This window comes from Piliocolobus tephrosceles, chromosome 2 (assembly GCF_002776525.5).
Source record: "Piliocolobus tephrosceles isolate RC106 chromosome 2, ASM277652v3, whole genome shotgun sequence".
Taxonomy (NCBI): Eukaryota; Metazoa; Chordata; class Mammalia; order Primates; family Cercopithecidae; genus Piliocolobus; species Piliocolobus tephrosceles.
Window position 1 is genome coordinate 177,688,479 of NC_045435.1, and position 72,089 is coordinate 177,760,567.

The 72,089-nt window shown below is 38.4% G+C and overlaps 2 protein-coding genes and 1 pseudogene across 3 annotated transcripts; 2 read left to right on the forward strand and 1 right to left on the reverse strand.

Annotated features, from left to right (window-relative positions):
• Positions 1-7,455: 7,455 nt before the first annotated feature.
• On the reverse strand, positions 7,456-39,665 carry TIPARP (TCDD inducible poly(ADP-ribose) polymerase). The gene is made up of 6 exons (XM_023223355.2): positions 39,216-39,665; positions 35,487-36,444; positions 19,948-20,116; positions 17,843-18,003; positions 10,206-10,484; positions 7,456-9,522 (listed from the first exon to the last, which is right to left on the reverse strand). The coding sequence occupies exons 2-6, from the start codon at positions 36,401-36,403 to the stop codon at positions 9,075-9,077; spliced, it is 1,974 nt and encodes a 657-aa protein (XP_023079123.1). The 5' UTR covers positions 36,404-36,444; positions 39,216-39,665; the 3' UTR covers positions 7,456-9,074.
• Positions 38,991-42,167, forward strand: LOC111550136. Its single transcript, XM_023223400.1, has 4 exons — positions 38,991-39,029; positions 39,177-39,737; positions 39,841-40,020; positions 41,895-42,167. Exons 1-4 carry the CDS (start codon positions 38,991-38,993, stop codon positions 41,979-41,981), a joined length of 867 nt encoding a protein of 288 aa, XP_023079168.1. The 3' UTR covers positions 41,982-42,167.
• An 11,681-nt stretch (positions 42,168-53,848) lies between these two features.
• Positions 53,849-54,386, forward strand: LOC111550108 (annotated as a pseudogene). The gene has a single exon (XR_002733923.1). The product of XR_002733923.1 is annotated as a ubiquitin-like protein FUBI pseudogene (transcript).
• Positions 54,387-72,089: the final 17,703 nt, after the last annotated feature.

Consider the following 72,089-nt stretch of genomic DNA (forward strand, 5'->3'; position numbering starts at 1 on the left):
AGAAGCCCATTAGCTAAGAGTATCTTAAATAAAAATGCCATTCACTATAGATCACTATCTCTCCCTAAACAAACAATAGAAGCTTTTGACTCCAAAGTTATTAGATTGAATTATTAGGCAGAGATCAAGGTCAACATTTTTGTACTTCCCTTCTACAAGTCTCTATGCTGGAACTGGGTCAATAAAACATTTATTAAACCCCTTTCTCAATCAAGTCCTATGTGTCTAGATTTCCTCCCCTTTTCACCACCACCGCTGCCAAAAGCAACAATACTATGATTACCTTCACCATCATCATGACCTGCTTGATCGCCCTGACCATGAACATCACCACCCCCACTACCACCATAACCATCTCAATCACCACTATACAGCTGACTCTTGAAAGACACAAGTTTGAGTTGTGCAGGTTCACTTACATATGAATTTCTTATGCTTCTGCCACCCCCGAAACAGCAAGACCAACCCCCTCTTCCTCCTCCTCCTCAGCCTCCTCAACGTGAAAATGATGAGGATGAAGACCTTATGATGATCCAGTTCCACTTAATGAACAGGGAATATATTTTCTCCTCTTATAATTTTCTTCATGACATTTTTTCTATGGCTTACTTTATTGTAAGAATACAGTATATAATACATATACAAAATATATGTTAATCAACTTTGCACTATCAGTAAGACTTTGGCGAACAGTAGTTAAGTTTTGGGGGAGTCAAAAGTTATATGTGGATTTTCAACTGTGTAGGGGTCAGTGTCCATAACTCCCATGTTTTTCAAGGTCAGCTATATCACCATCACTACTATCATGAACATCACAATCACCATCAACATGAAGGACCACTATCATCACACCAACAATAATGGTCACTATCACTACAGCCATTGCTACCTACTTGTTGGCTTTTCTGAGGCCCTGTGGCAATTGTCTGAAAAGCTGCTAAAGCTCTCTAAATTCTTTATCTTGGGAATTCTATAGGCGTGTCTGCCAGCTGTCTGCTTCTGACTTTTTTTGTGTGTATTAGCCAGATACCCTTTCCCCCCATTTCTAGAGAAAAGGATAGAACAAAACTCATTTCCAAGTCCTGATCTCTCGCTTCCACCCAGCCCAACTATAGGCTCTGACATTGGCATCTTCAGGTTTGGGATTGATCCTGAGCTTTGTTAAGCATGTAACCAAGCTTCCGTAATATTGTTTCTACCCTTTTCACCCTATTGTTTCCTTTTGTCTCTGGAGAAAACGCCCTGTTCTATTTCCTGAACCAAGTGCCATCCAGACAACTCTTTAACTCGTGAAAAGGGGTATTGGTAATTGTAAGTGACCCTTTGCCTTTATTGGCTCCTTTAGGTGCTTGGCTATCCTGTGACAGAAAACTTTTCAATCCACTTGGCACCCCAGTAAGAGACTGAACATCTGCCACTCTTGGAGCCAGTTGGTTTCTCACCCTCCAGAAATGGGAGGTTTCTGTTGAACAAGAACAGCAGGGTTGGGACTGCCTTCACTTGGAGGGTGTGTCAGTGCAATGGTGGAAGTCTTCTTGCAGTAGCTTCATGATCCATCACTGATCCCTGAGTGGAAAATATAAGCACTGTGGCATGCCTTCACAAATAACATTGGCCATGAAGGCACAGCCTTCCTAAAGCCTTTCCATTTTCTTTTTAAACTGAATATGGTCTAATACAGAACAGAGAGGGAATGGAAATCAGATTTTAAAAAGTAGGCCGGGCATGGGGGCTCATGCAAGAGGCCAAGGTAGGAGGATCGCTTGAGCCCAGGAGTTGGAGACCAGCCTGGGCAACATAGTAAGACCTCATCTTTACAAAATAAAGTTTTAAAATTAGCCTGGTGTGGTGGCACACATCTGTAGTCCTAGCTACTCAAGAGGGTGAAGTAGGAGGAGTGCTTGACTCGGGAGGTCAAGGCTGCAGTGAGCCATGATCACGCCACTGCACTACAGACTGGGCAACAGAGAAAGATTCTATCTCAAAAACAAGATAAAAAAATAATAATGCTTTCCCTGTAGTTAGAAGCACTTCTATAGTAGGAGCTAGAAGCAAAAAGTTGAAACAGTACCTGAACATCTCAAGTAACAAATCAAAAACTAACTTTTGGTTCAATTATCCGAATTGAATGAAAGTGACATATAGAATAGGTGGAAGCAGGCTACAGTGACTCTAAGTACAAATTCCAGAACCAAACTGCTTGAGTTTAAACTGAGTTCCTCTATTTACTTATTATATGACCTTGGTTAAGTTACTTAACCTCTTGAGGCCTTAATTTGTTCATCAGTAAAATGGGAATAATAACAGTACCTACCTCACAAAGTTATGAGGCTTAAAATGGTTAATGAATGAACAGTGCTTAGAACAGTGTCTGGCACCTATGAGTTCTATTATCCCCAAAATTGTTTCAGTTATATGTCAGTTGGCTTTTTCAGACACAATCATAGCAGTAATGTTCTTGTGAGCCCATGTCTGGATAAGAAACAGCCGAAGCATCTACTTTAGTGTGGAGGGCTCCTCTGTCTTTTCCATCACACAATATGAGGGAGAGGGCCTCACAGGGCATAGGGTTCTTAACTTGCCTTCTCTAAGAATCATCTAATATGCTTGTCAAAATTCAGGAAGTTTGAGAAAGGGTCCAGAATCTAGTTTTCACACTCCCAGGTGGTCATAAGAAGGCTCAGGGAAGTTGTAAAATGCTGTAGTAGCATAGGAATTGGCAAATTATGGCTTGTAGGCCAAACTGTATTTTCTTTTTCCCTTACAAATAGAAGCCCAATCTTGTTCAGGTATGGGTGACCACTTGCTTAATGGATAACTCCTTTTCCCTAGGGAGTAAATATTGGTTAGTTCAAAGCATTCATAATGAATCTGTCCCCTTGCCAGGGATTGGTTTAGGCATGGTCCTGTGATGCAACCCGGGATGTCCTTGCAATCATGAGGGAAGAGCCAAGAGAATCACACAGAATCCTTGCAAATGTTGCACCTTTGAATTAATCAATCTTGAATTAATCTGTTCTAGATTTCTGTTAGGAGAGATATGGAATTCATTATATTAATTATAATTTAAGATACTTTTATGTGTCTTTACTGAGACAATCTAATCACCGTGACCCCTCCACAAGATTCTTTGGAGAAAGGTACAATAGAGAACAAAGTTAAGTGGATGTCCCATCCTTCAAAGCAAAGCTTCAAATGAGGTCCTCTGGTAAGACGTTCCTGATTATGAACAATAAAAAGCTGGTTAGAGCTGGGATTATTCTTAATAAGGTTTGAGACCTTAACAACGTCTTTACGAAAGATAATATTCTTTATGAACAAGGGGCTAAAGAAAACTCTGTACCTTGCTAAGCTTAAGAAAGCTAATTTATATCCCGGAGAAAGGAATTTCTTGGGCTCTGAGCTAGTTAATAACTTTCAAACTAGCTTGGTTCTCTTCCCCACGTAAAAACACCTAAAGGACGCTTGAATCTGCAAAGTAAATTTACTATTAGACAATCTCAATGCTAAGATTTTCCATCCTACATCTTTTTCACTAACCAATTTGCGTTCTCCCCCTTCTTCCACAAGAGATCTGTTTTACTGGGCTGTCTGACTAACTGTAGTGCTTGCCATTATTCAGTATTTAACCGCTTCTTTGAAGAAACCTTACTTTAAATGGGGTTTGTCTTCAGCATGTAGATGTACCACTTTTGGAAAGCCACCGGTAGTCTACTCTCTTGGAATTTCACACAACTTTTAACACTTTCAACAGGCTTTGTGAATTTTTCACATTTGTAGAGCTCGTTTTAATTATTAATTTATATTGGAACAGTTCTCTGATGATTCTCCAATATCATTACTATTATTTTTACTATTTATATTAGTTTTCTATTGCAGCTATTACAAATTACAACTTAGCAATTTTAAACAACACAAAGTTATACTTACAGTTACAACACAAATTTATACTTACAGTTCTGGAGGTCAGAGTCCCAAAATCAAGGTGTTGGCAGGGCTGCATTAATTCTGGAAGCTCTAGGGGAGAAGGTGTTTTCTTACGTTTTCTAGCTCCTAAAGGCCATCTGCATTCCTTGGCTCATGGTGTCAACCTCCATCTTCAAAGTCAGCAGTGCAGAGCATCTTTCCATCTCTGACTTGTCTCCTTATAAGGACCCTTGTGATTACACTAGGCTCACTAAAAGATAACCTACCTCAGGAGTCGGGATTCCTAATCAATAGTGCTTTTTTTTTGCCATATAAGGTTACATATTGACAGGTTCTTGGGATTAGGACTTGGACACTTGTGGGCCATTATTCGGCCTACCACAGTACTTACTATTCCTTCTGCTGCTGTTACTACTGCTATTCTTACTACCACTCATTAAAATTTGATTGTATATCAAGAGCCAGGCAACCTTCTGCTTTACATTCTTTATCTTAGCCCATAAGCCATATATGCAAATTGTGCAAATAACTTTCTTGGGCAGGCTTGTGAGTAAGCCATTGCTTTGTGATAAGTAAATGACACTAATTTATCACAAAATTGAGTTCCCCTAACAATGACTCACAAAATCTGCATTCCCACTCTTGTCTAGCACCGACTTGTATGTGCCTATGTTATCAACAATTATAAATAAGACTACAAACTTGTAACTCAGAAAAATATAGTCATAAATCTATAGTAATGGATAGAAACTGGCATTTAGAAATCCAGCTGCATTTATGAGTGGTTGGAACTAATGCTTATATATACTGGGTTCAATTAGCTTAGATCACTGAGACTAATGCTAATTAGACTCATGATTGCTACTCCTATAGGGAATAGTTAATTACACCCAGTTTAGAAACTATGACTTAACTCTTGACCAAAATACTATAAAATGCACGACATTCAAGTGAGGCCTTTGTCCAATGCCCCAAATCTATCACTGCTGTTCAAAAAACAATTTATAAACTGATGGTTGCACAATAATTTCTTATTCTTATTGAAGAGTACTATATTATCATGTGCTGTGTAGCACCTGTTTAGTGTACTCTTGCGACGCAGACCTGTTAAATGAGATCCTTAATATACTGTGATACACTTTGAAGAGCAGCTCTGATGTATCTAACATGAGGCCCACGAAATAGACATTTCGGCACCTAAGACTTGCTAAGCATTAAAAGGGTTAGAGGCTCTTGAACTGGGTTGAACCTATTAGCTATCTGATTTAAGGCTATTTTAAGGTTGGATATAATTAAGGACATGCACCTAGTTACAAAAGGAAATTACTGAAACATTAATAAATAGTCTAGCCCAGTGGTTCTAGCCTGTTAACTATGAACACCAGCAGCATATGGGAATTATCATAAGGAACCGTTAATCCATTTAAGCATCAAATATGCCTATAGACTAAGTATATCCTGCATATCAAACTTAGATATATACATTTGTGATGAGTAATCCAAGTTTGATTTAAAAAAAAAAAAATCATTGAATTCCTGGTAGCTTTTGGTCATTCTGCATTTTATAAATCATTAGGTAATTAATAATTACTATGATAATCGATGAGATTGACATATTTAAAATGGCTGGGCAGTGCTCCTCTAGCTTGAAGAATTTGGCAAGTGTTCATAAAACACTTCTACCACACAAATACTTCCATTCATGTAAGATTAAAGCCTCAAAAGAGCTGCCATCTGACAGTTCTATACAGGAGTTAAGTCTTCCAAAAGATATGTGAAGAAGTGAGTCCAGCAATAAAATAAGACCAACTAATTAATGCTGATGAAACCTTTCAATAGCATCTTTTTCTTTCTATAACAATAACTTACAAGCAACTAAGATTAGAAAGTTAAAGAAGGTAAAAAGCAGTTTAATTTCTTCAACTTGGCTGTAATAAGAGTACTTAAATCAATAAACTAGATGGGACTGTTTTTAAAACTATCTTTTAATGGAAAATGTATCTGGCTTTTAATTTGTAAGTACACGCTGTAAGTTGTTTGTATAACACTTTACAAAAAAAATTTGCAATGTAGGGTTTTAAAGTTAGACAGTCTCATCATTTATAGTCATTAAAAAAAGTCAAAGACGAGAAAGATGAGAAAATTAACCATGTGGAAGGTTAAGTGATTTGTTCAAGGCTGTACAGTTTAGTTACAATAGAAGAGCTTAAGTTCTTTCTTTAAAACCACATGGTAATGGCAATAACATATGTGGTATGGATTAGATTCTAGAAAAGTACTATGTAGGATTTTCTAAAATGTGTTTTGACTGTTAGATTCAAACTAAGGATTTCTAGAAACATTTGCAGTAATCTTATTTTCCTTAAATGAAGGAGGAAAAAACCTCTCATTTAAACTGACAGTATGGTATTGGGTTTCTATTTAGTCAATCTTGGCTCACTGCACCTCTGCATCCTGGGCTCAAGCCTCAGCCTCCTGAGTAGCTGGGACCACAGGCACACATCACTGCACCCGGCTAGTTTCTCTATTTTTGTAGAGACAGGGTTTCACCATGCTGCCCAGGCTGGTCTCAAGCTCCTGAGCTCAAGCAATCTGCCTGCCTCAGCCTCCAAAACATGTATACATATGTAACAAACCTGCATATTGTGTACACGTACCCTAGAACTTAAAGTATAATTAAAAAAAAAAAAAAGATGGGATTATAGGCATGAACCACCATGCCTGGCGATACAATTCCTTTTTATATTTTCTTCACACCCAGTGAAGGGAACAACCTGCTTATGTTTTTCTCTGCAGCTGTCTGCTGATACAGGTTGAGTTTCCCTTACGGGAAACACTTGGGACTAGAAGTGTTTCGGATTTCAGGTTTTTAAGTATTTGTGTATTTCCCAGTTGAACATTCCTAATCTGAAAATCCAGAATCTGATATGTTTCAATGAGCATTGTCTTTCAGTATCATGTTGATGCTCAAAAAGTTTTCGAAGCCGGGTGCAGTGGCTCACACCTGTAATCCCAGCACTTTGGGAGGCCAAGGTGGGCAGATCACCTGAGGGTCAGGAGTTGGGCCAACATGATGAAACTCTGTCTCTACTGAAAAAAAAAAAAAAAAAAAAATTAGCCAGGCATAGAGGCAGGTTGCCTTAATCCCAGCTACTCATGAGGCTGAGGCAGGAGAATCTCTTGAGCCTGGGAGGTGGAGTTGCAGTGAGCCAAAATCGCACCACTGCACTCCAGCCTGGTGACAGAGCGAGACTCTGTCTCAAAGCAAGCAAACAAACAAAAAACTTGTCCATTTTCTCCAACTATTACCTGCAAAATAAAATATTGACTCTTCTCTTGTGAATGATAGTGGATTGCTAGATAATGTACTTTCTGCATATTCCCACTGCAGAAAAGTTTAAGCAGCAAGTTCTGGTTAGGTCTGTTCATTCAGTCACTCAATCATACATTTAACCAACCAATCAATGTTTACAGATCACCAACTATGTATTAATCCAGTGATCTTAAATGGAACCAAAACACAACAAATTTTTAAAGAATTACCATAAGTTTTATTTTTGCTTAGTTTTATTAAAAAAATAAATATGTCATAAAGCTTTCTTTTTCCTTAGGGAGAAAAAAAGGAACAAGTCTCATAAAACCAAATAAGCAATGGTAAGGTGTCTTAACTTGAAAAAGATTAGGAGTCACTGGTTTACAAGTTATAATTGAATGAAAGAACTGTAACAGCCACAGTTGGCCATTTCATGCCAATGGCAGCAAACAACAGGATTAACTAGGGCAAAATAAATAACTGTGTGGAAGCCCTGATAAGTGCTTTATAAACAGACTGATTCACTGAGACATCAGTACAGATACATCTTGCTTAAACAACACAAGTTCCTGAAAAGTTTTGTGTAAATGATATAACCACAAACATACCAGGAGAGCTTGGCAACTGAAAGAATTCCATGGTGAATCCTTTTGTGAACGACTACTCTCACTTTTGTAAATCCAGGTATTTGCTTTTTATAAGGACTATACCTAGTTGCTACCTCTCTGAACTGAGGAAACAGCATATTCACCAAACGTTGTGCTGGGCCACCGGCACAATTTCCAAGTTTGTGTTTCTATTAAGTAAGTAGTGTAAGTAAGGTAGAGTCAGCCAGGGAACCCAGTTGTATCTGACACAGCAGGTGTAGGAGTGGAACTGCCATCTACCAATAATTCCAGCAAATACTTTTGCTAATATACTTTGTGCAAAACACAGTAATATAACCTTAGCAATTCGGCTGCAGATGTACTTCCTTTTTCTAAAACTTTCAGTCACAAGTGAGGTCTGGAACCCCAAAAGAAAGTAATACTTCTAATCCTGAAGACTGCCTTTAACCGAATTAGCTGTCCAACTCCTTCAAATTGGAATGGATGATAGTGAAAGAGACTTTTTCCAAAGTTGAAGTTTAACAACACAAAAATCACATTTCATATCACTAGTTAGTGAAAAATTTTGCTGGTGACAAACATTTTTCAAATGGTTTTTTGTTGTTTTAACTTCCTCTAAACAGAACTCTGAATTCTGGGGCAAACTCTGCAGAAGTTAAAGTCACTGATGTTCTCTGGTTGGCTGATACATTTTAGTACTACCGATAGAAATAAAAATTTCTTTCTACCCACCAGAATTTCATGAATTTATACCAAAGCAGTGAAGCTTTGGACAGGGAATATGCATGGTAGTACCAGTTCCTGTAAGTTTTATCAAATGTAAATAAATAAATAGAATCCTCACATGGCTCACAGCCTCCATTCCATTTGGTCAAACTTCTATCAGGCCCAAGCCACATTTAAATTAGGCTGTTCAGTTTTTCAATTTAATGCTCCTAATAACATTGCTGTCTATATGTACAAGTGTGAATGAAAAGAGTGTGTAATCTGTAGTCTTTTCCACACTGAATACACTAATAATTAGTATATAATTAAAGAGTAAGTGGTCATTTTAAAACTTGTATTTTTTTTAAAACAAAAAACCATTTTCTAGCACTTTAAAAAATGGGTCTGAAAAGTGCCCTATTAATGTCCAATGCTGTTCCCCACCCAGTCCCACCCATTCAAAACCTGCTACAAATGCTGGATTGAGTTCATATCAAATAATTTAGCAGTACCAAGATTTTTCAAATGGAAACAGTGTTACTGACTTCTTCATATTGGATAACAAAATAAGGGTAACTCTGGTCATCATTAAAAATGACAAAAATCTGAGGCTCAAAGAAATTATCCACACAAGAGTCATAAAGGTCACTGGTGACACTGCCAGGATTGACTGGAGGGGGCCTTCTCATGCCATGACTGCCCATTGTGTATCTGCCCGTCAGCACTTTGGCCAGAAACATGAAATGGACTCCTTTGGAGGACTTCTTAGAAAAGTTATGAGAGTAGCTTGCCTTCTTTGCAAAATAACTGCCTTGTCCAAACATTGTAGCATGCTTTCCACAGACTCGAGGGTCAAAGTTGTGTTTGCAGATTCCATCTACCACATCCTGGGATGTTCCATGAAATAAATGTCTCTCATTTATTATCCTGTCACGGCCAAACATTTTCCTGTTCATATATTCCTTTTTCCTAATGGAAAGAACAGACAGGGAAGTCAGAAGGATGAAATACAGGTCAATTTAACAAGCATGATGTAGTCATAAACTTCTCTTTATGGTTTTAATGAGAAGGAAATATTAAACTAGTTATCAAGGGCAAAATGCCATCAAAGATCCCATTAAAAGTGGAAACTTATCTTTCCACTGTGGAAAAGCCCTTTTCCTTCTTTCTCCACCAATCATTCACTTGCTTTCTCTTTCATCTTAAATCTATTAAGAGTTCTCATGTGTTTTCCTTCCTCCGGATGTCCTCCTTGCCTAATTCCTCCAATCTGAGGGTCTCTTAGATTCTGAGATTCCTGAAATCTAAATGTATTCCTTCCCTTTGTACTACATTAGTTTGTTGACTTGAGAGGCACCACAGTAAAGAGATTAAGAGCAAGGCCTCTGGTGCCAGACTGCCTGGGTTCAAATTCCAGCACTGTATCATAATAGCTGCATGACCTGCAGCAAGTAAGCTTTCTGTGACTCAGTTTCTTCTTCTCTGTAAAATGTAAACTGTAATAATCCTACTTATGGCTGTTATGAGGATTATATGTCAGTTAATACACAGAAAATATGAACATAAATTCTGCTCAAATGTTTACTGTTATGTTCCTTATTTGACATTAGCTACAATAAAGCTCTCTTGAACTTTTCACATATCTGACTCACCTTTTGTATTTCTCCCAAAGAAACTGGTTTTGGACTCTCAATATCTGCAAAATTCTGTATTTAAATTCAGGCACAGTCTTATGAAAAAGATTGTAAATGATCCGATAACTTTTATCCTCTGCAGAAACAGGCACTTGGATGAAGTCCTGAGATGGATGCATATAAACCCAAGTTTCAGGGTAAAAGTTTGCTGAAGTGACCCCATCTGGGCAGATGATTTGTGATGAGGAAGTTGCTTCAAGAGGTGGAGGAGCTTGTGTGGGAACCCCACCAAGTGTCCTAAAATGGAGAGGAAGAAACATCAATGTAAAACATTTAAGAATTAAGTACGCCTCACATTATAGTGTTCTATATCAGTGTCTACTTAATATTATAATCTATATAGCTTAAGTGCTTATTTAAAAAATAAAAAATACTATCTATTTAATAAAAAAAAAAAGTCTTAGAGCAAACATTGCCTGTACATGAATAACCTATTATTAGTCTACTCTGGGCCTCCTTCCTGTGGAGAAAACTCTGGAATGTATAGCTACAAGGCAAACAAGCAAGAGTCAATTCACAAATACCTTTACTTTTGAATCTTAGACTCCTCTTTATTACCTATAGCTAAAGAAACTTTGTTATATGTTTTCTTCCAAATGTGCTGATACTAAGCAGAAAAGATTTCATTACCAAAGGATGTGTGGGTGGGAGACAAAGTAAGGCATGAAGCAAGGAGGGAGCTTATAGGCAGAAAAAAAAAGCTACTTTAATTTCTGTATAAAAACAAACAAAAATTATGGAACAGGACCTGAATGCTGATAAATATTTGACATTTGCTTCATTTTCCAAGATCACATACAGAAACAAAACCACCAATACTATCCAACTTTTACAGCTTTGAGTGTGCTTAAGATGGAGCTAATCACTATAAACTCTAGACACCAGAATGCATATCCGTGAGCCTTTAAATTCATGTCTTTATTTTGAACAATGATTTTAGATAAGCAGCAGCTTTGGTAAGTTACTTATTCCTGCCTAGATTTGCTTAAATTTAAATCATATTTCTTGGCCATTTTTGAAATGGAGAAAAAGAGAAGAAGTAAAGAGCATGGAAATCCTGACCCTGAGACCTAGTTCAGGGCCAGGTGCTATAACACTCATTGGCACATACTGGTCACAAGGAAGTAATAATGTGTGCCAAAATGGATTAGGAAACTGAAATTTTCGTAAGAGCTTTGTGACACAGAGACTACAGCTTTGTGTGTCTCATCTCCAAAGAGCATAGCCGACCATCTCTCTCATCATAATCATAGCCAATTAATACTAGGTGCCAGTCATTTTTACATACAATGTCACTAATTGTCACAATAACTCTATAAGATGACTTGGTTATCCCCGCTTTTCAAATGAAGAAACTGAGGTTTAGAGAGATTAAATAATTTGCCCAAGTATAGCTGGCAAAGAGCAAAGACAGAATCTGAATCTAGGCCAGGCCCATCTAGATAGTTTCTAATTTCATACTCTTTTCAGTTCCATATGTTTCACAATTTATATTTTTTTCTTTTTTAAAAACAAGGCTAGAAAGTGATCAACAGGATACTAGGATTCCAACCTAGTTTTGCCTGACACCACCACCACCACCACCACCACATTATCATCATCAACACACAGTCTTTTAAGAGATGACTTTCAAGAAGCTAAAAGTTACGGAAGCATGACTGCCATCTCTAACCCTCACCTTCTACAAGTGACTATGCCTTCAATTTAATGTGCCTCAAAGTCTCTTGGTGAGACAAGTGTCCTGGATGGGTGGATCCAGGGCTTACTGAATCTCCAAGGTGCTTTTAAGTACAGGGACAGATTTAAAGTGCTGCTGGTTTATCCAACCTTCACAATGAAAGGCACAACAGTTCTTGTCCTCTGTAGCATTTTCTCAGAGCCCACACAGATTCCTTTGGATCCTCAGTACTGATACATTTTTCTGGTACAATAGTCCATTTTTCACTGGTACACTTTCCTGAAGAGAGGCCTCACTGCTTTAATCAGATTCTCAAATATCTGTAACACCTTAAAGAGCCATCACTATTCTGGAGAAATGGCAGGGAAGCAAAGAATATAAGCCCCTTATTTTTATTTAATAGCTCTTCCCTCTATCCAGCTTTGCAAACAAAAGGGTAAGTCCCCAGCCCACCAGGTTTTCTATTATCATCAGGGGTTGAAGTTACCAACACAGTCTTCTGGTTTGAAGGAGAAAGGTAAGATTCTCTGCAAACACTCTTCCCTAGAGGTTTCAGACTGTCAGCCTGTACAGCAAACCTAGCCGTGACAACAGAAGAGATTCTGCCCCTTTTCTTTCTGATATCACTACTATGGACCTGTTCCACAAAATGAAAGCTTCAAATACAGCTTTTCCTTTTTTTGGGGGGGGAGGGATGGAGGTCTGTTATTACTAACATATGCTTGAAGATGAGCGGAGATAAATAAATCCTATCCATTCTAACATATTAAATTGGACTATGTATATGCTTAACATCCATTCCAACCCATAAATGCTTACTTGTAACAAGCCAACATCCTAACTTGCCTAAAACATAAAAATGCATATACACATCTGTCTGATGGGCTTCAACACTCTAGTTGCCATGGGTTAAAAACTATATTTCAAGCAGTTACAAATGTGCCTTTATTTTCTGAGAATGATGAGTTTGTATTCACCTCATGGGTATTCCAAAGATATACTGCATGTTCCACAGACTGACACTAGCCTTCTCTAGAGAGGCAAAGTCAAAGGGAATTGAGCTTCTACACAAGGATCTCTGAAGAATGAACTTTCAGAATCCAAAGTCACCTTTTATTATCTCCCTCCTTCCCCTTACCATTTTGAAAGATGTTTACCAAATCAATTTCAGCGATGAAATATAAATTAATTCATTTTATCCTTTTGCGGGGGGTATTAAAGAAACTGTGCCAGGCATTCTCATGACCATGAGGTGACTGCATGGGATAAATGTTCTTTCAGCTGAAAGCACTGAACCCCCAAACCCCTAAGCTTTGTTTGCTTACGCAGTCTCAATTCAAGTATTCTAAGATTATTAAAGAATAAACTCCTGTTTATCAGCCCCATTAAAAAGCAAGAGAAACCTTTTAAAAACAGCTGAATTTGTAGAAAATTCATTAAGTCAACCTCCTACCCCACTCCTTCCACTCTTAGACACTGATTCCCTGAGAATTGTGGCCTCTTTAACACCTATGTTTTTTTGTTGGGTTTTTTTTTTTTTTTTTGACCCTTTGCATTTAAAAACACTTAAAAACAAAACATCATGCCTGTAATCCCAGCTACTTGGGAGGCTGAGGCAGAAGGACTGCTTGAGGACAGGAGTTCAAGACCAGCCTCAGCAACATAGTGAGATCTTGTCTCTACCAAAGAAAAAATTAGCTGGGGATGGCAGCATCTACCTGTAAGTCCCAGCCACTTGGGAGGCTAAAGCAGCAGGATCACTTGAACCCAGGAGTTCAAGGTTACAGTGAGCTATGATGATCATACCACTGCACTCCACCCTGGGCGACAGGGGAAATTCTGTCTCTAAAAAAGTTTTAAAGATTTAACAAAACAAAAACCACTTAAAAAAGAAACTTTCTCCCTGGCTAAGATCATAGCCTCTGGAATCTACTTCTAAAATATGCTTTTTGGAACCAATTCCCCTCATCTTTCTCCCTATTAGGTCCTTCAGCCCCACACTCTAGGGTAGATAGGATCACTGCATTTACCTATCCCACCCTGGTAGACTGGCTATTTCTCTGCTCTTTTCTCATTGAAGTTTATCTACCTAATATTTCTTTGATTTGCTGATCTCTTACTTTATATCTGATTATCAGTTTTAGACAGAAAGATTAAAATAGAAAATTTTTAAAAGAAAAAAGAAGATAAAGAGTAACTATTTTTGTTCTCCTGTAAGCCCATATTATGAATATATTACTACCTAGTAGATATTGAGGGTTCTATTCCAGACCACTGCAATAAAGCAAATATTGCAATAAAGTAACACAATTTTTTAGTATCCCAGTGCATATAAAAGTTATGTTTACACTATATCATAGTCTATTCAGTACATATAGCATTAGTTCTTTAAAAAAAAGAATATTTATACCTTACTTTTAAAATACTTCATTTTAACAAACATCTGAGTCTTTGGTGAGTCGTAGTAATTTTACTGGTGGGAGGGTCTTGCCTTGATGATGGCCTGACTAATCAGGGTGGTGGTTGCTGAAGGTTGAGGTGGCAGTGGAAATTTATTAAAACAAGACAATGAAATTTGCCACATCAATTGACCCTTCATTTCATGAAAGATTTCTCTGTTGCATGCAGTACCACCATTTGAAAGCATTTTACCCACAGAACTTCTTTCAAAATTGTAGTAAATCCTCCCACACTTTGTTGCTGCTTTATCAACTAAGTTGATGTAATATTCTAAACCCTTTATTATTTCAAAAATCTTTACAGCATCTTTACCAGTAGATTCAATATCAAGAAACCACTTTCTTTGCTCATCCAAAAGAAGCAACTCCTCACGCATCTAAGTTTTATCACGACATAGTAGCAATTCAGTCACATATTCAGGCTACACTTCTAATTCTACTTCTCTTGTTATTGCCACCACATGTGCAGTGACTTCCTCCACTGAAGTCTTGAACCTTTCAAAATCATCCAGGTGAGCTGAAATAAACTTCTTCCAAATTTCTGTTAATGTTGGTATGTTGACCCCCTCCCATGAATCACAATGTTCTTAATGGCATCTAAAATGGTAAATCCTTCCCAAAAGTTTTCCAATGTACTTTGCCCAGATCCATTAAAGGAATCACTACGTATGGCAGCTATAGCCTTACAAAATATACTGTTAAAATAGGAGGTCTTGAAAGTCAGAATGACTCCTTGATAAGTGGGCTGCAGAATGGATGTTGTATAGCAGGCATGAAAACACTAATCTCCCATACATCTCCATTAGAGCTCTTGGGTAACCAGGTACTTTGTCAATGAGCAGTAATAGTTGGAAAGAAATCTTTTTTTCTCGAGCAGGTCTCAATAGTGGGCTTAAAATATTCAGTAAACCATGCTATAAACAGATGTGCTGTCATCCAGGCTTTGTTTTTCCATTTATAGAACACAGGCAGAGTAGATTTAGCATAATTCTTAAGGGCCCTAGGCTTCAACTTAAAGTCACCAGCTGCATTAGCCCTTGACAAGAGAGTCAGGCCTGTCCTTTAAAGCCAAGCATAGAGATCTCTCTAACTATGAAGTCCTAGATGGCATCTTCTTCTAATATAAGTTTTTGTCTACATTGAAAATCTCTTGTTTAGTTTAGCCACCGTCATCAATGATATCAGCCAGATTTCTGGATAACTTCCTACAGCTTCTACATCAACACTCCCTGCTTCACCTTGTACCTTTATATTACAGAGATGGGCTCTTAAACCTCATGAACCAACCTCTGCTAGGTTTAAACTTTTCTTCTGCAGCTTCCTCACCTCTCTCGGCCTTGAAAGAACTGAAAAAAGTTAAGGCCTTACTCTGGATTAGGCTTTGGCTTAAGGGAATGTTGTGGCTGGTTTGATCTTTTGTCCAGGCCACTAAAACTTTCTCTATATTAGCAAGAAGGCTGTTTTACTTTCTTGTAATTTGTGTGCTTACTAGAGTAGCACTTTTCATTTCCTTCAAGAACTTTTCTTTTGTATTCACAACTTGGCTAATGTTAAGGCATAAGAGGCCTAGCTTTTGGTTTATCTCAGCTTTCGACATGCCTTCCCCACTAAGCTTAATCATTTCTGGCTTTTGACTTAAAGTTAGAGATATATAACTCTTCCTATCACTTGAACACTTTGCTGTCTTATGTGGGTGCTGTTCTAGGCACCCCAAAACAACTGTAATGTAAAGGTCACTGGTCAGATCACCATAACAGATACAATAGTAATGAAAAGTTGAAATAGCCCAAGAATATCCGAAATGTGATTCAGAGGCACAAAATGAGCACATGCTGTTGAAAATATAGCACTAACGTACTTGCTTGACCTAGGGCTGCCACAGACCTTCGATTTGTAAAAAACGCAATGATCTGTGAAGTACAATAAAGCGAAGCACCATAAAACAAGATATGCCTGTATAATGAAGATATATTTGTGGCATTAATTGTATTGCTGCTTATCTTTATAGTTCATACTTTTACAAAACAAGCCTAAGTTTCAAAAAAAAATAAATAAAAAAGGAGGGCACATTCCATAATTACTTATCTTGAGATCAAAATAGATGCATTTTCACCATTCACTAAAACTTTCCAACAATGTAGAACTTGCATTCTTAACCTCACACAGAAGTTGTATCTTGCTTGATTGGCTCAGCATGCCAAGCTGCTGGTCTCACTAATGAGTTCTACTATCTCACCAGGAGGACAATATATTCTTAACTACTGGACACTGACACTATCTCCAGCTGTGCTAGTAAAATCACAGAAATGGCATTTTTACTAGTTCTAATGTTTTAAGAAACCCTACAAGGTAAAATTTTTCAAACTGGCACTTAGAAGAAAGAACATACCTAACCCAATTCAATATATATTTCTAAAATAAGTCTTACTACAAATTTCTTTTGGATACTGATCATTTCAAGGATTTTTATTTGTATTTTGTTTTTACTGTTTCCCTTGCAATCACAGGATTAGAATCACTAAGATTCTGTCATAACAACTTAGGGAAAACAGTTTGAGCTAGAATAAAAACAGTAGGAATATAAAAATGGTATCTTTACCTCAAAGATCAGCACAAAAAACAACCATTATGCTAGACCTCTAAAGTTCATAAAACCAAGTAAACCTATATCATTTTCAAAATCAGTCTCTAAAAATAGTATATCTGACTAGGGTAGATAATGATTTCCCTAGAGATACTAATTTTCAAAGGTGGGCATGCAAATGGTAATGTGCCCCACCTTTTGGTATCTATAAAGATGTGCCACTGGGTTGTCTGAAGATGAAAGGAAGAAATGACGCTTGGAAAAATGGAAGAAAAGCTCACCTACAATTCAGAAGGGTAGGTTCAGTCCTAACCTTATATTAAGAAAGCTGTATTCTCAGTATGACAAGTAATTTTAGTGAGTATCACAAGAAGAGGTGACTTACCTAGCAAATGAGAGTATACATTATTTGAAAAGATGAATTTTTCCCATTCAAATTCACTCAAGTAAAAGGAAATCAAGAAATCACCTTGTAGGGTTCTCCTCACTTAACCTGGAAGTTTGGCTAAGTTGTCCTGTAACCCAGAAGGGTCTCATCTTGAAAGTAGTTTCATGGAAGGAAAAAATCTTCCGTGAAGGAGGTGAATGCAAGTTCTGTGCCTCATTCCAGACACAATGATATTTAGTCGTGGAAAAACGTTAACTCTAAAAACTCCAGTAAGATACTCATTCTTTTAGTGTAACTGGGTTTATTGTAGCTTATTTGCACTCCATTTATTGAGGAATTAAAATCCAAAGAATAATTTGAAATTTCACATTCTAGGGGTACTAACCAAGGTAGACTCTTAATTTAAGATACTTTTTCTCTCTAGTATTCAGGAGTGCATTTACATAAAATGAAAGTAAAGATTGAGACTTTATACTCAACACTTACTGTAAATATGGAAGCAGTATAAAACAGGAGCGGAAGAGGGGTCTCCTTTTTATTTCTCTCCTGAAGAATGAATTGTGGAGGATGTAGTGGTTATTCCACATCATAAATCGAACCTCTTTCAGACCCCGAGAGTTTGCTTCTTCAATCAATCGAATGACAGACTATGGAGGAGAAAACAGAAGATAACAACAACAAAAAGGAAAGTTAATAAATAATCATGGTTAAAAATGAAAATTTAACCAAAGACAAAAGTTAACCTCACAGGAATTTCAATAAAGTACAGTGAGTCTAATTAACTCCCTTTATATGCTAAGATTTCTTTTTTCCTTCCAAGTATGTAGGGCCCAGGGAACTATTTTATTCTATTTTGAGCCTTAATAATATTATAGAGAGTTTTCGTTCATATTTCTTAAGGGAGTTTTCAAAACAGGAACTAAAGATAGTGATGTTGGCCAGTCCCAGTGGCACAAGCCTGTGGGAGGCCTGTGAGCCAATCCCAACACTTTGGGAGGCAGAGGAAGGAGGACTGTTTGAGGTCAGGAGTTCAAGACCAGACTGGGCAACATGGCAAGATCCTGTCTCCACAAAAAAATAAAAAAATAAAAATTAGTTGAGTATGGTGGCATGCACCTGTAGTCCCAGCTATTTGGGAGGCTGAGGCAGGAGCACTGTTTGAGCTCAGGAGTTCGAGGTTATAGTGAGCTATGATTGTGCCACTGTACTCCCACTGGGCAACAGAGCAAGAGCCTATCTCTAAAAATAAATAAATAAATAAATAAATAAAATTTGAAAAGGTGGTGGTATATAAAGTTCAAGTTCTAAACACAAAAAACTTCTCAGAGGAAAAACACAGGAACAGTCTGAGTATTCTGAGAGTACATTTTAAACAGCCTTGTATTCTATTTGGAAGGTAGATAACTAGTGATTACCAAGTATTCTGAGAGTACTTTTTTTTTTTGAGATGGAGTCTCGCTCTGTTGCCCAGGCTGGAGTGCAGTGGCCGGATCTCAGCTCACTGCGATCCCTGCCTCCCAGGTTCATGCCATTCTCCTGCCTCAGCCTCCCAAGTAGCTGGGACTACAGCCACCAGCCACCACGCCCAGCTAATTTTCTGTATTTTTAGTGGAGACGGGGTTTCACCGTGTTAGCCAGGATGGTCTTGATTTCCTGACCTCGTGATCCACCTGCCTCGGCCTCCCAAAGTGCTGGGATTACAGGTGTGAGCCACCACACCCGGCCGTATTCTGAGAGTACATTTTAAACCGCCTTGTATTCTCTCTGGAAGGCAGATACTAGTGATTACTTAAGCTTACTTAGTTTAATATTGTGTTTTATAATAATTAACATACTAGGTTTTCTTCTTTTGCTATTGTCTTTAAAAATAAAAGTAAGGTAGGTAAGTTGTTCTCCCCTGTTGTAATGCTGGAAATGAACTTAAATTGAAAAAGTCAGATTTTTGGAATGTGAAATTAATCTCTAAAGTCCATCTGAGGATGTTTAAACGACTCACAATTGCCATTCAGAAGCAAAGTAAACCATCATTTTAAAACCTTGCTTTGAGACTGAAGGGCTATTATCACTGTCTCAGACTAAGGATGCAAGTGTACATAGGAGAAAATTGTAAATAACTGATTTCTCTGACCACAGCTCAATGAACATTTCCAAGTACTTCTTCCAGAGACATGAGCGATTGTTTCCATTGGGCTTCTAAAATCCTATGTGTAACACTTGATCCAATCTCCATAAGCCCAGGAGCCAGATATAATCAAAAGTTATACCAATTCTCATTTCGTGAAAATTACTCCATAGGTGGCAACAGGTCAAAGTATTTCATCTCTATAATGTAAGATTCTGTGGAAAGCATTTTATTTATCTGATAATAGTGGTATACTATCTTTGGATTTCAAATTAATGGAAAGAAATAAATTTTAAGAAAAAGAGAAAAGTTTTCTTGTATCAATGAGACTCAATTTTATATTCATAAGCTGTTTGATTATATGCATAGTTCTGCCTAGTTACTGTTGTACAGAAAGAATAAAATAATAGAGGAAGAAAAAATAAATAAATTTGAAAAATGTACTTGTTAACAGAGAACCTGTAAATACCTCAGGATACTCTCTCCATCCAAAGTGGTCCCTACAGAAGAATTTCCAGACTGTGTGGTAAATAGAATTGACATTGCTAGAGGGTGGTGTGGACAGCCTTCGTAGTTGGTCAAATTCAGTTGTTTCATACACGTTCATGGCATTCAAATCTGCCCAAAATTCTTGTCCTCTAAAAAACAAACAAACAAACAAAAAAACCCCAAAAACCTGTTAATACATTTGTAAAACAAAAATACCCAAAAATCTCATTGGACATTAAAAATATATAGCATAGCCTGTTGGTAGAATTTTCTAAACTTGCTTTACCTGGAGTAAAAGCATATTTATTGCTGGTTGTTTCCACAACATCCATTTCCTACATGCCCTTTCTAATCAAGACCAAAATTTCTAGGCCATGGAATTATAGTAAGATTGATTTAACCCCACAGCACCACTGGCCTAACCCAATCAAAATAAGCCCACCCTCCACTCTACGGTGGGCTGGCCTCAGCCATACAGGGAGTCAGTTTTACTATGAAGCTATGTAGAAACTAAATATAGACAAAAGAAAATTTCTCTTGAAGCTTGACCTTTTTTTCAGAGGCCATCCGTTTACTTGAGCCAACATAGGAATACACAGTATTGCCTGATCAAAGACAACAAAAGAAGGGAAAAATAAAATGAATCCAGATAAAGCCAGTACTAATCCACCCAACATCAATATTATCTTTTATCCTGTGGGCTGAAAAATGTTGGCAAAACATGAAGAAAAAAATAGTTTGGATTATTATGAGGTTTAGCTTTGAGAATATTTTGGTCATCTTATTATCTGGTCTACTGCTGCTGAATCATTACTTTACAAATGTCTCCACACTGCTGGAGGGGAAGTCCCACTATATGAATCAGACTCATTTAATAATTTATAAAAGGTAGACCAATAAAAACATTTGTGTTTCCTCTTTTATGGAACTTCATTAGAGTTGGAAACATTTGAACCATTATTTCAAATAACTGGCATAATGGTCATTGTACTCTTCTTTCTTTTCTCTTTTTTGTGTATGTTTGAAAGTTACTATAAGAAAATATAAAAAATTAAATATATGATAACAGCATAGATATTGTAGCATAGTCTACCACAGATTTCTAAATGGATGTCTACAACACAAGAAATACTCTAGATCTAGTGGCATTCAGAAAGACTGGTACATGTGAAGTCTAGTTGCTGAGACAGATTTTCCCAATAACTAACTTATTTCCTTGCTGTAAATTAGGATTTTGAAAAGGATATTAAATTTGATCTACAGTTGCGCCATTGCACTTCCAGCCTGGGCAAAAAGAGTGAAACTCTGTCTAAAAAAAAATTTGATCTACGGGTTTTGTTAGCTAGCACATTTTCCAAAATTTGCTCTTGGAATACTTGTTTCAAAAACTATTAACAGGTATTCTGTGCACAAAAGATTCTGCAGTCAAATATTTGAAAAACTGATTATGCAAATACTTGCCATTCTCCATCCGAATGTTCACAATTTATGAATCAGGTTCTACACTGAAAAAAACACTCAATCATATAACCAATGATGCCAAAAAGTATGGCACTTATAAAAAGCAGTATACTCCTTTAAAATTCCTAAAGCTCTTGCCAATAAACCCCAAACTTCTTGCTTAGTAAGAGTACTAACTAGTTGGATGTGGTCTCAAAAACAACATATAGTTTTAATTAAGCATGAAATAAGACAATATAATGTAGTTTAAAATAATATTTGGCCACTGTTTTAAAATGATTTATGGTAAATAGGAATATTTAATTCAAACAGAAAAATGTTTCTGGGAAATCCTAAAAAGTGAAACAAACAGACAAAACACAACAAAAAAAAGTCCTGAAAACTGGAACTCCTATGCCTAAATTAAATGTCCTATCAAGTTGCCTTAAGCAATTTTCATTAACTTCAGGAGAATCTGATGTTATGATTGGGAAGTGAGATAAAAAACTTTCTCCCTGTTAAGACTGTTTCAAGTTTCTAAACATATTTTTCCTGCTTTAAGCTTATCGCCCAGCAACTGTTCCCAATTATGAGTCACAAATCCTCAGTATTTCCTTGAAGGAGTTCTTAGAACAGCAGTCATTATGTTAACATGCATTATAATATAAACAGCCAATGCTTTTTGCTGTTTAGTGTCAGATTTTATTCTGGACATCACTCCAGCAATTTCTGTTTAAGCCTGTATTACTGAGACTTCATAGATAATGATTTGCATGAGAAAGACATCTACAACTGCAGCTTTTGCTACATTCTCATGCATGTCAGTCCTTTGGGCATTATGAAGTTTCTACGACAAATCCTAATTTACTACAATCAACTGTTCTTTGGATTGATGTATCAAAGTACTGTTATAGCTCTATTTGATTTTCAATATGCTTTTTCTAAACTTGACAGAGACAAAAATCACAAATTTGAAAAACATTAAATTATCTTATTGTGAGATTAATTTTACCACCTGCTCTCCCTTAAACAGGGAATGCTTTAAAAATCTAAAGCCAAGAGGTTTTTTCCTCCATAATCTGCATCAGCATAAATATGTGCAATATGGATACTAAATGTTCAACAGCCACCACATTCTTCCTTACCAAACTATTGTTTCCTATTATCAGAAAGCAGTTACGAGTCATCTATATGTGGTAATCGTGATGGTGGGCTCTACTGGGCAATACACAAAGAATTAAACAGATATAGTCCCTGTCTTCCAGGAGTGTTAAGAGAGGAATAACTAACAAAATGTAGCCAAAGAAGCAGTACATCTGCCTGTCTAAATTCATCAGTGGCAAGTACATTCAGGAAATAAGAGACAAAGAAAAAACATGCAGCAATATGGAAGAGGAGGTGGTTATTGGCATCCAGTAATGGATAAACATCAGGAAAATTAAGAGGTTTTACTTTATCAATCCAAGATAACTTTCTGCAAGAAAAAGAATCTTAGGAGCAGTTTAAATACAGGAAATATCACTGGTAAGTAAAGAGCTGTGTGTAAGAACAAGGAAAAAGAGGTCTCCAAGCACTTTGCTTCTTGAAAGAAAAGTGGAGACAGGATTGGTACAAGTAGCTGGAAAAGGAGACCTTCTAAACAGGGGTATCTGAGAGATGAGAAAATGGGAACCTGTAAATTCCTATAAGGGGGTAAAACAAGTGATGTGAGAGACTTCAGGCAACGAACTGAGGATGCTTAAGTCCAGGGTGTCAGAGCCTTAAGATATAAGGTTAGGAATTTAAAGTATTGAGCAGATAAGTTAGAATCAAAGCAGTAATTACAGGATGTTGGAAACTGAGCAAGAGAGCCAGTGCTAGAGATTGAGGGTGTCTTTGTAAAAGCAAGGTGCAATAATCCTTGTGGATGAAAACTCCGTCTGGCCTAAAGGCATCTCTGAGGGATGGCCAAAAAAGAGTATGAGTGATAGCCACTCTACAGGAGGATTTGTATCTTGCTATTTGTATCACATGGCTAAATCCATCAGTATTCTTTTATCTAAGATACAGCCCTATCATGAACCAGAAAAAAACAAAACCTTGTGAACAGATTGCTGATTTTTGCTATTGAGGAAAGAATGAAATTGAACCGCTGAAATATTAAAAATTCTGTTTTTGCATGTCTCACCAACACACCACCACACATCCCGCTATAAGAATCCATATACAACACTAATTTAAAATGCTGAAAAGGACGCCCATTCTCATAATTTAGATGCTTTGTAACAATGGTTCTCCTCTTATTCAACAAATATCTACACATACCAATTAAGCCAACATTTTCCGACATACATTACCAATGCACAGAGCACCAACACCCACACTAAGTCAGAAAGTATGCCACACACATTTCTTTAATAAGTATACTAATATCTTAGTATTTAAGATCCTGAAGAGAAAGTAAAAAGGACCTATGACATGAATAATAAACAGAGTTGGAATGCAAACCAAAACTAAAAAAGAAAAAGATGCTAAATGAAATAGAAAATAGTAAGAACACAACTTCTTTCTCAGATAAATAGCTCTTGGGTTTATGCATTTGGGAGCTCAGTAAAGAGTGTAATCATTTTAGGCACTTTCTCTATTTATAAAGTGTTTGTAACCAAGAAGAAAATGAGACCCAAAAAAAGCAAAGTAATTTAAAGTAGACACATTAATTTGGTACTGGGCTCTGCTTTGGTCACAAAAAAGTGAAAAAGGCAAAATGACACAGAGCACCAATCGAGTGGGGAAAGGAAACCCTGTGGCATAGTGGGAAATGTGGCACAAAGGTGGTCAGAAGCAGATGGCCTACCTCTGCTGGGAAAGGTGGTCAAGGGAGTTGTCCCAGAGTGGATAAAATGTGAGCAAGGTTCAGCTACCAGGCAAACAATGGGAGGCAGGACACCACATGCAGAGTGACTCCATGTGTAGAAGCTAACCAAACAAGGCACACAAGAATAGTGTGCAAGAGGCACACCCAGTTCATGTGGGAGGTTAGAGTATATGTATCTATGAGAAATAAGGGATAAAACTGGACTGGATAAGTTGGCTTGGGCCAGATAATGAAGAGCTTGGTTTGCTGTGTTAAGAAGTTAGGTCTTGATTCTATGGGCAGTAGGAAACATCAGTGAATTTTCAACAAAGTCCAGACTTGCCTTTACAAAGGTCACTCCAATTGTAGTGGTATAGAAGAATGATTTACTTATTTATTTTTGGCAGTGGATAGAGAAAACCATTCATCTGCTAAATATTAGAATATTTATCAATATTATTCTATGAACAGTCATCTATAGTTATTAGAACTGCACATGAGACATATGATGAAAGAGGACTAAGGAGGCAATGTAGGAATGATTTGAAGTATTTAAGAGTTAGAATTTAACTGCATGAAGGATAATTACATGTGGGGCAGAAGAGAGTGAAAAGAGAGTAGGATGTGTCCCATGTTTCTGGTCTGGGTGGTTGGATAACGGTGCTATTAATGAGACAAATTACAAGACGTACAGCAGGTTTAAGTGGGAAGGTGATAGAAATAAAACATAGAACTCAGACTTTGGCATAGGTTGATTAAATACAAAGTTTCCTGAACCCTACTCTGCACAGTTTTAACCAGATCGGTAAGACTTCAGAACCGTGGCTTCCTGCCTGTAAGAGTTAACTGGTTTCTACAAGGATAAGCCTGTGACCTCAAACTAATTAACACATACCTTAATCAGCTAGACTCACCATATACAATTAGTAGTGCCCTTTTATTATTATGATGTAAAGTGAAAATACCTCTCAAAAGGGAGTGTCATAATGATACAAGGATAAAGATTAAATGCAATGTGGAGAGTACTGAGGTTCTGCTACTGACTTGAGACAGGCATGACAGATGGGATATGTTTGCCGCTGCTAAAGAATTTCACAGGCAAACAATATATAGCTGGCTTTTGATACCTGGCTTTGATATTTCCAGGACTCATTTAGCAATGCTGGAATATCTGGCAGCTTATATCCCTTCAAATATGTTACAAGGTGATGAGAATCAAAGCCATGGCATACACAATACCAACACATTTTGTGAAAACAGTGTAGTTATTAAACTTCAGATAACTATGTATTTGTAATTTTCTTCTTAGAAGCAAAACTGTCATTTATTCTGTTGCTAATTAAGATTTTTGCTAACACTGCCTCAAATAAGTAGCAGAGGACTGTTGTGGGGGGCGGCAATAAAACTTATTCATAAATGCTTACATCCAAAGCAATATCTTTTAACACTCACCAGAGGTTAAATTTTTCTTTCACTTTTTTTTTTTTTTTTTCTTTTTTTTGAGCTAGGGTCTCCTTCTCTCACCTAGGCTGGAGTGCAATAGTGCCATCTAGGCTCACTGCCACCTTGAACTCCCTTGCTTAAACTACCCTCCCACCTCAGCATCCCCAGTAGCTGTGACTATAGGCACGCTCCACCACACTCGGCTAATTTTTGTATTTTTCTGTAGAGACGGGGTTTTGCCATGTTGCCTGGGCTGGTCTCAAGCAATCCTTCTGCCTCAGCCTTCCAAAATGTTAAGATTACAGGTGTGAGCCACTGCACCCAGCCTCAGAGTTTAAAATTCTATACTTAATTACCACACTATGACACTGTAAAACTATTAACATAAAACTCAGATCATGGATTTATCTAAATACCTCAAAAGATTTTTGGGTAGGTAAAAGTGTTCCCCACCTTAAGATACAATGTATTTCTCGGGATCAGTTCTTGAAGAAGTGATCATTAGGCAAAATTCTATGTTGCTGCTCCCTTGGTATCTCCTGAGACATCTTGGAAATTCCTGCTTCCAAGAAGGGAGCAAGTTAGTGGGAAGGATTCTGTCTGAAATCACATTTATCTGTGTGCCAAACCTCATGTCTGAATCATAAATTGTTAGACATCTGTAGTCTGAAAAGTCATTCTAGAAGTGAACGCAGTGAAATGAAAAAGAAAGGATAAGAGATAGAAGAAAGAGAGGCAGGTAAGTTTCCTAAATGAAAAAAGATAATCTGTTTTTAAACGTTTTAATTATACATTCTCCAAAAGCATGCAGAGAACTAAACAAACATAACACAGCTTATTCTCAAAACACACTGATGCTAAGACATGGTCATTTGCATACATCTAGATGTTTGCTAAACCCCTAATAAATAATACCACACAATGAAGTCCACTGGCCCCAACGCAACCACTAAAAGCAAATTATAATATCTACTTAAGGAAAAGAACCTACTAAAATATTGTTATGCTGGCTTATTTTGTTGTTTGTTTTCTATTACAAAACTACAGATCAAAGCAAAGAACACAAAAAGACTTTCCAATAAAATGTGGATAAGTCTAAAATCTTTCATAAATAAAAATTACACTTATAAGATCAGAAGATCTCATTGCCATCTATTTATGGTAGGGTGGGATTAAATTTTGCACCATGAAGGTACCAGAAGTGTCATACAGCCTTAACTTTTATTCAAGTTCAGTCACATGTCCTAAGATCACAGAAGGTACTATAAGTGAGACATACTTCGCAACCATGGCCTGATGAGAAAGTGAAACTTAATTTCTGTAAGAACAGCTGGGATAGAAGACACAGGTTAGTTTTTAAAAATTGGTAGCATGCCTTATACTACCTTACATTATGCAATCACTGATTTTTATAAAGAAGAGTAGATATCCCCTTTGTTAAGAAAAATATTTTTAAAATTGAGGTTTCTATCTAATCTCAAAGTAAACAATAAAAAATGTCTCCCATGTATTCAAGGCACAAATAGTGGTTAATTCAATTTTTTAAATATAGAATTTGACATCCCTTAAAAAGGAATAAAATAAATGTGTTTATAATTTTTTTCTACATAAATATAATACTATATGTAAATGATAAAATTACTTAAAAATAAGTTGCTTTCAAATACCTCAATTCAGCACTCATTTACACATAAATACTAGTTATAGTTATCACAAAAATATTTTTTAATAATGCCTAGTAAGATATAAACTATTAGCTTAATTTATTTCTGCTTTGACTTTTAAATTACAAATGATTCCCATAAAAAGGTTTTTATTCAGAATTTTCTATTACTTAGCTTTGGCTTTTTCCCCCATTAGTCCAGATGAACTAACTGATCAATGAAAGAATCAGAAATATACTCATTGGTGACTTACTACGTATTTGATGCTAATAACCCAGAGATGAGTAAACAGCTTTCAGGAGACTAGAGACTTGAATGCATACAAGCAAACTATATAGAGAGAATTCATCACTCTGATAGTTCTCTAAACAAATTGCTGGAGAAAAAGACTTCCTATAGAAAAGACAGAGAGTCTTTTTATTGTCTAGGTTTTATAAGCTATAACAAAACCTTTCAACATAGTCTTAAATTGGTAACTTTTTCTGAGGGAGTTGGATTCTACAAAGCCAAGTTTCTGTGATAGATTCAATTTTATCAGTTAAGAGAGTCGAAATTATTTCTGAGTAACAAATTTGTAAAACACTTTACATAATGCTTCTGATGTCCGCCAGGATTTGGATAATCCAAATGTCAGAAAGCAAGCAAGCAAAGGTCCTTCTGTTTCACATACTTTGCCCTGACTCTGTTGGGGATGTCTTTCTTTTATTAGGATGTAATTAAACCTTAGAAGGCAAACCCAGTGTTTATCCTGTGCTAATTTTTACTCTCTAAATGCCTGGAAATGAAAGAGCTAAGCCAGGTGACAGTCAGAAACCAAAGACCAACCACAGCAGGAAATTATTTAGAGTATTTTGTGCCGTTTGCCCTCTCTACACCTTGATCAGCTGCAGGAGCTGTGAAGATCACAGGGTGCATGCAAGATTCTGAAAGCACATGCATTACAGCAAGCAAAGTTCACCCTTTGATCTCCACCCTTGCCATTCAAGTGCTGGTGAAAAATTAGACCAAAGATGATCATCCAAACTCTTTGGCTATATAAGTGGGAAAATTTAAGAATTCTCCAAATTAGTTCAAAAAGAAAAAAAAAAGCTAACGTAATAAAGAGAAATTCTTGTAAGTGTAGCCTAAACATATTTTCTAATCATTACAAGAAGTACTATGTTTCAACATATTATTCACAAATCCTTCCTTAGAGGCAATAGCATCAAAACAGAGAACTTCTATTTGCATAAAGAATACAAATTTACTGAACTCTTCCTCAGACAACTTAGTCATGGGAGATTCTCAACGCACTCCTTACACAACTTTTTGTGGTACACATACTCGAAAGTCACTGGTTTCTGTAGAAGGTGAAAAGGAATAGTTGCTCTAGCATTCTCACTCTTGTAAGAACTTATCCTTTCATTGTGATGACCATGCAAAGGTTCTTTGTCAAGTGGCTATTACCAGTAAGTAAACAGCACAGAGCAGAGAAAGATCCAGGAGACAGATACATTTTGTTGTGTGGAAACGCAAATAGGAATGCTTAGTTAACTCTCTTCTATGCTTGCCTTAGTAACAGTAACTAGCTAAGTCAGCAAGGAAAATTGGAAGTTCCACAAATGACAATTAGAAGTTTATTAATGTCATCAACTTCTAAAATTTGAGTTCCTAATCACAGAATTGATTATATTTAGCTCAAGTCTGCAATACTGTCCTCTTCACAGACTGAATATAAATCTTTACAAACAGAATTTATTGTACATAAAATCCTTAATTTTCAAAAACGTATTTCAGAACATATCACTTGTAATTTCAAATTCCCTATTAACAAGGAATTATCTATATTAAAAATCTGAAGCTTTCAGTTACTGTGTCAGGGATTGGGGTGGATTAGGTTTAATGTCTGAAGGAAGAAATTTTAAATTGGGGTGAGTCTGTATACGGTATAATTTTCAGCCCCTAGAAAGCACTGTCATAAACAATCTATAAATATAAAAATAAGCCCTATTTAGTTTTGTTAAAGAAATTCCTTCACATCAGCCGGGCGCAGTGGCTCACGCCTGTAATCCCAGCACTTTGGGAGGCCGAGGCAGGCAGATCGTCTGAGGTCGGGAGTTCAAGACCAGCCTGACCAATATGCAGAAACCTCGTCTCTACTAAAAATACAAAATTAGCCAGACATGGACACACATGCCTGTAATCCCAGCTACTCAGGATGGCTGAAGCAGGAGAATCACTTGAACCCAGGAGGCAGAGGTTGCGGGAGCTGAGATGGTGCAACTGCACTCCAGCCTAGGCAACAAGGGTGAAACTCTGTCTTAAAAAAAAAAAAAAAAAAAAAAAAAAAAAATCCTTCACATCTAATATGTAGCTTGTTTGCTCCCAGAAATGGTGAACTTCAGATGCATTTTATTCCTTGTACAGTTTATGTTTAAGGTGTTGCAAAGTAGAGGTAAAACCAAGATCTCAGGCTATCACCTATTTCAAACCCAGAATGAAAGGGAAAATGGCTTAACCTTCAGCACTGTGGTCTTTTTCAAAGATAAAAAAATCTTTCGAATTCACTTTACCTTAAGACCCCAATCTTATTATAAAAGGGAAACTCTACTACTTTTACAAAGTGAATTTCTTTCAAAACTCCAATTTGAACTAGCCATACAAGTTGTGCCAAAATAATTATCTTGCAATTTGAAATGTTTTTTTCCTTTGCAAAAAATGATATACACATGTACTAAGTTTTCCTTCCACAAAAAGACAACTGCAACTCACAAATTGGAGACTGATAATTATTAAAGGTTGTTGGCCAAGGTTAAGAGGACTTAAGGTCCTAATTTAAATGCAATCCAGAATCATCACCATCAGACAAAGGATGCAGAATCTGGTGGTCTCAAATCAGGAGATGATAAATAAAAATAAAAGAAACCATGGGAAGAAAGTCATAATTTCAAATAGCTGTATTTCTGTAGCATTCCTTGAGTAGTCAAGGTTTGCATGGACTACATACTGCTTTACCCTTTAGGAATAGCACCCAAACCCAGAATAAAACTGAGGATCACTGACCACAATTAGAAATACACAGAAGAACTTATGAAGTTTATCTTTGCTTTATAGTAGATTGTAAATCTATGATCTAGAAATTCTAGTATAATAGGATAATTCTAGTATAATACAAAGTAGATTTACAGGGACGTAACAGAGTTATCAGTCAAAAGTAGCATTTTTTTTTCATGCCCATTATGTGCAGAATGAAGTTTTAAATCCTGAATGGAGTTACTACTATAAATTGAGCACCCCAAATCTGAAAATCGGAAATGCTTCAAACCCAAAACTTTCTGAGCACCAAGATAATACCCAAATGCTCACTGGAGCATTTCGGATTTCAGATGCTTAACCGGGGCACTATGCAAATATTCCAAAATCCAAAATCTGAAACACTCTGGTCCCCAAGGATATTCAACTCGTATTCCCTTTTTTTCTTACTTACAATAAAAAGTAAGAGCTTTGGATTTAACTCAATGATAAAATACATAATGTATCATGCAATTATTTTTAGGGTATGCCACATAACCTTATAAGCTATTTCCTCCAACTGTCTGATTTAAAAGTTATAAATCTTTTTGACAAGGTTCATTTTCATTACCATAAATACATCAGGAAAAGAATGACCCCAACCTGAAGCCAGGTGGCAGCTGCTTCAAAAAGTCTAATTTGCTTGTTGATGAAAAACCAAAAAGGGAATAAATGATTGCTATTGATTCCCATGATAGCTCTACACAGATCCAGTAACTTCTCTGGATTAGTATAGATAGAAGCCAATTAGTTGTATTTCATATGTAAATAGTAGCATAAAGAAGTACAAAAAATAATTCATTGGATTGCTTTATCCTAAAGCACAAGGCACACATTTTGACAGTCACTTCAAACACAGTTCTTGCTTATGGAGCTCTCTTAGGCAGAAATTTTTAAAATAAATTTAAACTCATCCAGCTGTGTATATTCAAGAACTACCAAAAGTCACAAGGCATAGTAAGTTTCAGCTGTTCTCCTCTCTCCAGTGTTATCAATAACACATAATGAGTTAGTTCATACATCATCACAGCTGTGCACGCCACAGCTAACTTGGCTAATTTAACTACTCCAGTAGAGTTTAGGAGCTTGCCCTAGTTTAGCTAATTCACTATGCAAGTCATATAGGGATTATAACAGTATATGCTTTTTGTGATCATTAATATACATTTCTCTTTTATATAGAGTTTCTGTGAAGTCATCTAATGGTACTGTCCCTTGGACAGATTTTAAAAATAGACTTCTAAGGGCAATTAGCAATCAAAATCACTCAGCAACTAAAACTATGACAACACTCTAGCCTTAAGTCTTAAAGCAACTAAAACTCCTTATCAGTGAGCATTAATCTCAAAAGAAAAAAACCCTGTCCTCTGAAAAAAATTAATAATGGATTTAGGGTTTGCAACTTTCCTCTTCCTCTTCACCTCCACTCTCTTTCAATAAATTCAGAATTAGAAATAATCACTGGTCATACGTGCACCTGCAGGTAGCCTCCAAAATAAGGTTTTCAGTGTGTCCCTTCTTGATAGGTGGAAATAACTAGAAAATTGTTCTGGCTCAATTTAAAATGAATGTAATATGAAACTAGTGGTGATCTTGTTTGCTAAAGAGAGATTTGCACAACCTCCATAATTTCAATTATCCACAACAGTACTCCACAGTGTGCAAGGCTCTTTTAAAACTGCTTAATTCTGCCATCCAATGTCATCGTCTACTAAGGATGAGTGCCTACACTGTTCAAGACTGTGCTTTCTTAATCTAAAACACAACACTCAATGTTGTTTCTCAACTGTATATTTGGAATTTGGAAATTCTCCAAGGCTCATCTCATGTGCAAAAAAGAAGCCTCAGCATCTATATCTGGGAAGTTCATACACACTAGTACGCAGTTGATGTTGGCAATGAACGTTTGTAGATGTACAAAAGCAGAATGAGAAAGCAAAGTGGGATTACATCATAATTTCATTACAAGGAATAAATAAGCATGTATTATTGAAATCCTTTCTTAATGTGCTTTTAGTATCTAAGCATCTTGACTAAAAAGTTGGAAAGGTCCTGTGAATTTATCTAGTTCAACTTCCTTTCCAATTTCATTCCTGCGAATAAAATGAACACTATACATCTAATTTAGATTTAGGTATTAAATCCAATACATTTGCAAAGCTAAATAAAAAGATTTTTATCTGTACAGTTTGAAACTATGAACTTTCGTCTCTGCTAGAGACCCAGAACTATGAACTTTCCCCAAGTATCACACAATGAAGATGTTATGGATACAGAATATAATGATTTACCAAACCATATAAACTACTGAAAACAGTGGGATAAACAACTGCCATTCATTATTCATTATTTCTGAATCCAAAGACTGCTGGTTCCAACTTGGACATATACACAGCTGAACACACACTTCCTGGTTATGTGCAATCTGCACAGATAGACCAGCTTTACAGGCCTGACCACAGAGATTAATAGCTTTAGCCAAATAATGTGGTAACCATGTGAACCTGGGCTGCTTCAGCTTGTTTGTGAATCTCTCAGCAAGGCTCAACATGCCGTTATCTGCATCTTGTTGCCAGGAAACACAACATCGCTTTAGAATACAAGGAAAACCAGGTTGCAATGACCACAGGTCAACTTCCCAAAAGCCTAATTTTTGACACTTAGCTATCTACTATATTACAACATTTCTTCCTGTAATCTTCAGAGAACTTCACTTTACTAGTAATTTAACAGTTAACACTTTTTGCTATTTTCCCAGGATAGGACCACTTATTACCACTAACAATGTAGTAAGAGCAATGATAATTATAATAATTCACTTATACTTTTCTTCTCCCAAGTGTCAGATAAACATTAGTTTACTTCATTAAAAATGATTTGGAAATCAAGCACCCATTGCAACTACCTCATAATACAATAATGCATGCTTATGGGCCTGTATCTATGTCTATTCTTAAGCAAAATAATCTTACCAAAGGATAAAAAATACCCATATGCTCCTGACCTAAGAATTCCTGGATTTTCTAGGATCAAAACGATTGTCTTGCCTTGTTCTCATGGTAACAGAATGTCATGTGTTGGCCAATAATCCTGCTAGTTTCTTCCTGATCAATTCAAACAGATAGAAATTTAATGTACCAAGATGCTGAAATACTCAGCAGACTGGAAATTTGCTTCATGAGAGTGAAATGGGAGCCACTGTTCTGCAGAGTTTTGCAATCTGGAGATAGAAGGATTAGAGTGGCTTTGAGAGTATATAAAATTAATTACCCTTGACGTAGCAATTAGAATTGCTAGCTCATAGGCAACAGAGATTTTGGAAAATACCTTATTAAAAAGATTTTTAAGATAAAATGGAAAAACATTTTTCTCTTCCAATGCTGATTTAAAAAAGTAAGTTAAAAGTACTTAGCTGTATTATAAGATTTTCACTACCGAAGCAAGGTGGAATCTTGAATGTAATATATTATCAAGATAATACATTTACAGTCAGGAAAACTACACTCTTGATATGACCTTACTTTTATCTCATAGGGTCTTCTATGTAATACTTTTGAATTTGGGCTTTATACTGTTTCTCTTCTTGTTCCACACTTCCCTTTTGAAACACAAAATGCAAAGTTCAAGTCTCATGATAATTAAGTTGCTAAAAAGACACATGGATTTCTGTACTATATAACTGAAATATTAAAATTATTAAAAGACAATCATTTACCTATTATTTAAGGGGAATGAGATAAATGAAAAAAAAAAGACCAAGTTTCTGTAACATGAACAAGCTCTCGCACCAGTCAGAATTCAGAAGGTTGACATGAAAACTATCAGAATCAGACAACTTGGAAATGGTTTACTGCCACCATTTGCTGACTCTCTAAATACATGGGTAGTGTAAACCAACATATCTGTGAACAAAGATGACTCTTAAGGAAGTGTTTTCTCCTGGACTTCTGGGATGGTATATTCAGTGTATTTCCACTCCCCTCTCCCCACCCCAATATAGGTCATGCATCTCAGTACTATACCAAGCCATTCATTAGCTATGAAGCTGTTAGGTTGCCCTCATGGCCTCCCCAATCAGGCAGCATGGACAGAAGTGCTCTTCTCTCCCTTTTAATTTTAATCCTTACTCTTGGTCATACACAAATAGCTATTAACACCACACACTTTAGCTCCTTCTATGCTACAGGAGAAATAACTTAGACATGCAGAGATTAATGCTTATTATATAGCCATTTTTGCACAAGCAACTTTACATCAGGCAACTATCATTTTCTTCATTTTAAATTTTAAAGAAGAATTCAGATGTAGAAATACCAGTTCCCTGCCAGTGAATGCTGCTTAGACATCCATACTAAAAGAACTGAGTTACATGTATACACACATCTTGCATACCAAAACTCAAGGATAATTGTTTGAGTAATAAACATACCTTAACATAAATTCATCCCTTCACTGATTGTTAAAGGACTCTTCCAAGTCAAAAAAAAAAGTATCCTAAATTGTGGAAAGTTTATTTTATCTATAATATAAACTTAATGGAGAAAAGCTCCAAGGAAACTAATAAAAAGATCCAGAAGTATGGGAGGAACTTCTGAATCACTCACAGAAAAGATGTTTATACCATTCGAAATGAAGAGGACCACAAACATCTCTCGACAATACTATTCTTCTTTAAAAATAACAGCTATTCAATATGCAGAGCTTCAAAATGAAACAAATTAGGTGTTCATTATTTATGTTATAGTAAGATTCACCAGACTTTCTTTCAAAAGCCAGCTTTTCTTGGGTGATTAAAACAGTATTTAATTCACAATATTTAATGTATGTGCAACTTCTCAGTCACACGCACGTTGAACTGAGTGACATATGAATTGTTCAAATCATAAAACCTTCATTGTCTGGTTGAGTTAATAGCCTGCATTCACCCACCATGAAAAATCAGGATAGCACAGTCAAAAGAATAATCGTGGAAAAAAAAAAAAAAAAAACCTGTTACTACTGAAAGAAACCACCCTACTAAGCTTTTAGGCTTCTTTACCTTCTCTATAGCATTTAACAACAGTTCTACAAATTGTTATAAATACATACCCATACTTCATTCTCATTCTATCATTTTCTGGGTTACAGTAAAATCTTTCCAAGTGCTCCTGAGAATCATTGAATACACTCTGCCACTTTTGAGTAGTTGTCCTTTTGATCTGCCAATGATATGGCAAGACGGTGTGGTGCTTCAAACAATCCCTGCCATAAATACAAGTGCCCTGCAGAAAGTCCATGCAAATTTCAATTCCGTTCTCTTGGTGAGTGTGGTACTGCAACTGGTTCACCAGCTCAAACACGAGGTCAAGGGAAGCCTCTTCGCTTTTGTCCTGGAAGAGCTCAGTACTCAGTTTATCACTGGTGTCCAAAATGTACTGGATTGTAAAACTGTTTTCTTGGAAAACGCCTGGAACATAATCTATGACTTTGTCTAAGCAGTCAGGACTAGTAGGAACATCACTTGAAACTGGGTGCAAGAGATCAGTCTGGAAGTGACCTGCTGTAGAATCTGCCACCGTCCCACTAAGGGTTTCTGATGGAAAGCTGTGATCTTGGATTGGAACCACTTGTTCTGGAGCTTCAGTGGAAGGATGGGCTTCTGGTATCTGGTCCCCAACATTTGTCCTGTCAGGTATCAGAACAGACATATTATTTTCTGCTGGTGGGCATGATGAATTGATTTCCATGGCTTTCTTCATCATAGGTTCATGTAAGCTGTTCTCATCTGTACTCTGGTTCCTAGATCTAAAAACCCCATCAAGTGAGCCAGATTCTAGAAGAGTGTTTAATATTGGCCTCAAAGACCTCAGGGTTCCAGTTCCCAATCTTTTCTGATCCTTTTTCTTAAAACAAGTCTTCAATGGAGTGATCTTCTCAGAGAGTCTCATTTGGCATGAAAAGTTATCAGGAGGAGAGGGAGGCTGCACTACACAGTCTGGCTCAGGTTCGGTGGTTTCCATTTCCATGATGTGGATTAGTTCCAATTGCTCCTCAGAGTCGAAAAATTCTACGAGGAAAGGAAGGAAGATGATCATTTACAAACTGACAGCAACTGGATTTCATTCATTCACTAAAATGTTTTGTTTTTGTCCTAATTCCCTGAAACCATTCCTCTTATACTATATTTAGTTTTTACAGGCCAATGTTAAATTTTATTGAGAAATTAAGGCTCCAAAGCACCCAAGGCTATTCAAAAGCACACAGCAGGTAAAAGTAGAAGAGTCTTTCAATAGGCCATTGGCATGCATTTGTGGGCTGAATACACAACAGTTTGAAATTCTGCCAGGTTATGAATTTTTACTATAAGGCTAGAGTGGGGTGGGAAATGGGAGGTAGAAATAACTGTGTCTAGATGATGACAGCAGAAACCACACTTCCCCTCAGCTTTGCGGTTCTCCTCATAGTTGTTGATGTATCACCTATCTCATGAGTTGACAAAAAGTTTAAAAGTTCATCAAATGAAAGATAAACTTCAAACTTAAACAGTGAGTGAATTTAAGGGTATAAGAATATACACAAGAAACAGGGGCTCTCAACTGAAATATTATATGGGAGAAAGCCAGGAGTTTGTTAAGCATTTCTATATTCAGAAAGCTCTAATATACTACCCAAGAATGTTGAGTCTACTTTTGCAACCCCCAAAAACATTACCATTACTGGTAGAATATAACGGTGTGTTTAGTAACGAATCCCCATCAGCAACAACCACTGCACAGTGTCAGAAGACAAGCACAACTTGGTAACACAGAAAAAGCCTCCTAGTTCTCGTCCTCAGAAAAGTTACATATACACATTTTTAAAGGGCAAATGAAGGCATATTATAGAAAAACAAAACAACAATATAAAACACACACCAAATTTCAGATTCCTAATCAACTACTGAAAGAGACAAAAAAAAGTCCTTTCTTCCAAGAATCAGACCCCTTGAAAAAAACTGAAATTTGAAAACATTTACCGAGATTGTGCCAGGTGAGAAAGGAATGGTGATGAGCAATTAATCCTCTTCTCTCTTGTCCAATAAACTGAAAGAGATCTGTGACGCAAGGTCCCATGACTTAATCAAATATGCATCCTAGGTGCCCAGTAAAGCGCCTAGCTACCACAATGCACACAGCTGGTGTTCCACATATATTTTGTCAGCTGAATTAGTTAAGAAAAGCACATATCAAAAGTGAATATTAAAAATCTAATTGGAAAGAGTCATAAATCTATGTGTAAGAAGTCCATCACATTCAGAAAAGTAAAATACAAAGCACAGTTTATAACAAAGTGTTAAATGTACATGATAAGTACAAAAAGAAAAGGCAGAAAAAGGAGAGTTCACTGTGAGCTGGCATTGTTAGGGAAAGCTTCACGAAGAAGAAGGGATCTGACATGAGACATAAATCAACTGGAAAGCAGCCAAGCCAGGCGTTATTATTCATCATTTGGTGCTATTGCCTCAAGGCACAATTGGCACAGACTGTGGTATTCCCTCTTCACCATACCAAACCGGACTGCGCTCTCCCCACGCGCACACACTCTAACCACTCCTATCAAACTCAATCAAGGTAAAAGAGACACTAAATCGATTTTATTTATATGTGTGTCTGCGCGTGCACACGCAAGCGCGGGCGCAACTTTTCCTATTACTGCCCTTCATCAAACTCGGAAACAAAACTGGGAGGAAGAAGCAGAGAACTGGAGGAGTGGCTGGAGGGGGAAAGCCACTAGAACCTAGTTCCTCAATTAGTTTTCATAACAGGAAAATAAAGATGCGAAGGACACATCCTCCGGTCTCCAGCGGCAGGCGACACATCGCGACACCCCTCACTTCGTGACGCCGAGGTTCTCCATCACTCCCGGCCGAATGCACTTTCCGAAGAAACCGCCGCTCCAAAGCCTGCCCGCCTGCCGCCGCGCGACACCCCGGCGCCGAGCCCGGGTCCGAGCGACGCCTCCTGCCGGCCGCGGCGGTTTGCTCAGCTCCTGGTGTCGGGCCGCGCCAAGTCCGCGCTGCGCCGCTGAGGCGCCGCCCGGCTCTGCAATTCCGGGTGTTCCCGGGCGTCCCCGCCCCCGCCTTCCCCTCAGCAGGCGCCTGGGCGCCCCCCAACCCCTGTCCAGCCTCCTTCGGACCAACGACCCGCCCCGGCCTCCCTACATCCCAGAGGCCACTCGCAGCGCCTTCTCCCTTTAATTCTTCTTTACCCCCTCAGCCCACCTCCCGAAGAGCGTCCAGCGGGTCTTGGGGACTCGCAGAACTGAGCCGCGAAGCGCCGGGGAAACGCCGCGGGCGCTTCCCGCGGCGGCGGGGAGGAAGACTAAGACTTGCGCGCTCTCAAAGTTAACGTGAAAACAGCTTCCAAACTTCTGGGCTGCAGCCCGAAACGCAGGGTAGCCGGAAGACTCCCGCAGCCGCCGTACCCTCCCCCGGGTCTGGGAAGGGCTCCTTGGCGCCTCGGAGCACCCGGGGTCGGCCCGCGGGGGAGGCCGCATAGACGCGCCCCCACCCTGACGAACGGGGAAGGGGCAGGCGCCGGCGACCCAAACTAAATCCTTCGGCGCCTCGGTCTGATGTATACACCTGCCAGAGGCTCTAAGTGCCTAAGAAGTGTAACCAATTCCATCTTGATGCTGACGGGACCCGAGTGAATTCGGTACAAAGGGCAGTCTCAAAATCAATCACCCGATCTGCGAGAGCCCGGCACTCTGCCGGCGCGGGGCCGGAGCCGCGAGGCCGGCGCTCGCACTCCCCGCTAGGGTCCCTCAGCCCCTCAGTGCCCTCCCGGAGCCCTTTACCTGAAAGGGACCCTGAGAGAACGGACGACAGGAGCCGAGTCGAAAGCAGTGTCCGCGCCGGAGGTCAGCGCCGAAGGCGGGCCCCGGCGTCTAGGGACCACAGAGCGGCGACGCGGCCAGCCGCGCACGGGCCATTCCGCCGCCGCGAACGCAGAAAGCCTCGATCGCGCTCCGAGTCCAGCCAGCTCGCCTGTCACCTCGATCTCTGCTTTAAGTGGCTTCCGGTCGCCTCCTCCCGACGGCCGGTCGCGGAGGCGGAGCCTAGGAGGCCGGAGCGCGGTGGGGTGGGGTGAGGAGGCCGGGCGCTCAGTGGGTGCCGAGAAGAAGACCCGCCCCCTGCGCGCGCGTGCGCGTTCGTTCCAGGGGAGGTGCGCGGGTTGTGTGCCGTGGACTTGTATTCCCGCGAGGGGGCGTGTCCTTTCTCGCGCCGGCGGTGTCCCCGCGGGTCCGCGTCTCCACGCGGCTGTGAGAAAGGAAGGCGTGTGCCGCGTGGGACGGGTTCCACCTGCCTGCGGACAGATGGTGGGTCACTTTGTTCCGAGGAGACCCAGGCACCCGAGGGAGGATGTGAAACGGAACGACCCGTTTCGGTGCGGTTGGCTTTGTTTATCTGCCTCCTCCCCAGACGCCTCCAGCCCCTGATGTCGACGCACCCTGTGAGGAAGCAAACGGTTGCCTCCGCCACTGCCACCAGACGAGGTCGCCTGCCCCGCGCGGGACAAGCCGGACGGGCCGCGCACCTGCGGCGGCCGACTGTTTCGTGGGCCTTGTACGCCACCTTGCAGAAGGGGAACCTAGCTCTCAGGTTTTGACGATAGAAGTGCATTTACTTGTGTTTTAAAGCCCACAAACGCCGTAGTGACTAATTTATTCATTCAGCAAATGTCTCTCAGAGCGTCTATTACGTACCAATCATGTAGCCTGGACTTCATGCCTGTCCTCATGGAGCTTGCAGAGCACCTCTGAAATACACAGCACATACGGAATGGCCATATTTTCTGGGTTGTAAAATACTTTAAAGTGTAACTCTATATATTGAATAGATTTTCAGTAGTGAAGGAAGAAACAATACATTTAGTTCCTATAATCTGTATATATGAAAAAACAAAAGTGCTGGTAATTCCAGACATGGAAGTCAGTAAAACTAGGAGTTAAGAGGTAATAATCATAGACATTATGATTCTAAGCCTTTATTAAACTGTTCTAAACCAGACTGGGTAAGCACACCAGCAATGAATAGATTAAGGGTGTTATTTCCTCAGCAGCTTATTTCAAATTACATCAAGGCAGGGCCATTAAACTAAGGTGAGAATGATACGGGAGGAATTCAGAGGACAATAGGTAAAAGATGAAGATCTTTACATTTAAAATCTTACTGAGACAGATCTTGGTCTGTGTCTACTCATACATAGAATTGCCTAGAAGCTCATATTTGAATTTACCATATTACTCTTGGCTTTCTGTTTTTCTCGTTTGTTCTGTTTCTTTTCTGTCCTTTTGTGCCTTCTTGTAGATTATTTTTAATTCCATTCCCTTCTAACAATTAGGTTGTTATACATTCTTTATGCTTTTAGCGGTACTTCAGTTATTTATTGCTGTGTTCAAACCACCCCCAAAATATAATGACTTAAAACAATGGCTCTTTTATTTGCTCATGATTCTGAATTCTCTGGCACAGGAGTTCAGTCAGGACATAGTACAGGTGGTTCATTTCTGCTCCATGATGTCTGGGGCTTCAATTAGTGTGGGCATAGTGGGGCCTGGCTGGAATGGCTTAACTAGGGTCATAAGTCTTGGGACTTGAGGATGGAGATGGAGTTTCATGACAAAAATGAATGTGAACATGATGTGGAAAATATGGAGATGGAAGCCACAAGCTAAGGATGCTGGAACAGAAAGAAGTCTGTTAGCTATAATACCTTGGTTTTTCTCTACATGGTTTCTCCATATGGCTAATTTAGGCTTCCTCACAGCATCATAATCTGAGGGTTGCAAGAGGGGACATTCCAAAAAGACAAGCCTCAATGTGCAGGCCTTTACTTTTATCATGCTTACTAATGTGTCACTGGCCAAAGCAAGTCACATGGCCAAGCTCAGCTTCAGTGTGGGAAGGAACTACACGAGATTGTGAATATTGGGAGGTGTGACATATTGGTAGTCATTTAGATTAGGGACAGACCACCTTAATCCAATCGGAGAATAATTAAAAGTTACTTCCAGGGTATAACCCAGTTCCAACTTAAAATCTTTTCTCCTTAGGTCCTGAACTCAAAATTTTTACCCACCCAATCCCACACCCACTCCCCTTGAGGCAGTTGAAAACTCTGAATAGCTTCTCAGCCTCTCTCCACTACTGCTTTCTGAATGTTAATTGCCTCAAAGGGAAAAATGGCACCAAATTCTGAACTCAAAATCTTGGATTTAGGCTCCTCAGACTGCTGAAGTTTTACTACTCCAGAAAAGGTATCCTCTACAATCTCTACCTCGGATGTGGCCCATCTTTTTTTGAAGGAGGGATGACAATGTGCCTACCTGAAAAAATCATTTCCCTAGATCCCTTGCAGTTATGGATGGCTGTGGGATACACTTCTAGATACATGCTTGAGATTTCTAGAAAAGCATTTCCTTTCCTAATACAGAGTCACCCCTTGAATTTCTTCCTTTTGTTCTTTCTTCTAGAATAATAACAGGATGGAGATGGAGTTTCATGACAAAAAGGAAGGTGAATATGATGTGGAAAATATAAAGATGGAAACAACAAACTAAGGATGCTGGGGCAGAAAGATAGAAGGAAACTGGGTCACTCATAACATCTTGAAACTGCTGTAGCCATCCTAGACTGGCTGCCTCTAGACTTAATATGTTTAAAAAGTAAATCCCAATTTTATTAAACTGTTACCTGTTCTGTATAGATGAACACATTCTTAGCTAATAAACTATCATGTCTCCTAACTAGTCGTCTTCTAGGCTCTGCCAGTTAGATAGTAATGTGAGTTGGTATGTCAGAAATAGAAGAACTGTCACAAATACAACTCCTATAACATTTCCTGATAATTCTGTAAATATACCAAATTATTGTAAGATTAAGAAACATGTTAATTAAAGAAAAAACAGGAAGTAGAAGAAATAACAATGCCCATAGTTGAACCTTTTAAAGTCTCATTTTGACCACGCAGTGGCTCATGCCTGTAATCCCAGCACTTTGGGAAGCTAAGGCAGAAGGATCAGTTGAGGGCAGGAGTTTCAGAGCAGCCTGGCCAACATGGTAAGACCCCCATCTCTATGGAAAAAAAGTTTTTATTAGCTGAGCATGGTGGCATGCACCTCTAGTCCCTGCTACTCGGAAGCTGAGGCAGGGGGATTGCTTGAGCTCAAGAGGTCAAGGCTGCAGTGAGCTATGGTCACACCATTGCACTCCAGCCTGGGTAACAGAACAAAACCCTGTCTCTAAATCTCATTTTAACACTTTGATATAGTTATGATCTGTCTTATTTATTCAAGGTATTTTTCTATATTATTTTACCTAACATTATGTCATAAACAGCTTTCCATGTTAATATTGTCTTTTAAACAAATAGCTGTTTAATGTTCCAAGTAATTATATTTTTTGCTTATCTAGTTCATTCTCATTGCACATGTCAATTCACTTTTTTTCATAACTTATTCACTGCATATCTACTACATTCCAGTAACTGGACTAAATATAAGTACACATAGATGAATACGATGTAGTTCCTCCCGGAGCACTCTTCAAAACTACAAAAGACACATATGTACATGCAATATATATGTATACATGGCATATGCATGTGTATACTTTTTATATGTGACTGTAAGCTATTTAATAAGCCATTTAATTACCCTTATTTTTTTAATTTCTTTTTTTTGAGACAGGATCTTGCTCTGTCCCCTAGGCTGGAGTGCAGTGGCATAATCTTGACTCACTGCAACCTCTGCCTCCAGGTCCAAGTGAATCTCCTGCCTCAGATACCTGAGTAGCTTTGATTACATGTATGGGCCACCGCACTCAGCTGATTTTTGTATTTTTAATAGAGACAGAGTTTCACCATATTGGCCAGGCTGGTCTCAAACTCCTGGCTTCAAGCAATCCACCTGCCTGTACCTCCCAAAGTGCTAGGACTACAGGCATGAGCCACTGCGCCTGGCCAAATTATCTTTAAATATGCTTATAGAATGGAAATATTTTAATTTCCAATTCCTTTTATTGATAATTTCTGTCATTCTTATCTGCCGGATTTGCCTTTAGCATGACTGATCAGTTATCAGTAGAGTACTTACAATGAACAGTTTATTAATATAAAAGCCATTCCTTCTTACTTGAATTTCAAGTGACCCAAGGCCTCCAGTTTTCATTTTCATTAACAGTAAGTGCTATCAAATGTAAATACCAATATTCTATTGCTTTCTGTTTTTATAATTGTTACTTAATTTCTTAACATCCTTCTTGTGGAAAGATAATCATTTTTTGTTACCACATAAGGAAACAGTGAATAACATGACTCAGAGCAGAATGAAAAACCTGAGATTTGAAAACAAAGGCTTTGTCTTTTAGCTTTGCTGTACTAAAATACAGTATTTCCCATGCTGTATATGGGAAATACAGCCAACTTGTGTAAATGGCAGACTGACAACTCTTTATCTAAGAGGGCTAAGTCCAAGCTATAATGTTTTCTATGAGTGTATATGTAAGAGTAATTTATTCTTTAACTCAAAATTGCATATGTGCGTGTATCTCAAATATCTAAAGTGAAAGAGGCTGGATGCAGTGGCTCACACCTATAATCCCAGTGCTTTGGGAGGCCAAGGAAGGAGGATTGCTTGAGGCTAGGGGTTTATGACCAGCAACAGTGGGACCCCATCTCTACCAATTATTTTTTTTTTTTTTTTTTTGAGACAGAGTCTCGCTCTGTCACCCAGGCTGGAGTACAGTGGCGCCATCTCGGCTCACTGCAAACTCCACCTCCCAGGTTCACAGCATTCTTCTGCCTCAGCCTCCAGAGTAGCTAGAACTACAGGCGCCCGCCACCACGCCCGGCTAATTTTTTGTATTGTTTAGCAGAGGTGGGGTTTCACCGTGTTAACCAGCATGATCTCGATCTCCTGACCTCATGATCCGCCCGCCTCGGCCGCCCAGAGTGTTGGGATTACGGGCGTGAGCCACCATGCCCGGCTAATAAAATTCTCAAAAAGAAATTAGCCGGGCATGGTGGCATGCATCTATAGTCCCAGCTACGAGGCAGTTGAGGCAGGAGGATCACAAGAGCCGAGGCGGTGGCAGTGAGCCATGGCCACATTACTGCAATCCAGCCTGGGCAACAGAGCAAGACCCTGTCTAAATAAATAAGTAAGTAAGTAAATACATAAATAGATAAATAAACTGAAACTATTATTATCTAGGCAACTGAAGTACTGTTGTTTTTAAACATATAAAATTTATTATTAAAAATACTGTCTTGATGTTGTTATAATGAACTAACTCCTGGAACTTACCCAAAGGAAGATTTCCTATTTCCCTGCACTCGTGGGATTCTAGAACAAGATAAGATTTGGGCTGTAATTTACTTACTTCAAGTAGGTTTTAAATATGATGTTGGTGGGAAAAGATTAGAAAATGCTTCTAGGGAATATGTCAGGCAGCAAGGTAGGGAATTAATGAATTAAAGGTAACCTCAAAGGTAGGTTGGTTTAGAGCCTGTCATGAACAAACATGCTTTGATAAATGTAAACTTAAAATTCATATTTTCATAAGGTGATGGAATATGCACCTTGCAGACCATTTCCAAGTTTTAAAAATATCTCTCAGTTATAGTTTCCTCCCTCTTGAAACTGACAAGGCAGCAGAGTGCTTCTGTCTGGGAAAGGTGAGGGTTCCAAGGCCTAGTAGAAAATGAAACAGATAAAGTGTGAATAGGACAAGTTCTAAAATGCTTAAGCAAGATCACAAACTATTCTGATTATCTAGGATTTGCATTTGTAAATTGCCTAATCATCTGCTTGACTGTTTTGTTTTCTCAAGATCCCTAACAGTCAAGTATTCTCTTCGATCCCCTTCAGTTTTGGACCTGTTGAGTAATTCTCATAGCACATACTGAAAGTACTGTCTCATCTAACTGGCTTTAGTTCTATATGAGATGATTTCCTCAGAGAAATCCCCAGATGTTTTCCTGATCTTTCAATCAATTGATTCAACACACATTTATCTAGCAGTAGTTATGCAATGGTGACTAAGACAGTCTCCATTTGTCAGTGTCTTGTAGGGAAGTCTGTGAACTGACCACCCAGAATCACTTGGGAAAGCCTGCTGCAGATGCCCTAGCCCTCCTGAATCTCAGAGAACAGGTCAGGAGAATCTGCACTTTGCAGAAATTCTCTAGGCACTACTGCTTTCAGAGCTCATAGTCTTTTAAAACACTTGCGGGTGGGGAGGAGGTGGCTTATGGGTGTGGCCAAGTAGGAAAACAAACACACTAGCATGGTAAGTGCCATAATAGAGATTTACATGCAAGGCCAAATACTGTCAGCCCTCAGCATCTGCACACACCACATCCACAGGTTCATCCAACCATAGATCAAAAATATTTAGGAAAGAAAACAGTAAAACAATTAATGCAAATAAAAATACAATATAACAACTGCTTACATAGCATTTTATTAAGTAGTATAAGTAACCCAGAGATGATTTGAAGTAGATAGGAGGATGTGCATAGGGTATGCAAATACTATACTGTTTTCTGTAGGGGACTTGAGCATCCATGGATTTTGGTATCTTGGGAGTTCCTGGAACCTTGTACCTGAGAATACCGAGGGACAGTTGCATAGAGATGATGAATTAAGTCTAACTATATTGTCAGAGAAGAGGATTACCATCAGCAGATTTCTTGAAGTAGCTAGAAGTATTATTCTTTAGAATGTTAAGAGACTCAGCTGTTTTTTACTTGGGGTACATCTAAAATCCAATAGAAAAAGAAAATTTAAAACCTCTACTTAAAAAAAAAAGTGAATTCCCAACTAAAATTAAAGATCTTGATAATCGTGTGCAGAGATCATCTGAGTTAACAGCACTTCTACTTGTGTGAATTTATCCTGAGGATATAATTAGAGTTTATGTGCATGGGTTTGGTTACAAATCTCTTTCCTACAGCAAATAAATTGTGACTGAGTGCTCATTTTCATCCAGCCCCATACACAGTTCTCTGTGGGAAAGCTTTCCTCTCCCCACTTCTTACACTGTCAAAGACATTCCGGGACGTGAAGAGTTCCCATTTTTGCTATTCAGGCACTGAGAAGCCAATACTCTGATTTTGTAGTAAAGAAGGTTTTTGGTTTATTTGTTTTGTTTTCCCCCAGCACAGTAATAGAATTTAGAAATTGAATTTATTAATATTCCTTGGCAGCCTCACTATGCAGTCTCCTGTACACGGCATACGTTTTCATGTTGATGTCCAAATTCAATATGATGATTTTGGCAGACTGGACATCCTAGCCATTCACTAAAGAGAGATCATTCTGATGCTCACCTGCCTTTCATCTCTGACTCCTCCACTAGGCAGATAGCTCCTGGGTTTTTAAACTGACCTGCACATGAGAATCACTTGAGCCACTTTAAATAAATATATATAAATAATATATATTATATAATAAATACATTTATTATATATAATAAATACAAGTAGTATAAGTAACCCAGAGATGATTTGAAGTAGATAGGAGGATGTGCATAGGGTATGCAAATACTATACTGTTTTCTGTAGGGGACTTGAGCATCCATGGATTTTGGTATCTTGGGAGTTCCTGGAACCTTGTACCTGAGAATACCGAGGGACAGTTGCATAGAGATGATGCATCTATGCATTGAATAGGGACTGTGTTGTATTTGTCTTCTCCTCTTTGGTTCCCAGTAGAGCACTGGACGTAAGTCATGTAATCAATGACTTCACTTATTCATTCAGCACGTACTCTTGAGCATTTGTGGTCTAGGTACTTCTAAGTGCTAGGAATACAGTAGAAAATAAAATAAATGGTCAACTCTTAACATTCTAATAAGAGGAAGACAGGTGGTATCAGGAGGTATCAGGTGGCGATGAAAGCTGTAAAAATAAAACAAGACATGGTAAGGATAGGACAACCACATACTTTATCTAAAAAGGACACTTTGAGAATAATTATTCACAATTATGTCAATATAGTACAGCTGAAATCAGGACTTTCATGGAAAAACCAAGATATGTGGTCACTACATAAGGTGTTAGAGAGTACTGTGGAAAAGGAAATGAAGTGTTTTCAAAAATATGATGTGCTGTTACTAGAAGGCCTCCCCAGAAAGAAAACATTTAAGTAGAAGCCTGAGGACAATGAAGGCATAAGGGAAAGAGCATTCCAGGTAGATGGTGTAGCATGTGTAGGGACAAGCTTTGCATATTAGAGGGAAATCACAGAAACCAGTTTGATGGGAGTGGAATGAACAGGAGTACTGTTGATGAGGTCAAAGGGATGGCCAGAGGCCAGATTTCATAAGATCTTTTAGGCTAGGCCCATGGTAAGGACTTTGGATTTTACCCTGAGACAGAAATCTATATAATTTACCTTTTAAAAGGATCACTCTGGTGTTGTGTGGAGAGGATGGAAAGAATGAACACAGGAAGATTAGTTAATAGACCAAGCAAGAGATGGTGGTGGCCTGGATCATGATAATGGAAAGTGGTGGTTAGATTCTGGACACATGCTGAGGGTAAAGCTGAGAGGATTTGGTGTATGAGGGAAACTGAAGAACCAAAAATGGGTCCTCAGTTTTTGGTTTAAGCAACTAGAATAATGGATCTGTCCTTCACTTAGATGGTGGAGATTGTAGGAAGAACACATTTTGGGGAACAGGGAGAAACAAGAATGTAGTTTTGGACTTGTTAAAGATTGAGACATATTAGATATTTAAGTGGGAAAGTTAGTAGGAAATTGCATAATTAAGTCTAAAGTTTAGGGGAGACGTTGGAGCCACTTGCAACCATACCTAAGAAAGTCCCCACTGCCAAACTTACGTAGCAAACATGTTCATTCATCCATTTTACATGTAGGTTAATTAGGAGGTCTTAAAAGTGTGTGTTTTAAAAGAGGAGCAGTGGGCCATATTCTGCACTTGCAGAGGAGGGAGATTTATTTTCACGAAGTCTGGGAGTGAGGTGTTACCCAGTAGTGTGTCCACTCATATCATATTTCTCTTGCAGAAGGAAGCTGTAATCCCTATAAACATGAGCTAATTTAAAGTTCCCATTACCCAATTGTGACCTGATGACCCCATTCTGGGAAACTGACTGAGAAATGCCTTTGAGGCTAAAGAAATCAAACAGTTGATATTTGTATGTTATGTGACGTATTCTTTCTTTAAAGAAATCAGACAGTTGATATTTGTATGTTATGTTTTCATAGCCAGGCCAAGCATATGAAAATAAAATATCGATACAGGCTCATGCAAGTTCCTAGTAATGTAAGCCTAAATTTGGCCTTAAAACAAAAACTTATAGTATCAATTAGCATTCCCATTATTTACTGGCTTCTTGCCTACAGACTAAAGAAGCAGCTGTCTTTTATTTTCAAATGCAAAACAGATGAAAATTTATGGTACCGGGGAAATCTATACTAAGCCAAATAAAACACTTGCAGCATTATTTACTGTATGCATTATTTTTACTTCATCACCTGCCTGAGACTCTTTGGTTTTTATTTTTCACTTTCTGAAGAGTTAGCTAAATTAGAAATCAAGGTTCTGAATGGCTTTTTTCTCAATTATCAGTGTGTTTACATTGAAACAAAGATAACCTCTTGGTTTGAAAGTTTTGCAAAGTCACCAAAAAACAATGTTACTTTGGTTAAAAATAGCTCTCTATTGAAATGAAGTAAATGTCAGCATTAGAGAAATGGAAACCAAAACTTTTTATCAGACCTCAAAGTTGAAAGGCAGGAAATGTTAGCTGCATTGACAGAACCCTAGGTACAGGGAGTTGGTGAAAATAAATAGTATGGTTACACAGATAAGTGACCCAGAAAAGAACTTTTTGGTTGGCATAATTTTTATTTATTCCTCTATTTTGTTGAATGCCTGCTACAAGTAGTTGCTGGGCACACAATGGTGAAAAAAGCAGACATGATCTCTGCCTTCATGTTGCATGTGGAAGAAGACATATTAACTCAAATAACCACTCAAATCAACTTATCGTAAACTTTAATAAGTGCTTTGAAAGAAGCCTTTCCTGCTGAAGAAACATTTGGTTGGCTCTGATGATGGAGTAAGCATAAACTAGATCAAAAGGATATGGGTGGGAGCAAATAATGGTGGTCGGGGACAGAATGTTAAGTGCAAAGCCAGAATCGTGAAGCTGTGGCATGCCAAAGAGAACCACTGTGTCTGGAAAATAGAAAGTGAAAAGGAGAGTGGCTGGATATTACTTGGAAATGTAGACCTTTAGGCCTCCTAATTAAGAATTCTGAAGAAAAATGGATGTCACTGAAGTGCTTTAATTAGGAAAATGCCATGATCATATTTTAATTTTTAAAAGTAAAACCGTAATGAGGGGAACTTTCACTTCCAGTAATGAATTAGGCAATTCGGCTAACACTCTTACCAAGTAAAACCACAAAAGTTGGACAAAATATTTTGAAATTTACTCTGAGAGTTAACATGACAATATCTGGAATAATACCTGGGAGAAGGAAACTCAGACATGTGAGTAGAGCATTTAGAACCACTTTTCCGAATAGGAGTCTGAGAAGCTGAATAGAAATTTTGACAGACTAACAAGGATAGGGAGATAAAACTGAAGTTCAGGGAAGGTCAAGGGGAGTGATGCCAGGTTTTGGGCTGGGACCCAAAGGACTACATGAGAGTAAGGGTAAACCAGAAATAGGCCAACCCTCCCGGGGAGTTGAACCACCCCCTTCGGATTCTCTCAGGCCTTCCAACTGGATTGAATTAAGGTGATGTAGGATTGCTACTGGCCTTAATCTCTTACCAGAAGCACATATAAAAATTCCTTGAAGAAAAATAACATTCTTCTTGGTCTCAAACTATTTTTACAATGATCCAAATGCAATATCTAGCACTCATAAAAAATAACCAAGAAAGCATTCACAAACTGGTGGGACAAGTCAAAGGACAAAGAAATCAAATTGAAGGTCCTCCTACAGGCCAAAATAGGGCAATTTGAATGATAAAAAGAATAATGATGGTAATTCATTAAAAAATAGTGGATAAAAAGAAAATCCATGAGTCTATAAAAATACTCAGAAAAAGTTGGGGGCCCTGGCACAGTGGCTCATGCCTGTAATCCCAGCACTTTGGAAAGCCGAGATGGGTGGATCACTTGAGGCTGGGAGTTTGAGACCAGCCTGGCCAACATGGTGAAACCCTGTCTCTATTAAAACACAAAAATTAGGTGGGCATAGTGGCACGTGCCTGTAATTCCAGCCACTTGGGAGACTGAGGCAGGAGAATCGCTTGAACCCTGGAGACAGAGGTTGCAGTGAGCTGAGATGGTAGCCACTGAACTCCTGACTCTTTCTTAAAAAAAAAAAAAAAAAAAAAAAAAGGAGCAGGAGGGGGTACAAAAAAAGAGGGAAAGCTTTTCTTTATAGAAGAATGCTAGCTAATAAATGTGGACAGATTGACAAAATTGGAAAATCACCATTTTGCAATTACAAAAGTAACAATAATAGTATATGAGGTAAACTGAAGAGCCAGGAATGGCTCTTCATTGACAATGAAAGGATAATCCATGGGTATTAATGCCACTAGGTGAGAGGTTGGAAAATAGTCATAGTTTCCAAGTATCTCCTCATACATTACTCATTAATAACATGAAGAGATAATCTGACAGTAGAGAAATCCAACACATATCACCTTAACCAAATGATCAAGCTTAAAAATGAATACTGATGGGACTAATGAACATTACAAGCCTTCTGATATTAATGAATAAAGGAGGACAAACCATCATCTATGTAGTGTTGTTGCCAAAATATTTAATTTAAACCTAAGCATTAGACAAATCCAAATAGTAAGACATTCTACAGAACTCTTTAAAAACTATTGATGTCATGAGAGGGGAAAAAAGGCAATGGAGCTATTCTAGATGAAAGGAAAGACTATGCCTAAACCTAATATAGATACAGGATGTTTTAAAATGCTATAAAGGATGTTATTTAGGCAAATGAAGAAATTTGCATATGTAGTGAATATTAGATATATTATGGTATCAATGTTAAATTTCTTGAGTGTGATAAGACAGATATTGTGATCATGTAGGAGAATATCATTGTTCTTAAAAGCGATACATGTTGAAATGTGTAGGAAATGAAACATCATTTTATATGTAGAGGACTTTCAAATGGTTCTGTAATATCTGTATCTGTACATATGCATGCAGTCTTCATTTTGCAGGACTGTAAAAAGATATGGTAGTACAAGATTATAAAAATGACCATGCAAGCTGAAACTACAAAGTGATTTTAATAATCAATGGGGAAAATCACAATTGTTCTGTCACCTTTAAAAATGTTAACCAAAACATTAAGAACACTCTTATGGTCAATCATAAATGCAGAAAATTGTTAAAAAAAAAAAAAAAAAAAAAGCAAAACTAATTTGTATTTAGTGCACTGTAATTTAAAACATTAGAAATATTGAGGATTAAAGTATTTTATTTCTTTGTTAAAACTTACCAAAGGCCAGGCCTGCTGGCTCACACCTGTAATCCCAGCACTTTGGGAGGCCAAGGTAGGCGGTTTGCTTGAGCTCAGGAGTTTGAGACCAACCTGGGCAACCTGGTGAAATACTGTGTCTCTAAAAATAATACAAAAATTAGCCAGGCATGGTGGTGTGTGCCTGTAGTCCCAACTACTCAGGAAGCTGAGGTGGGAAGATGGCTTGCGCCCAAGAAGCAGAGGTTGCAGTGAGCCATGATCATGCCACTGCCTTCCGGCCTGTGTGGCAGAGCAAGACCCTGTCTCAAAAACAAACAAACAAACAAACAAACAAACAAACAACATCAACAACAAGAAACTTACCAAGAATAATTTGAACAGTGCTGCTTCTTCTGATTATATAACTTATCTTATGGATGAAGCATCTTTTCCCCACTTTCACAAATCATCATATTCCTTTCTAAGTTTGGATTAGCTTGCATTATTTTATCCTTTGCATTTTCACTGTTGTGAAATGTTTCTAAAGAGATTTTCTAATTCTATCAATCTACCTACTTGTTTTGTGAAGTTTTTTGGCAATGTCACTTCCTCTGGGACATCTTCATCCTTTTTTGTCACAGCCACTTTCTTCATTAATGTCAATAATTTCACCTTTACTAAGTTCCCCTGACTGCATACCCTTAGTCTTTCTAATGATCACAGTGTCAACATTGCCATAGCCAACTATCTTTTCTATAGCTCTTTGTTTGATTTGAATTTCACTTCCAATGTTACTACTTCTCATGCTTTTCCTTCACTTTCATTTTTCGTGGCCAATTTCCTCTTTTTAATATCTATTTTGTTTTGTTTTGTTTTGCTTTTTTGAGACAGAGTCTTCCTCTGTAGCCCAGGCTGGAGTGCAGTGGTGCTCACTGCTACCTCTGCCTACCTAGTCCCAGTTCAAGCAATTCTCCTGCCTCAGCCTCCTGAGTAGCTGGGATTACAGGGAGGCACCACCATGGCCAGATAATTTTTTTTTTTTTTGTAATTTTAGTAGAGATGGGGGGGGTTTCACCATGTTAGCCAGGCTGGTCTTGAACTCCTGACCTCGTGATCCACCTGCCTCAGCCTCCCAAAGTGCTGGGAGTACAGGCATGAGCCACTGCACCCGACCTTTAATATCTATTTTTATAAAATATTATGTGAGTTTATCACTGGGAGACAAGGAAGTAACACAATTTCATGTCTTGCTGTCTGTGCATGAACTGAAAAACATGTGCAGTGATCAATTGCTGACAGATTTTGAAAGCAGTGAATGATTGGTCGCTGTCACTGATCATGATGCACATTTGTTAATTACATAGTGATTGGCAGACTGAAGTTCTTGCAGTGAAGTTTGTACTTTGTGTAATTACATTTAGTAAGCATAGTCACTGAAATTTGAATCATGTCATTGGGTAACTGCCTTTGTTTGTGTGTATATATGTATGTGCATATATACATAGTTATGTGTGTGAATCTAGAAAAAGGGTATATAGGTAGCCCATTGTATTATTCTTGCAGCTTTTCTGTCACTTTCAAATTTATCTTAATAAAAGTTAGGGGTGGGAGAGTGGGAAGGAAGCAGATCATAAGGAGATAAGACAATGCAATAGAAAATCGAGAGAAAGAATAGATAATAAAAACAGACAAACAGGGAATCCAGAGACTAGAAAATCCTATGGAATCAAACCACCTGGATTTGAATCTCACTTTAATTACCAGCCATGTGATCTTAGACAAGTTATGGAATATCTCTGAACTTGTTTCTCTTAAAAATTAGGGCTAAAAGAATATCTACTTCATAGGGTAATATGGATGGTTAAATAACTTTAATATATGAAGTAATTCTAAGTGTACAGATGTGTTAAGAGGGGGAGACTTTACTATCTTTAGATACCAATAAGAATCCAGTTTCTCGACTCCATCTTCGCGGTAGCGGCAGCTGGGCCCACGGTTCAGTCGTCAACATGCAGCTCTTTGTCCGCGCCCAGGAGCTACACACTCTCGAGGTGACCGGCCAGGAAACGGTTGCCCAGATCAAGGCTCATGTAGCTTCACTGGAGGGCATTGCCCCGGAAGATCAAGTCGTGCTCCTGGCAGGCACCCCCCTGGAGGATGAGGCCACTCTGGGCCAGTGTGGGGTGGAGGCCCTGACTACCCTGGAAGTAGCAGGCGGCATGCTTGGAGGTAAAGTCCATGGTTCCCTGGCCCGTGCTGGGAAAGTGAGAAATCAGACTCCTAAGGTGGCCAAACAGGAGAAGAAGAAGAAGAAGACCGGTCGGGCTAAGCGCCGGATGCAGTACAACCGGCGCTTTGTCAACGTTGTGCCCACCTTTGGCAAGAAGAAGGGCCCCAATGCCAATTCTTAAGTCCTTTGTAATTCTGGCTTTCTCTAATAAAAAAGCCACTTAGTTCAGTCAAAAAAAAAAAAAAAAAAAATCCAAAAGAGAGAGGTTGAAGCTAGGAGAAGAGATAGTTAATGGTGTATCCTTCTTAAGAAGGTGGGAGGGGATGGGATCCAAACAAGAAACAGAGGAGTTGGTCTTGCACTAAGACCATCTCTATTTTAACAGGAAAGAGAGAGAGAGAGGATAGGATGGGTCAAGGTATAGGTTGGATAGTAAATTTGTTAGGGAGAAGAAGTTATTTAATTTTGTAGTCTCCAAGAAATAAAAGGTGAGGCATCTTCTGAGCATGGACAGCACAGTAGGGGATTAGAGGTTGAAGACAGCGTGGAAGACTTGAGATGACTCTTGCAGAGAATAAGAGAGCCTGCTGGCCAAAGAACTATAACAGCATTGTTGGCAGTGTGGAGGGCCCAGAGTTACTGACCTTAAAATTATAGTTCTATCAGTCTGCCCTTTTGTGTTTCTTACTTCAGCTGCCAGTGGCTCAGCTGCCTTGGCACAGGCATGGAGAGTGTGAGCTGTTGAGTTCATCCAGGATTGAGATTTTTTCAGATGGATGTGAGGAAAAGATAGACAAGAGAATTTAAGGTATTGGCAAGGAGATTACTGAAAGTATGTACCATGAAATCTAACCTGGGAGGGAATTAGTAGTAGGAGAGGGCTTAGTGATGAGGGAGAAAATAGAGGGGACCATGAATTAAGAAGGATCTCCTTGAGGCCATTGTAGTAGTCCTAGTGAGAAGCATTTAATAAGCAAGCTAATCATTTCCTAAATTGGGGAGCAATGTGCTGTGTGAACAGGATGTTCAGTTGGGGCCCTTTCTCTTTTAGTTTTGACTGAGACCCTAAAACCTTAAAGGAAAACAATAGGTGCCAAAATGAGGAGCTATATCACTTGGTGACGTTTGCCAAAGGAGGGTCAGTGTGGTTGTGTGACCCTTAATTCCTTAACCACCTGTAGTGTGTACAAGTATTGAAATTGAGAAATTGAGAGACCTGTTTTCTTTGGAGAATTGTTGGAGTGCCTTGGGTGTTTCTTTCCCTCTCTCACGGGGAAAGGTAGTGGCGTCCCTGTCTCCTTAGCTCAAATAAGGATACTGTATCGAAATCCCCTGAAGAGGTTTAAATGTGCCTCTGGAGTTTGAAGAGCATTAAGGACCGGTATGAGTAGCTCTGTGCAAATCATCCAGGTTAGAGAAGGTGGGGAGGAAAGGGGAGAAGTGGGCAGGGGCACTGGGGCACTCACTTGCGCATCCACAAGCAGTGAGGCAAGGGTGGGCGACTGTTTCTCCTGAGCCAGATGTGGGCCTGTGGAGAAGCTTGCCTGGGGCAACCTCAGATGCCAAAACTGGCTGGAGGGCGTATGTGACCACAGGGAAGGGAGTGGCCAGGGGCTAAGGAGAGAATTGTAGGGGGCCAGCCTGAGGAGAGTCATTGCCTTCACAATGACAGTTGGATGTTCCAAAGGGAGGATCTCCCTGAAATTCACAAAAATACCCAGTGAAGGAAAGAGTGAGCAACAGGATTCTGCCATGCCAAGAGGCTGCCATAGGTGACTGTGTCTGTGCCTACCAAGTGGGACCTTGATGACCTCTCCTCCCTTTTCCTGATCCAACCCTTGAAGGACACAGAGATAGTTAATTGGGGGATTAAGAAGGTGGGTGTGGGTGGACAGAGAGGAGAGAGAAGCAGCAGCCATCTATATTTTCATCCCTTCTCCCCACCCCCTCAGGTTTTCCAGTCTGCTGCAGCAACAAGATGGAGGTGGGGAGGCTCAAACTTTTATGGGTGTCATTCAAATTTTATTGAACATTTTCATTACTGAACTGAGACCATTCTTGTGGCTGAGTTACCAAGAGAACTTTGTGACCTGAAAGAAGCCAGGAAAGTAAGTCTGCACTAGGAACAAGGAAAACAAACAAACAAAAAAACAACTAGCCTATAGAGGAGTTGGAAAAGGGTGATTGATATGGTTTAGATCTGTGTCCCCACCCCAATTTCATGTACAATTGCAATCTCCAATGTTGGTGGTGGGGCCTGGTGGGAGGTGATTGGATCATGGTGGTGGTTTCTCATGAATGGTTTAGCACCACTGCCCTTGATGCTATTCTCAAGATAGTGAGTTCTCATGAGATCTGGTTGTTTGAAAGTGCATAGCACCTCCCCACTCTTGCTCCTGTTCCTACCATGTGAGATGTCTGCTCTCCCTTTGCCTTGCTCCATGACTGAAAGCTTCCTGAGGCCTCCCCAGAAGCAGAAGCTGCTATGCTGTCTATACAGCCTGCGGAACCGTAAGCCAATCAAACCTCTTTGCTTTACAAATTACCCAGTCTCTGGTATTTCTTTATAGCAATGCAAGAATGGACTAATAGAGTGATTTAGAGAAAAAAAAAAAAAAAAAAACCAAACTTGTATTATCATTCTACTCTATAAAATTCAGTTCATTCACTATAATACTGATTACATCAGGTTAGTAAAATAATGATAACAAGGTCCAGAATGTGGCTGTGTACATAGCTGGCCCTGATGGAGTGGACTAGAAGGTCATTGAGGGTGAAGAAGTCAAGGTATGAGAAGACTTGGTGATGGCTGAGTCATCTTTGTAGATAATGAATTCTTCCACGATGCTGGCAAAAGTTGGGGTTTAAAGACTGCAAGCCCAAGGTCAGTGGTTCTTAAACTTTAGAGTGTATTAGAATCTACCTAGAGAGCCATTAGAAGATAGAGGGGCCCAGGCTTATTGAAGTAGGATAAGGCCTGGGTTTCTGTATATTTTCAACAAGTTCTCAGGTAGTATGAAATATACAACAAAATTTGAGAACCTCTACCCAATATTTAGTGGTGAGTAGTAAGTGATCAATAAGTACACAACCATATCTACCCGAAGACAGGAAGAGAAAGCAATTTAGCCAAATAGCAGGAGTTCCCAGGAAGCAATTTTTTCTTTTTATTACATGAGGGTAAAGAAGGAGTAGTCTAAGAACAGTAATAGGGACAACTAGCCTCTCAACCCATTATCCATAACTATTCTTTTTCATTTTTTTTTCTTTTTGTGAATATGAGTGGATTGAACTGTATCTCCCCTGAAAAAGATCTATTGAAGTCCTAACCTTTAGTGTCTCAGAATATGACCCTATTTGGAAATAGAGTCGTGATAATTTGGAAATATATGTAATCAGTTAAGATGGGTCCCTAATACAATATAATTGGCATCCTTATAAGAAGATGGCCACATGCAGACACAGAGACATACAGTGAGAATGCCATGTGATAATGAAGGCAGAGATTAGAGTTATGTGGCTGTAAACCAAGGAAGGCCAAACCACCAGAAGCTATGAAGGGAGAAAGAAGGATTCCTTGATAGGTTTAAGAAGAACCATGGCCCTGCTGACACCTTAATGTTGACTTCTGTCTTCCACAACACTGAGATGGTACATTTGTATTGTTTTAAGTCACCCAGTTTGTGATACTTTTTTACAGCAGCCCTGGGAAACTAATACAATAAAGTTGAGATATTCCGTTCTTGGTGTGCCATAAATCATCTCTCCTACATTCTGCCCATGTTGTGTTTTTGTCCCCTTTGCAATGAACTTACAGTCTCTCTCAGGAAGAGAAACCATGTTCGAGTCAGTGGATGATGCCATTAGAACAACAAGAAAAAGAAAAGTCTACTGCTTCCCAACATGCTTAAGCTAAAAACACAATATACTTTATATGTTTTTGATGGAGTAGTCAGCCCCCACACTGGCGTCTGCATTTATCATTGACAAATGAGTCAGTTCATATGAGATTGGTAGCTTATTTGAGTAGGTGTATGCTAAAGTTATTTTGAAAAAAGGAAAATAAGCCTATAAATATACTTGTATGCTACTTTCATGAGAAAGCACTTCTCATGAGGAATCTTTATTAAACCAGTTTTCGCAAAAGTGCTGAGAAAACTCAGCAGTCATACATAATGGGTTTCACTTTCAAAAGTCCGCCCACCTCCTTTGACTTTCATAACTTCTCTCCTCTCCCTAATATTGAAGGAAACTCTTGGGCCACAGATGGCCCAACAGACCACACTAACTGATCCCAGGAAATATTAAGTTTCCAATTTATTTAGCAAAGCCTACAGAAACCAAGCAGAAATGAGGTGGCATTCAGAGTAAGAACAGAGAAACATACCACATCCCATTCCAATGTCCAGTGGTCCCTAAGAGGGTGCACGGCTGCCTGTGACCCATCAGATCAAAACATACTATAGTCCAGAAATGCTGCTTGTAGAAATTCAGCTTGCAGAAAAATAAGTCAAAGGGCAAGGTAAGGAACTGAGTTGGCTTATAGATTCTAGAGAGAAGATAGAGCCAATGGTTGCTAGCTGAGCAGAGTAGTCCAGGACTTATGCCTGGAAGAGGGGTTTTGTGTTAAATCTCCCTTTTTATGTCAGGACCTTGAGCGTGGACTATAAGAGCAGACAGGGTAACGTCAAAGGGGGATCTGGGCTAAACATTTTTTTTTTTTTTCTTGAGACAGAGTCTCACTCTGTTACCCAGGCTGGAGTGCAGTGACACGATCTTGGCTCACTGCAGCCTCTGCCTTCTGGGTTCAAGTGATTCTCCTACCTCAGCCTCCTGAGTAGCTGGGAGTCAGGTGCGCACCACCACGCCCAGCTAATTTTTGTATTTTTAGTAGAGATGGGGTTTCACCATATTGGCCAGGATGGTCTCTATCTCCTGACCTCGTGATCCAGCCACCTCGGCCTTCCAAAGTGCTGGGATTACAGGTGTGAGCCACTGCACCCAGCTGGGCTAAAGATTCTTATCCCAGCTTTGACTGCACATGCATGCTTTCCAAGCTCTCTCTTGAGTCATAATCCAGCCTTCTGTAAGATATTTTCACCTGGATGCTCTGCAGCTACCTGAGTGAAGCTCATCATACCTGAAAACTTAGTTCACATCTCACCTCCATTTCCCTCCCCCAAATCTGTCTCCTCCTCTTGAATTTTCTTTTTATGTACTCTCCCCAACTCCCAAAGAGAGTTGTCTGCTTGTGCTGTCTCAAAATGCTTTACTTCTCCCATGTTCTCTGATCTGCCTTCAGCATCCTAGATATTTCTGAAGCTGCCTGGTTAAAGCCTCCAGTGACCCTGGTAGCATGCAACTGAAGAGTCTCTTCGCTTGTCCTCATGCTCATTGCTCAACAGCATTCAAGCTGTATGCTTCTTAGCTGACCATTCTCCTCTCTTGATCTCTGGTACGTTACCCATCTAGTTTCCCTTCTACTTTGGCTATTTCTATATAGTCTTCTTCTCTTCAACTTCTAAAATATAGAGTTCCTCTGACATTTCTTTAAATACTATCAATATATGCTGATAAACTATATTTCTAATAGGCTCCAGACCTGCAAATGTAATTAGTAACTCAACTTTTCTCTTTGTCTCTCTCGATGTCTCTCAGGCATCTCAAACATAATATACTCTCCATCAAACTCTAGATTCCCTTGAAAGCCTCCGAGCTCTGTCAATCCCAAGTCTTTATAGCTCAGTAAACTGCACTCCATTTAATTCAGATCAGAAATCTCTCCCTTTCCCCCATCTCCCACATCTAATTCATCTGTAAGTTCTGTGGTTCCTACCATCCGTTCACCACTTTGATTTAAGCCAACATCTGGACTCTGGAAATAGCCTCCAAACTGATTTCTCTGATATACCTCCTGACATCTTCAGTCCAACTCTGCCCCAATATCTTCACTGAGAACAGCTGGAGAGTAAACATTTAAGAACTTACTGTGGCTCACAAGGCCATGCATGATTGGGCTTTTGCTATTCTCTCCGAGCTCATCTCATTCCCTTCTCTTCTTCACCCACAGAGCTTAAACCTGCTGTCCTTTCAGTTCCTGGGGCTAGCCCAGCTTTTTCCTGCTTCAAGGTTTTGCACAAATTGTCCCCTTTTCCTTTGAACACTCTCTGCCTACTCCATATATATATGGAATATATATACACACACATATATACTTATATATATACATACATATATATAAGTATATATATATATATCCTTTGCCTAACTATACTTAACATTTGGTACAGCAATTGATACATAGTAGGCTCTCAGTAAGTATTTGTTGAATGAGTGCAACGAATGGATCTGACTGGAAAATTCTACCAACAACCCATTGGTCAGTGAGGAGGACAAGGGAAAACCACTCACTAAGTGCCAGAAACTGCCTGTTAGAAAAACAGAATGTTCTTATAGATATCTATATCTCCTTTTCCTTAAAGATTCTTATTTCATAGGCCAGATTAAAAAATAATCAAAATATTCAAAGAACAATATGTAGTGTGAGACTATGTAAATACTTTCAGCAGAAGATATAAATAATAAATAAATAATAAATACTGGCAGCAGTATTTATTAATTAATTGCCAAATGATTAGTACAGGCTCATGGTTTACAACATTTTCATCAGTAAGGATTTGTTCATTATGCTTTTCCAACAAGGACCTCATATTTTTGAAAACATTTGCTTACTAAACAAACTACGTTTCCCATTTGATAATTGTTTTTCACTTTAAATCATATGTAATCCCCAATTAGACGTATATAACCCCTAATTAGGGCATTTAGTCAACATAACAATGCAAGCCAAAAGCAAGATCAGGCACTTTTGTTTTAATGTCAATAAAATTTTACTGAGCTTTTCGAAATATTTAAAATATCTTGCCAACCCCTACCTGGTGTTTCATTCAAAGCTTTAGCTCGTGTATTTTGTAAAGAAAATAATACATATGGTTTGTTTACCATATGTATCTTTTTTCTTCATGAAAGTCTCCCTGTGTCTTTTTGCAGATTAGTAACTGTAAGTGAATCCGGTTCCTTGAAGGAGAGAAACCTTCTGTCATAGTGGTATTTTGAAAATGAGTTAATTGAGGTTTTGATAGTCTACCAGAGCCAGGATACATAGCAGACTCCACCACGGAATCTGACGTGCTTCCTGTTTTCTCTACTCATCATGCAGCAGTAAAAAGAGAAATGAAGAGAAAGAAATGAACAAAATTTCCTTTTTAGTGAAACTATTGGATTTCTTTTTATCCTGCCTTAATGGTAGGAAGTAACACTACACAATAGTCCAAACTAATTTAACTACTAAAGCTCTAAAGTTCTTTGTTCTTCCTTTGAACATGTATATGTAATTTTAATCATTTCAGACAGCATGGGTTCTCAAGAAGTAGTTTTTGTCAAGGAAAGGAAGAATATGTAAATATTTCATATACATACTATGAACGCTCATCCATGTGCTTTAAATGGGTCTGAAATAATCAAACTAATGATATTTTTCAAGCTGCCACTTTGAGAACATTTCCTAAAAACTGACCATTATTAGCAAGATCAGTGTTTCTATAGAGGTATTTAAGATACTCAGGTAAATCATGTTACATAAGTTCTGAAGAAGAAGGGTGTTAATCATATAGTTATTGAGCAACTTAACACCGGAACTCAAGATATTTCAATTCATAATTTTGCTAACAGGTGCAGAATCTTCTATTTTTTTATAGCTTTTGTGTGGGAAGCAAGCTGTAGTGGAGTTGGTGGCAATTTTATCTTACTAGACAAATGCTTGATAGATCAAGCATTTTTGGTACTTAATGTGTCTCACAATAGACCCAAATTTCACTTCTTTTTCCTGTTGAGATGTTCACAAACATGCCCCATCTTAAGACTTAAAAGAACTTTACAAATGAATATCATTTTCCTTCATGTTTTAGCCATAGACAAGACAAAACAAGTATATTGAGTCTTCTGAGGTTATGAAGTCTCTGCAAAGCTGGAATACAAAGCTGTAGGGCTTTTGTCCATTAGGTATATATAAACTTTTTATTTCATTACAGTAAAATATCTATAACAAAATGTGCCATTTTAATCACTTTAAGTATGCAATTCAGTGGCATTAGCAACATTCACAGTGTTATGCAATTATCACCACTATTTCCAAAACTTTTCCATCACCCCAAACAGAAACTTTATCACCAGGTACATTTTTCATGCAATATGTTGAATAAATGTTTATTCATTAAGAAATAGTTCATCCATTAAACAAATAGTTATCAAGTATCTACCATGTGTGTAACCCTCTGCTAGAAACTAGAGATGAGCAATGAGAACAATGTGAGATGAAAAGAATAAACAACGGAGAGAGTGGCCCATTTTCAGAAATTAGTGCCCCTGGAGGCCAGCTGACCAACTAAAACACCAGTAGTAACATTAATACTGTCTAAGCACTTTAGTTATATTAATTCATTTAATGTTTACAACAACCCTATGAGGCAGGTACTAGTATTATTATCCTGATGTTACAAGTGATGAAACTGAGGCAAAGGGGGATTAAGTAACTTGCTCAAGGTCACACAGCTAATAACAGTTGGAGCTGGGTTTCCAACCCAGGCTGACAGACTCAGAGTATGTATGCTTAACCACTGTGTGCAACCTAAAAAATTTTTTTTAACTGAGGCATAATGGACATACAAGAAAATGCATCCAATTTAAGTTACAGTTCAATGAATTTTAACAAGTGACTACAACCATGCATAGAATAATCAAGAAATAGCACATTTTCCTCACCTTAAAATATTCCCTTGCACCCTTTTGCAGTCCATGCTCCCTGACCCATAACACTTAGTTTTAGGCAACCACTAAACTGCTTACTTATAGATTAGATTTTCCTTCCCATAATTTCATATAAATAGATTCATACAGTACTCTTTCTGTCTAGCTTCTTTTGTTCAGTAAACTTAGAGATCACTGATGTTGTTGCATGTGTTAGTAGTTTCTTTAACAGTTGAGTAATATACTATTGTATGTATATATCTCAATTTGTTTATCAGTTCATCTGTTGATGGACCCTTGTGTTGTTTGCATCTTTGACTACTATGAATAAAGCTGCTGTAAGCATTCATGTACTAATATAAGCAAATGTAGGGTTTAATTTATTTAGGATAAATACCTACACATGAGATTGGTGGGTTATATAGTAAATATGTGTTTAACCTTTATAGAAACTGCTGCCGGGCGAGGTGGCTCACGCCTGTAATCCCAGCACTTTGGGAGGCAGAGGTGGACGGATCAAGAGGTCAAGAGATGGAGACCATCCTGGCTAAGACGGTGAAACCCCGTCTCTACTAAAAAAATACAAAATAATAATAATAATAATAATAATAATAATAATAATAAGGCGTGGTGGCAGGTGCCTGTAGTCCCAGCTACTCGGGAGGCTGAGGCAGGAGAATGGCGTGAACCCGGAAGGCGGAGCTTGCAGTGAGCCGAGATTGCGTCACTGCACTCCAGCCTGGGTGACAGAGCGCGACTCTGTCTCAAAAAAAAGAAACTGCCAAATTATTTTCCAAAGTAGTTGTAGTGTTTTATGGTCCCACTAGCAACGTGTGAGAGTTCTGACCATCCATGTCCTTGTCAACAGCGAGTATTTCAGTCTTCTTAATTTTGGCCTGTCTAAAGTCTAATGGATGTGCAGTGGTGACACACTGTGGTTTTAATTTGTACTTCCTTGAAGATAAATAGCGAGTATCTTTTCTTGTATTTACACAACATTCCTGTATCTTATTTACAAATCATTTGCCCCTTGTTTCATTAGATTATTTTTTCTTACTATTGAGTTGACTACTTACTATTGAGGGTTTTTAAAAATATATTCTGGATATCAGTCTTTTGTCAAATATCTATTTTGCAAATATGTTCTCCCAGTTTGTGGCTTGTCTGTTCATTTCCTTAATTTTGTCTTTTTAAGAGCAGAGGGTTTCATTTTATGAAGTCCAATTTATCATTCCTTAATGATTTGTCCTTATTTTTATTCTAAGAAACTTTTGCCTATCCCAAGTTCACAAAAGATTTTCTCCCATGTTTTCTCATCTAGTCTTTTACGATTAAGCATGTGGTTAGTTGCAGACTTTCATAAATGTCCTTTACTATGTTAAGGAAGTTTCCTTCTGTTCTTGATATGCTGAGAGACTGTCATAAATGAAGCATTTATGAAATGCTTTTTCTGTATCTATTGAGATGACCATAATAGTGTTTTCCTTTTTTCTGTTAATATGGTGACTTACACTGATCACATTTGAATTTCAAATCAACCTCATTTTCCTGAGATTTCACTGGATCATGATACAGCATCCTTTTAAATACTACTGGATATGATTTGCTAATATCTACTGAGGATCTTTGCATCTATGTTCATGAGAGATATTAGTCAGTGTTTTCCTTTTCTTGTTGTAATGTCTTTGTCAGGTTTTGATATCACAGTAGTGGTAGCATCACAAAATGGGTTGGGAAATTTGTCCCCTCAATTTTGTAAAGAATTGATACCATTTTTTCCTTAAGTGTTTGGTGAAATTCACCACTAGAGTCATATGGGCCTGCAGTAAAACCCAGATTAGAACTTCAATTTCTTTAATAAATATGAGGCTAATAAGGTTTTCTATTTCTTCTTGAATCAAGGTTGGTTATTTATGTCTTTTAAGGAATTTGTTCATTTCATTTAAGTTGTCAAATTTATTGCCAGAGGTGTTCATATTCCATTCTTATGCTTTTAATATTTATAGAATCTGTAGTAGTGTTCCTTTTTTAACTTCTAATGTTGGTATACTTTTCTTGTTGATCAGTCTACCTAGAGACTTAACAGTTTTATTGATCTTTTCAAAGAACCAGCTTTTGATTTCATTGATTTTGTCTTTTGTGTTCTATTTTATTGATTTCTGCTCTTATACTTATTATTTTATTCTTTTTGCTTACTTCATTTTATTTCCTCTTTTTATCATTTGTTAAGTTGAAAGCTTTATTGATTTTAGACCTGTCTTCTTTTCTAATGTAAGCATTTAGAGCTATAAATCTCCCTCTAAGCACTGCTTTTGCTGTATCCCATACATTTTGATATGTCACATTTTCATTTTTATTATTTTCAAGATGTTTCCTAATTTCCCTTGTATTTTTTCTCTAGTGCATAAATTATTTAGAAGTGTGTAGTGTAATTTCCAAGTAATTAGGAATTTTTCAGATATCTATTTTTGATTCCTAATTAAATTCCCTTGTGGTCAGATATTATACTCTGAATGATTTCTGTTTATTTACACTTGTTTAATGGCCTAGAATATGGTCTATCTTGATGATTATTCTGTGTGTATTTGAAAAGAATGTGTATTCTACTATTGTTGGGTAGAGTAGACTACAAATGTCAATTAGATCAAGTTGATTGGTAGTGTTGTTCAAGTCTTCTTTCCTTACTGATTTTTTGTCTACTTGTTCTATTAATTATTGAGAGGGAAGTATTGAAACCTCTGACTATAATTGTGGATTTGTCTATTTTTCCTCACATTCTATTAGTTTTCACTTCATGTATTTGGAAGCTATGTTATTAGCTGTCATTAAGGACACACTTCTCCAGCTGGAAAGAAGTCAAATGATTTCCAGGCCTATGAGAACACTGTGAATTGTTTGGTTTACAACTCCCCAGTCATTTCATAATGAAGCTTCTTTGGAATTTCCCCCTATGTCTTCATGATGACTTATTCAGCAACGATCTCAAGGGCAGCCCTACCCCTACTCAATTTTCTGAAGCTCTCTCTCTCTCTTTTGTTAGTAGAATTCTCCCTCCTACAACTCTGCTATTCCAATCCCAGCTTCCACCTTCTAAATTTCTAATCTTTCAATTTGGCAAAGCTGCAACACTCTGCTTGGCCATGCCACACCACCATATGAAGAGTATCCTAGGCAGAAAGCTAGTGCTATTGCAGGGCTCATCTCATTTTTCTCCCTTCTCTCAGGGTTCAGAACACTGAATTACCTGTTGTTGTTCAATGACTACAAACAATTGTTCATACATTTTGCTTAGAGCAGGAAGGTATGTCTAGACCCAGTTGTTCCATCATGATTAAAAGCAGAAGTCAGTAACTTTTGAAAAGAGGCCAAAGTACTGCAATATTGACAAATTATAGCTTATGTAAACAAAGGAGAATTTTAAAAGGAGAAAATCCATTGAAAAATACTGGAAATATTTAGATTTCAAGAGTTTCAGGAACTCTGAAAAATAGTTTAACTAATACCCCTGACATCAAGCGTTGATTATTCTGTTTGAATTAAGCCAGAGCTAATATTCCTAAGGATTCTAAAGATTCTCGCCAGCTTTTAGGATTTCAGCAAGTAGTGCTTATTTATTCATTCATAAATAATACATTTACATATATCTCGCATTAATTATGACCAATTTCATAACTTAGTGAGCATTCATTCATCTTCTTTCTCCAGGGACAATAGACGTAGAGCAGAAATATATTCCATGTTATATATTTGTGTTATGTGAATGTTCAGAAAAAACCAGTCAAGCTTTCATACATTAGTTACAGATAAATAATGGAATCTTCAGGAACTCTCTTTTCTCTCCTATATCTGCTGAATAATGACTTCTTCCCAGTGGCTGGTCTTACCATCACCTGGAAAAAAACTCTTCAAAGCTTCTGATCTACTTCTTTCCTCAATTTTTACTTCACTCTGTGAGGCAGAGTTATGATTTATGGTAGGAGGATAAAAGGAGAAAAGAGAATAATTATGAATAATATTAGCATTGAATATTCAGCACTTTCAATATGCCATATATTGTGTTCATTAGTCAGTATAGCCTAGGTTTGCTGTGATAACAAGCAATCCCCAAAGCTCAGTGGCTTATAACTTGTAATAACAAAGGCTTCTTTCTTGCTATTTTAGATCTTTATTGTATGCTAGCTCTGACTTTAGTCTATATTTTCTTTACTATGAGACTTTGAGGAATGAAGCAATAGCTATCTGGAACACTGCGGGTCATTAAGGTAGAGGGAAAAGAGAAACACAGCAAATGGTTTACTGGCTCTTCAGTCTTCTTCGCCAAAATGTCATGTGTCACATTCACTCATGTTTCATTGGTTAAATCAAGTCTCATGGCTTAGGCTGACATCAGTGGGATTGGGCAGTCTAATGCTCCCCCAGGGAGAAACACCAAATATTTGTGAATAATAAAGTAGTCTACTATACTGTACTAAGCACTCAAATATTTTCTCCTTTTGTCTTCATAACAGGCTTCTAGAAATAGGTACTATTATTGTTCTGTTTTAGAGATGAATAAACTAAGGCTCAGAGAGTAACCTGGCAAAAGTCAAACAATATGAAATGGTAAGGCCTGGACCCAGATTGTCTGACCCTAGTGTAATTGTGTTATACTGCCATCAAATGAGAAAAGGAAAAGAAGGGAGTTGGGAAGGAATGAGCAGAAAGAAAGGAAAGGAAGCGAGATATTAAAAATAATTGCAAACTACTTCTTAAGGAAATCAGATGCAGTGATAAGAAAAGGGTAAAGAGAAGTAAATGGGAAAGATGAGAGAAAGGAATATGTTCTCTTACTTCATTGCTTGCCAGTCCACCTGCATATATCCATCCTGCATAACATGCCTTTATCTTATGCCATCCCAAGAAAGCCCAGCTCCTGTCTCTCCACATTCCAAAGGCTCTAACCCCATGACCTACCTCAAGGTTCCCCAGAGTCCTAGTCTATTTTAATTGACTGTTCTTTTTATGCTGTGCAAAAGAGTGAGTTAACCATATAAATTTAGCATTGACGAAAACATTTCTATTCTTTATACCTGGAGTGTTACAAAAATGCAAACACTTGATACTTTTCTATTGCTGTCTTTGGAAACATGCATATTAGTGATTTGTATCTGCCCTTTGAACAAAACCAGTATCCAAAGTTTTCTGAAGCAATTCTGTGAGAATAGAAGGTGAATATAGCTCATTAATGTATCTTTAGAATTACATTAAAGAGGGAAAAGAAACTGGAAAATATTACTAGCGTTAATGAAAAAGCTTAAAATCTATGTTCTATAAAATGCGGTACAAAATGAGCTGAGGAAAGAGATACTTCTTCCAAGAGGAAATAACCAGTAAACAAATACATGGAAAGGAGTTCAACCTCACTAGTGGTAAAAGAAATGCAAATTAAAACAAATGTGAGGGCCATTTTGTATATATTGAAGGGGCAGGCCGGGCGCGATGGCTCAAGCCTATAATCCCAGCACTTTGGGAGGCCGAGACAGGCGGATCTCGAGGTCAGGAGATCGCGACCATCCTGGCTAACACAGTGAAACCCCATCTCTACTAAAAAAAATACAAAAAACTAGTTGGGCGAGGTGGCGGGCGCCTGTAGTCCCAGCTACTCGGGAGGCTGAGGCAGGAGAATGGCGGAAACCCGGGAGGCGGAGCTTGCAGTGAGCTGAGATCCGGCCACTGCACTCCAGCCTGGGCAACAGAGCCAGACTCCCTCTCAAAAAAAAAAAAAAGGGGGGGGGGCACACCACTCTTTAAGTGTCCCTACTTGATTATGAGTTGTTTTTTCAGTGAAATTGTTATAATCTTAAAGTGTTGGTGATACTCCTTGTAGGAACTATGTATAACACAAAACAAGCTCATATGGGTTAAATCATACTCTTTAAGCCTTTACTTTCCTGAAAATGAACCTGAGCTTGTCCTAGCATTCTAGAGGGGCCGCTGCAGTGGCTGGATACATTTCTGATGGAAAAATGTCTATCTCAAATGTAAAAGGTGGGAGGCTGTGGCTAGAACCTTCAGAGTTCCTCAGTCACTAGAGGAAATAAAAACCTCCTCATATGCAGGGTTTTGACCTTTGAGACAACCTCTTAGAATAGATTCTGAACAAGTAATCCATATGGGAACAACAGCCAAATAAACAAAGATTCTCTGCATTATTTCTTATAGAAAAGATTATGAAATGTATGTTGGACAACAGGAAAATAATGTAAAAGATGATATAGCTATTAAAATGTAGATTAAAAGGACTACACAGCAACATGAAACATGCTTCTGAAATTATATTAATTGAAAATGGCACAAGGCACCCACTGTGATTATGCACAATGGCTAGAAAAGATCAGGGCCAAACAAATAGTTGGATCTGCTGAGGTGACAAAATTGTAAGCAAAAGTTTCCTCTCACTTATTTAGATGTATTGTGTAATACAGACAGAATATTTATGTAATTAGAATTCTATTTTCAAAGTAAAAGAGAAATAGAATACTGTGACCCTTTCCTACTCTCATTGGAGGCTTCAGGATTTCATTAAAATGCAAAACCCCAAATCATGCTCAGTTTTGGTATTTTCTGATAAATATATTGTTAGAAGCTCACTCCTAATTTGAATTGGTCAGTCTTTTCCATAGGATGGTTTATGTGTAGATAAGTAGCTCTTACATTAATCCAATTAACTTGGAAGATTGTAGGCAGGAATGTACACCAATCATAATGTCCACTTGTTAAATTTTTAAAATTACAGGACAAAGCATAGGAGAAACTGGCGTTTTAAAATTATGGTATTCACATTTGAAAAATACTCAAAATGTTTTTGTTTTCAACTACGTTTCAGGTGATGAATCTCTAAGGCAGTGGATTTCGTTGTTAATCTGAAATAATAAGTGCACAATTTCATCTGTGTTTCCAGACTTCTGGATGCTCTTGTAGTGTTTTTGTTGTACTTTTTTCAGATTAACAATTGGACCCATTGCATTATTTTTAGAGATGCTTCACCTGAAAGGGGGTCTGGAGGTTGAAGAAAAAAACACTCATTCAGCGTATTATTTGGAAATATAACTAAAATACTGTTTAAAACAAATTCGTCCTATGTATCCTCACTATTTTGAACACACTCTCTTACCCTTAGCTCTGTATCTATCTCATCAACAGCAAAAATCGAAAAGCCGGACATAGTTTTCTAACTGGGAGGATGGCAGAGCAGAGCAAGGGAGGAGGAAGAAGAGAAGCCATAACTTCTTGTGGCTGTCCTGGCTGAGGAAAGTTAGGTTTCAACAGCAGGCTTGAAATGAGTTATAGGTTCGCTGATGAGGGGGATGGGTTGAGGGGAGGAAACTATTTTCTGCTCTGGGCTCCCACACTTAACAGGAGAATGGGAAAAGAGTTATATGCCCTCCAGTAACTACCAGAACAGCTTTCTTAGTTTTCATCTACTGAGCTTGAGGCAAATTTTCAAGCTAGATGAAGATCTAGTTCCTCCTCTCTGTTCAGTGGCTGTCCCTACCCACAGAGATAGCTGTGCGGAAACCGCGTGAATGTGTGTGTATGCAGGCACGCATGTGTTTGCATGGAAGGTGGGAGTGGTAGCAGAGGCAGGGGAATGAGGAAGGAGAGGAAAATCTCAGAGAGAATAATGAGGCTGTTGAGTGTGGGAGCCCAGTGCAGAAAATATTCTGGTGCTTGAGAGAGAACAGGAAGGAGTGTGTATTTGTGTGTGTTTCTTTTCTTAGATCATTTCATTCAGGAGGCATCTCCCTGGAGACTGAGGAAATTGTAGGAGTCCCCTGGGGTACTGTCAACTCTACTTGCTGAGTTTCTGGAGAAAGAGTGAAATCCTAGGTAAAGGAAATGCCTCTAGCAGGCTTCCAGGCAGAGGCAGTACTGGGAAGAAGGTGTAGGGAGGTGAGAGGAACCCCCGCTCTGAATAAATTGGAGATATTTCCGGATGTGCTCCCTCCCCACATTCAGCCTCACTGTGCTAGCACTCCTCAGGAAGGATAGTTGGATTGTCCCATGACTCCCTGAAGCTCTAGGTTGGCAGGAGGGATGCTCCTCGCGGTATGCACTCACCTTCCTTGCTCTGGCCATAACCACTAAGCCCCCCAGCTTCAAAGAAGGGCCATTCCTGTGACAACTGCTAAGTCCAGGGAGTGGTTGGGGGGCTGACACTTTCCCTCCCAGGGACTTCAGAAGCCCTATGGGCTGCAAAAGGCTTTCCCTGGCCCTTCTGTCCATTCTCCTGAAAAGACTGCCTGCCAGAGGCTTAGAACAGCAGCCACTAGGGCAGAGAAAGCCTGTGAGTTTGAAACGCCACACCACACATTTGCAATAGCCTTCTTTGCTACTCTTTTTCATTGCAAATGTGAAGTAATCCATCTGCATTCTTGCTTCTGTGGTCCTATTTATATCATTGTTTCTGGAGAAACTGTGCTCTATGTTGCAAAAAACAAAACTCTGATAAACAAACATCTGAAACACAGACTTTTTAAAGAATAATGTCTTATAGCCTCTGGAAATGCCACCTATTTACTAAAACAAACATGTTTCATGCATCCTATGCCAGGCTTGGAAACACTGTCTGTGCTTTCATAAACTGGGTCACTGCAGCTGGTGCTCTGGGATGTACAATGACAGGGCAGGAAGTGCCCTTGAATTACACAGTGAATTACCCTCTAATTCTCTTTCCTTCTGATTACAACAAGGAGGTTGTTTCAGTTTGGAGCTAATGGATTTGAACACCTTTCCAACACTTGCTTGTTACTATTATTACTGTTTTAACAGGCCATATGTTCAGAGCTTTTTGGCAGGTTTCTGGCTAGAATTTAATTTGTTTGCTTTGTTTTTGTTGCATTTATTTTTATAATTAACTTTTGTTCATGGTCGTTGATATTGGTCTTCCCTTTATGTTGTGATCATGTATTTTAAAAATAAACTTAAGTGAGACATAAAAGTTCTATTTAAAGAAAGAAATAATTATGATGTTGTGCAACATGGCAAAAGCATGTTCAAAAATTTGGGAAGCCCAGCTTTCACATATTATCGAGCACCTTGATAAAGAAAAGGACTGAAAGCAAACTCATTAAAATAGTGCTTCTTGCTACCCATAGGGAGCAACTAGG

Coding starts and splice junctions, on each gene's coding strand:
- TIPARP (XM_023223355.2), bottom strand. CDS start 36,403: ATGGAAATGGAAACCACCGAACCTGAGCCAGACTGTGTAGTGCAGCCT. Junction 18,004..19,947: donor GATGGAGAGAGTATCCTGAG/GTATTTACAGGT, acceptor TCTCCTCCATAG/TCTGTCATTCGATTGATTGA. Junction 10,485..17,842: donor ATACTGCTTCCATATTTACA/GTAAGTGTTGAG, acceptor TCTCCATTTTAG/GACACTTGGTGGGGTTCCCA.
- LOC111550136 (XM_023223400.1), top strand. CDS start 38,991: ATGTATACACCTGCCAGAGGCTCTAAGTGCCTAAGAAGT. Junction 39,030..39,176: donor GCTCTAAGTGCCTAAGAAGT/GTAACCAATTCC, acceptor ACTCCCCGCTAG/GGTCCCTCAGCCCCTCAGTG. Junction 39,738..39,840: donor CACCTGCCTGCGGACAGATG/GTGGGTCACTTT, acceptor CCTCCTCCCCAG/ACGCCTCCAGCCCCTGATGT.